This window comes from Zeus faber (genome assembly GCF_960531495.2).
Source record: "Zeus faber genome assembly, chromosome: 5".
NCBI lineage: Eukaryota > Metazoa > Chordata > Actinopteri > Zeiformes > Zeidae > Zeus > Zeus faber.
Window position 1 is genome coordinate 37,470,026 of NC_137192.1, and position 72,089 is coordinate 37,542,114.

At 39.7% G+C, this 72,089-nt stretch overlaps 2 protein-coding genes across 4 annotated transcripts; both read left to right on the top strand.

Annotated features, from left to right (window-relative positions):
* The first annotated feature begins 4,278 nt into the window (after positions 1–4,278).
* On the top strand, positions 4,279–8,709 carry snrpb (small nuclear ribonucleoprotein polypeptides B and B1). Its single transcript, XM_080000292.1, has 7 exons — positions 4,279–4,406; positions 4,963–5,114; positions 5,212–5,323; positions 7,822–7,974; positions 8,157–8,286; positions 8,356–8,481; positions 8,588–8,709. Exons 1-7 carry the CDS (start codon positions 4,404–4,406, stop codon positions 8,623–8,625), a joined length of 714 nt encoding a protein of 237 aa, XP_079856418.1. The 5' UTR covers positions 4,279–4,403; the 3' UTR covers positions 8,626–8,709.
* A 5,794-nt stretch (positions 8,710–14,503) lies between these two features.
* Positions 14,504–48,600, top strand: ddx27 (DEAD (Asp-Glu-Ala-Asp) box polypeptide 27). 3 transcript variants are annotated; one of them, XM_080001513.1, is made up of 21 exons: positions 14,504–14,619; positions 18,690–18,851; positions 20,470–20,529; positions 20,623–20,755; positions 22,668–22,729; positions 22,894–22,980; positions 23,080–23,185; positions 23,262–23,435; positions 32,598–32,748; positions 33,826–33,925; positions 35,957–36,098; positions 36,596–36,749; positions 40,638–40,719; positions 41,014–41,191; positions 41,490–41,596; positions 41,669–41,762; positions 41,958–42,049; positions 42,171–42,291; positions 48,026–48,119; positions 48,202–48,387; positions 48,458–48,600. In XM_080001513.1, exons 1-21 carry the CDS (start codon positions 14,521–14,523, stop codon positions 48,471–48,473), a joined length of 2,400 nt encoding a protein of 799 aa, XP_079857639.1. In that variant the 5' UTR covers positions 14,504–14,520; the 3' UTR covers positions 48,474–48,600. The 3 variants fall into 3 exon arrangements, with proteins under 3 accessions (XP_079857639.1, XP_079857640.1, XP_079857641.1); XM_080001514.1 differs by having other exon boundaries at positions 20,647–20,755; XM_080001515.1 differs by lacking the exon at positions 14,504–14,619 and adding an exon at positions 14,652–14,713.
* The last annotated feature ends 23,489 nt before the right edge of the window (positions 48,601–72,089 follow it).

Genomic DNA, 72,089 nt, shown 5'->3' on the forward strand with positions numbered 1-72,089 from the left:
CAGACTCCGTCTCCCTCCCTTAACCCTTACCTGTGGGCAGAGACTTCCACAAGTGGCACCTGAACAAGGACCCGGGAGGGGCAGATCACCGAGTTAAAGGCGCCCCAGAGGCGATCCGCTGGCTGCGGAAACGCCTCGCAGGCCTGGAAGAGGAGCGGGACTACCTCCGCTGCAAGCTGGAGCCAGTCTTTACCAGCGGGAGCTCCAGGGAGCACACTGTGACCAGCCACCGGCCCGCAGCCAACCAGGAGCTGACCAGAGGACCAGACCCGCGTCCGACCCCAGGACCCACGCGGGATTCACCGGGTCCGCAGCCCACTGCGGTGCCTCGGAGGAGAATGTCAGTGGGGGGCGCTATGGCCGATACTATATGCAGTATACTGTATACTCTATATGCTATATACTGTATTCTCTATATACTATATACAGTACACTGTATACTCTTTATACTCTATCCTCTTTATACAATATGCAGTATACTCTATATATTACATACAGCATACTATATACTGTACACCCTGTATACTATATACTGTACACTATATATACTACATACTGTATACTATATATACTATATACTGTACACTATATATGCTACATACTATATACTGTATACTATATATATATGATAAACTATATACTGTATACTTTATATACTATAAACTATACAGATATTCCTCACTTAACGACCTGTTTAACGAGCGTTCAGACTAACCACCAGCTTTCTGACCAGTCTGCATTGTACACTGTGTACAATACCAAGCATCTCATCACCCTTTATACACTACATACACTACATATACTATATACACTATATACACTGTATATACTATATATATGCAATATACACTATATACACTGTATATAGTATATATACTATATATACTATATACACTCAATATACAATATATACTATATACACTGTATATACTATATATACTATATACACTAAATATGCAATATATACTATAAACACTATTTTATACTATATACAATATACACTGTATATACTATACTATATACACTATATATACACTACTATATATACTAGATACACTATATGTTCTATATACACTGTATATACTGTATATACTTTATACACATTATATACTATATACACTATATATACACTATATATACTATATACACTATATACACTATATACATCTCATCTCATCACCATTCTATTTACTATATATACCTGCCACCTGCCCTTTAACATGAAATAACACGGTCCTCGATTATCGACCACTTCGCTTAACGACCTGGTTGTAGGGACGTAACTCAGTCGTTAAGTGAGGAGTACCTGTATATAGTACTGTGATGTGGGGAGGGTCTGGTTGAGCAGTCACACCTGACCTGGATCTGGGTGATTGGGATCAGGGTGGCTGCATAGCTGTTGCTCGTTTAATGAGCAGCAGGTAAAACCCCCTTCCCCACACCCACACAGGGTAGAAGCCCTGTCATGACATGTTCCATCTGCTCCTGGCTGCTCCTCTGCTCCTGGCTTGTTCCAGCTAGCCTCCTCTCTACAATAAACTGCTCCTGGCTTGTTCCAGCTAGCTTCCTCTCTACAATAAACTGCTCCTGGCTTGTTCCAGCTAGCTTCCTCTCTACAATAATCTGCTCCTGGCTTGTTCCAGCTAGCTTCCTCTCTACAATAATCTGCTCCTGGCTTGTTCCAGCTAGCTTCCTCTCTACAATAATCTGCTCCTGGCTTGTTCCAGCTAGCTTCCTCTCTACAATAGACTGCTCCTGGCTTGTTCCAGCTAGCCTCCTCTCTACAATAAACTGCTCCTGGCTTGTTCCAGCTAGCCTCCTCTCTACAATAAACTGCTCCTGGCTTGTTCCAGCTAGCCTCCTCTCTACAATAAACTGCTCCTGGCTTGTTCCAGCTAGCCTCCTCTCTACAATAAACTGTGTTTACAACCCTCGCCTTCTGTGTCTGAAACTGCCACAACAAAATACGACATACTTTATATACTGTATACTATATATACTACATACTATATACTGTATACTGTATACTATATACTGTATACTATATATACAATATACTGTATATGGTATACTATACATACTATATACTGTACACTATATATACTATATACTGTATACTATATATACTGTACATTATACATACTATATACCATATATTGTATACTATATATACTACATACTATATACTGTATACTCTATATCATATAAAATATACTCTACTTGATAAAAATACTATGAATTCAGAACAGATCAAATGGTGGAACTGGAGCTGGAGCCCAGACAGAGAGTTCTGTTTACATCATTATATCACCCTGAAGACTGGAGCAAGATGAAAGCCAGAACCTGGAGGTTCTGACAGAACCTCGAGAATCTGACAGAACCATGGTGGAGGTTCTGACAGAACCATGGTGGAGGTTCTGACAGAACAGGAGGATCCCCCCTGATGTGGAATCCATTACCTGTTGGAATCCTCCTCCAAACATCGGATCTCCTACGGATGGAGATGCTGCGGCACCTCCACCTTCCTCCTCCAGGTCCGGTCCATCAACAGGCTGCGGGTCTCGGTTCTGCTTTCGGCCCGTTTCTCTGCACCAGCTGCCTCATTAGCACTCCGTGCGCGTCCGCTGTGCGCGTCACACCCGCCGTGCGCGTCACACTCGCCGAGCGCGTCGCCCAGTTTCTCCGCCGATCGACGCGGCTCCTCGGCGGTCACGGGCCGAAGCTACCGGACCGAGGCTCTGCTCCGGGTGTTCTTCCCTCGGTCCGTGTCCCTTCATCCTCCCTGCGGCTCCGTAGCATCAGCAGCCGCACCGCCCTGGTTGCCGCGGCAACGGCCCCGAACACCCAACACAGGGTTAAATAGAATCAAATACATGGAGAGGAAATATTACAATTCATTTGTTTATTCTGTAAAGCCTTCATGTTGTGTTGTCTGTCTGTCTGTCTGCCTGTCTGCCTGTCTGTCTGCCTGCCTGTCTGACTGTCTGGCCAACACAGGGCTAAATAGAATCAAATACATGGAGAGCAAATATTACAATTCATTTGTTTATTCTGTAAAGCCTTCATGTTGTGTTGTCTGTCTGTCTGTCTGCCTGTCTGCCTGTCTGTCTGTCTGTCTGTCTGCCTGTCTGTCTGGCCAGGACAGGGTTAAATAGAATCAAATACATGGAGAGCAAATATTACAATTCATTTGTTTATTCTGTAAAGCCTCATTCATGTTGTGCTGTCTGTCTGTCTGTCTGTCTGTCTGTCTGTCTGCCTCTCTGTCTGCCTGTCTGACTGTCTGGCCAATACAGGGTTAAATAGAATCAAATACATGGAGAGGAAATCTTACAATTCATTTGTTTATTCTGTAAAGCCTTCATGTTGTGTTGTCTGTCTGTCTGTCTGCCTGTCTGCCTGTCTGTCTGCCTGCCTGTCTGACTGTCTGGCCAACACAGGGCTAAATAGAATCAAATACATGGAGAGCAAATATTACAATTCATTTGTTTATTCTGTAAAGCCTCATTCATGTTGTGCTGTCTGTCTGTCTGTCTGTCTGTCTGTCTGTCTGCCTCTCTGTCTGCCTGTCTGACTGTCTGGCCAACACAGGGCTAAATAGAATCAAATACAGTCAGAGGAAATATTACAATTCATTTGTTTATTCTGTAAAGCCTGATTCATGTTGTGTTGTCTGTCTGTCTGTCTGTCTGTCTGTCTGTCTGTCTGCCTCTCTGTCTGCCTGTCTGTCTGTCTGTCTGGCCAATACAGGGTTAAATAGAATCAAATACATGGAGAGGAAATATTACAATTCATTTGTTTATTCCGTAAAGCCTGATTCGTGTTGTGCTGTCTGTCTGTTGACAGACGCACGTCTGACTGATGTCTGGTTACATAAATTAATGTCAAATCCGTGTCAAATCGAGTCTGATTCAAGTTTTACTTTAAATTCATTTCGGCTCAGAAACGGTTTAAACGAAAACTAAGTGAATGATTAAAGCCCAGGTTTTAATTTACTTATTTTTTCATTAAATCATTAATTTAATAAAAAAATAAAAATAATCACTCAATCAATCATCTAAATAAAAGTGTTTCTATTTCCATCCTCCCAGTGTTAGAACTGACGTATTTACAACCTCCTCTTGTCTCCACGGTGACGTCACCAGCTCATTTATTGATAATTCCATGAAAAACTCTAAAGGGGAACTGTGGACGGCGAAGATGCAAGGGACTGTATTTACTGAAACATCGATTGCGTCACTTCCTGTATACGGTAGGACGCTATTCAGCGAAACGCCGCAGCTCTACGTCACTTCCTGTATTTTTCCTTAAAGGCGGGCCTTGGCGGGATTCTTCGCAGGTCTAATTTTTGAGCTTTTCTTAAGCGGAATCCGAGTCGCATCGGAGCCATCCCAGCTGCAGACATGGTGAGAATCCTTCTCCTCGCTCCTCTAACCTCCTTATACCCGCGCACAGCTTCATTTAACGCGGGGATGGGAGCGTGTCTACATCTGCTCTGCCGGCGGAACGTTCCATGGACGTCGGAGGTTCTTTATGAAGCAGCGTCCTGTTCCCCGGTTGTTTGTCTCCCACATGCGGCCTAAAAACACAGGATGGAATAAGACTTGAGCCGTCTGTGGAACTAGTTATCTCCGTTATGAGTCAGGTGAAAGGTGTACTGACTAGCAGCTCCACGGGCTGGTTAGTGGGGCTAATTTAGTTACTACTACGCTGCTAACCAGCTGCGACCAAGCAGAGTCTGCGAACTGTCCTGCTGCTTATCGGTTACTAACTGGGGTCTGCTTATCGGTTACTAACTGGGGTCTGCTTATCGGTTACTAACTGGGGTCTGCTTATCGGTTACTAACTGGGGTCTGCTTATCGGTTACTAACTGGGGTCTGCTTATCGGTTACCGACCGGGGTCTGGTTGCCGGTTACCGACCGGGGTCTGGTTGCCAGTAATTAACTAGCAGCTGTTTCAGACGGTGGGGAAGAGCAGCAAGATGCTGCAGCACATCGACTTCCGCATGCGCTGCATCCTGCAGGATGGACGCATCTTCATCGGAACCTTCAAGGCCTTCGACAAACACATGAACCTTATCCTGTGTGACTGCGACGAGTTCAGGAAGATCAAGTAAGACTACTTCCTGTTTGTACCCCAAAATACACGGGCACTTCCTGTCTAGCCCCCGTGCTCTTCCTGTCTAGCCTCGATCTTCTCTTGTCTCCAGGCCTAAGAACTCAAAGCAGCCGGAGCGGGAGGAGAAGCGGGTCCTGGGTCTGGTCCTGCTGCGGGGGGAGAACCTGGTCTCCATGACGGTGGAGGGCCCGCCCCCCAAGGATGTAAGTCCTACTGAAATGCATGCTGGGACATGTCAGATACCACGTGTGTGCTGTGGTCCTTAAAGAGCAACTATCAGAGTGTTTATGTTTAATGAATTTGCAATCTGGGCTGATGGAAGACCAAAACCTTTCAAATATTGTTTTTATTTTTTTACTACAATGACGAGCACAAAAATAGAGAAGGTGTGTGGGCGGGTGACACTGCAGGGGGGCGTGGCCTTCTCAGTGCAGTGGCACGGTGCTAGTCAGGCACAGCTTAGTCACTCGTCACGTCTCCTCTTCTTCCAAATTGTAATCTGGTTTCCTGCTCGTCGCATTCAAGTTCAGGCGTGGCAGCGTTGAGCTGGGCATGGCTAACTGCATTACAGCTGTAACTGAGGAAAACCATGGAAATCTTGCATCATTTCCACATGAATTAACTGGATTCAACCTGCCACTATGTACTACACACTGTACTGCATGCTATACACTGTACTACATGCTATATACGTAGTACATACTAGGCATGAACCGGTACATGGGGTGCGGCGTTGGGTTGTGCCGTTGGGGTGCGACATTGGGTTGTGCCGTTGCGTGTGGCGTGGCGATGGGGGATGGTAGCTCAGGCGGTAGAGCTGGTGGTCTAGTAATCTATAGGTTGCTGGTTGGATCCCAGGCTCCTCCTGCTAGCATGCTGTAGTGTCCTTGAGCAAGACACTTACTCCCTAATTGCTCCTGATGGCTGCGTCCGTCGCTGTTTGAATAATTGTAAGTCGCTTTGGATAAAAGTCTCTGATCAATGTAATGGCGTTGGGTTGTGGCAAAGGGGTGCGGCATTGGGGTGCCTTTTTTAATTACAGACTTCTCTTCACACACTCTTTCGCTTTCACTCTCGCTAGGCGCTCACCTTACTTCCACCTCTCCTTCCACACTCTGCTGGGAACCCACCCCCTAGACACCTTGGCCAATGACCCACTATCCTGGACACCCCCCTCCAATCAGATGAACTTATGCAAATGATTACCCCCCCCCCAAAAAAAAACCAACGTACACTCAGTCATACACACAGCGTTACACTAGTTATTTGTGACAGAATACTTTAAAAACATGTTTTACACACTAGGTTAGAGGTGGGGCTAATTGAATTATTAAAGAGCGCAGCATCGAAGCTCTGTTACTGGTTCTGTTAACGCTATTGGAGAACTTCAGAAAATTGATTTTTCTATGTATTTAGCCAATACAACCCATTTCTATCTTGCAATAAGATTAAGATTTGTATAAGAAGCATTTTCGCTATTATCAGAAGAGACATCGCTTTTTGGGCCGGCGGGCCGGCTCTCGCTCACCAGGAGGCGAGGGCCCAGATTGAGCACCAATCTCCCCCTCTCCATGCGCAACGCCCAGAAAATAAGGCGGTGGTAATTCTGCTCTTCATTTGTAGTATTATTATTATTATTATTATATATATATATATATATATATATATATATATATATATATATATATATATATATATATATATATATATATATATATATATATATATATATATATATATATATATATATATATATATATATATATTATATATATATTTTAAGAACTGATCAGAGTTGTGTTAAAGTACCAGATGGATGAGTAGTATCTAAGAGTAGTAGTAGTACTGATAAAACCCTAACGAGACCCATCCCTACAAGTTCCCCGTTCTCCAGATACAACCAGTAGAAACACTGTTTTTCCTGGTTGTATTTGGAGGAACGGGGCATGGCGATCGGAGAGCATATTGACACACATATATAATTATGATTCACCTTATTTATAATTCCTCATTGAAATGTTTTCCGTGTATTTCTTTTAAACATTCTGTTTAAGCCTCTAATTGTAATAAACACTGATATTTATAAAAAAAAAAAAAACCGTTTGACTTGAAGAATCAGTTGACTGACGGGTTCCCTGTGTGCTCACACATATTTACACTTTTATTATCAAAAGAGGAAATGGGTCTTTTCCTTTTTAGTACAAACAGAACATTTTCGAGCAAATCAAACTGGATACGTTCGGTTTGCGGCCACAGATTTAAAAGATGGCGGCTGAAATAAAATGCTGAGAGTGCTCGACCAATCAAATGTTCAGCGCTCCAAGCCCCGCCCCTCTAGTTCCTGGACTTTTGGAGCTTAATTTAGACCCTGGTTCCTCCAGGTCGGTGGAATCAAAGGAGACGGTCAAACAATCTGCAGCAGGTGCCGCCATGTTGGATCTGTAGTCAAACGCAGCGGGAGAGCGACGCTGCTTCAACTCGTTCAGTTTGAAATGTAAAAATTAGTCTTATTAGAAATAAATATTATTAAATGTTTGCGTTGTTATATTAGAATCCCTCCCCCCCTCCCCTGCATGACAATATTAAGTTTTGGATGTTGCCTCAGCTAGCACCACCTCCCACGTCGCCTGGTGCTTTGGGAAGCAGGAGAACAACATTTTATTATTATTTAGAATGGCCCGTCTGACCTCTCTCTCCACAGACGGGCATTGCCCGCGTGCCCCTGGCAGGCGTGGCCGGCGGCCCCGGTGTGGGCCGAGCAGCCGGCAGGGGGATCCCGGCGGGGTCCGCCATGCCGCAAGCCCCCGCTGGGCTGGCGGGACCCGTGAGGGGCGTGGGAGGGCCCTCGCAGCAGGTACGCGCATTATTTTATTATAAAGTCATTGAATTGGTGATTATTGAAATGTTCAGTCTTAAACTTTAATTATTGTTTTAGAAATGAAATATTACTGTTAGCATGTAGCTTGTGTGCTAGCACCGACTGGTTCTGCTTCTAATCAAACTGGTTCTGGTTCTTACTCTAACTGGGTTCTCCAGGTCATGACCCCTCAGGGCAGAGGGACGGTGGCTGCAGCAGCAGCCGGGGCCAGCATCGCCGGCGCTCCGACACAGTACCCCCCGGGAAGAGGAGGCCCCCCCCCGATGGGCCGCGGTGCACCCCCTCCTGGTGAGAACCCGATGACACGTCCTGGTTCCGAATGTGTTGCCGGGGCTTAACACTGTCTGTGCTCCCCAGGGATGATGGGCCCGCCCCCCGGAATGCGGCCCCCTATGGGTCCCCCGATGGGCATGCCCCCCGGCAGAGGGGCCCCGATGGGCATGCCCCCCCCAGGTATGAGACCGCCCCCTCCTGGCATGAGAGGTAAGAACAGAAACACCGCCGTGCCGCCGCACCGCCCCCTACTGGGGCTCATTGCCGTGTCCTGGGTGTGGTTGCTCATGTGACCTCTTTGCTCTCCCCCCCCCAGGACCCCCCCCTCCTGGAATGAGACCCCCCCGGCCGTGAAGACCCCCCCTCTGTTTTTCTTCAGGTTGTTGTATAGTTTGAATTTTTGTATTTTTGATTTTTAATAAAGACTCCGACAGACAACTTTGACTTCCGGATGTGTTGTGTTTCTATGGCATCACTCAGGCAGACCATAATGGTGACGATGATATGAATTATTTAAAGGGTTGGATCATCATCTCACAAGGAAAATAGTGAACTGGCCCTTTAAGTGAATTATCCACAATTGGGTGTGGTGGTGGAATGGGTCAATCTGGTGTCGTCGTGCATCAAACCGATCGGATGGTGCGGGGGCGGAGCCTGCTGCTCACCTATGTTGTCCTAGCAACAAGCTGGTTCTAGTACAACAGAATTAATGAATTTTAGGTTGACATTTTCATCCGTTTTGTTGTCGGTTAAACAGGAAGCGGTTTGTCCTTCAACTTCCTGTTCGACTCATGTTTCAGCCCAAATGTTTGGAACCAAGATTCGACTTTTTAATATTGACGAGTCAGTTGGTGTCAAAGCATCTTCTCATTTTCCGCCTCCTATGGCTTTTTTGCTGAATCGCAATACCAACTTTTAGGTGCATACGCCACCTACTGTGTGGGAGTTTGTAGAACAAGATGTAGTTTATGTGAGTCTATAAAATAAAAACTATTAAACAACCCGGTGTTTAACATTCACCGGTTTCCCTTTTTTTACCCTGTACTGTCATCACGCTGGACATACTATAGAGTATTTGTTCCGTTGCATCGAGGACAAGAGTCTGCAAGTGGAGTTGAACTTCTCAACCTGCAATGGAACTCTTTATTTCTTTAATAAGCAACTGCCGCAACAACTGTCCTGTGATGAGCAGAGCACAGCTTTATGTTACCACCACCAGCAAGCCGCTCTCTGGAGAACTATTTACCATGTTTGGGTTTATAAACAACTTATCACTACTCCAAGAGGAGGAGAATCAGCACGTATGAGACAAACATAAAAACAAACATGCACATGGAAAAACAAACGGAAACAAACATGTACACGGGGAAAAACAAACATGCACATGGAAAAACAAAGATGTACATGGAAAAACAAACAGAAACAAACATGTACATGGAAAAACAAACAAACATGCACATGGAAAAACAAACAGCAACAAACATGTACATGGAAAAACAAACATGTACATGGGAAAACAAACATGTACATGGGAAAACAAACAGAAACAAACATGCACATGGAAAAACAAACATGTACATGGAAAAACACAGAAACAAACATGCACATGGAAAAACAAACAAACAAACATGCACATGGAAAAACAAACAAACATGCACATGGAAAAACAAACAGCAACAAACATGTACATGGAAAAACAAACATGTACATGGGAAAACAAACATGTACATGGGAAAACAAACAAACAAACATGCACATGGAAAAACAAACATGTACATGGAAAAACACAGAAACAAACATGCACATGGAAAAACAAACAAACAAACATGCACATGGAAAAACAAACAAACAAACATGTACATGGAAAAACAAACATGCACATGGAAAAACAAACATGTACATGGGAAAACAAACATGTACATGGAAAAACACAGAAACAAACATGCACATGGAAAAACAAACAAACAAACATGCACATGGAAAAACAAACAAACATGCACATGTAAAAACATACATTAAACAAACATGCACATGGAAAAACAAACACAAACAAACATGTACATGGAAAAACAAACATGTACATGGAAAAACAAACAAACATGCATTTGGAAAAACAAACAGAAACAAACATGTACATGGAAAAACAAACAAACGTACATGGAAAAACAAACAGAAACAAACATGCACATGGAAAAACAAACAGAAATAAACATGTACATGGAAAAACAAACAAACATGCACATGGAAAAACAAACAGAAACAAACATGTACATGGAAAAACAAACATAAAACAAACATGCACATGGAAAAACAAACAAACATGTACATGGAAAAACAAACAGAAACAAACATGCACATAGAAAAACAAACAAACATGCACATAGAAAAACAAACAAACATGCACATAGAAAAACAAACAAACATGTACATGGAAAAAAAAACATGTACATGGAAAAACAAACAGAAACACACATGTACATGGAAAAACAAACAGAAACAAACATGTACATGGAAAAACAAACAAACAAACATGTACATGGAAAAACAAACAAACAAATAGGTACATGGAAAAAAAAAAACATTGAACGCTGACATGAATTGAAAAACAGTTCGTCAGGAACTGGAAAACTGGAACAGCATTTGGTCATGTGGCCTCTTCCTGTCTCAGTTATGGCAGCAAATGAGAGAGAAAAGGAGAGTGTGCTCAGCGTGGGGCACCTGGATGTTAGCCTCCCCCCCTGCCGATGCCAGCAGGCTGCCGGATGTACAGGCCCTCCACCGCCGCTGGCACCCGGGGTGCCCGCCACAGAGAAACCGCACATCAGGAGCAAAAGACCGACAGCCACCCCCCACAACCCAACACACACCCACAAAAGCAAGCAGCCCCCAGGGGCCCCGGAAGGCATTTGGCGGCGCTCTCCACTGCCCCGCTAGCTCGCAGCACCAAACCTGATCTCCAATTGTTCCTTCTATCCCGTCCCTTTTCTTCATTGTATTTAACATTATTACGTGTTAGACATTTTCACTTCTATTCCAATTTGTACAATGTGAATTAACTTTTCCAACAGAAATAAATTATGATTTAATCAGCATCACCATCCCCCCTTTAAAACTGTTTGCATTATATAAGTTTTATATAAATCACGTTTAGCTGCTGCTCCATTGTTGGATGTAGTATAGCGCTCAAAATGGCGCCTGATAGCAGTGACAGGGCGTTTTGCTTAAAATGGCGCCTCTGGTAGGAAATGTCCCTTTGTGACATGTCACATCCATATAGCCTTTATGACGACTTGTTTAGGAGAGACTATATCAGGGATGAAGCTTTTGTCAAAACTCTCTCTCTGGCTCCCGCTCATCTCTTGGTCTTTGACGTTGCTAATATACCATGTTGCATTAGTGCCAATAAAGGATCCATTTTGCGTTCGGTAGGGGATGGTAGCTCAGGCGGTAGAGCTGGTGGTCTAGTGATCTAAAGGTTGCTCCTGCTAGCATGCAACAATTGTAAGTCGCTTTGGATAAAAGCGTCTGATCAATGAAATGTAATGTAATGTAATTTGCATCGCACCCGTCTCCGTCTTATTGAGGAAGCTCCCGACATCAACCAACCTGGGAGGGATCGGTCTTCAGGATCCCAACAACATATATATATATATATATATATATATATATATACACACACACACACACACACACACACACACATATATATATACATATACACATACATATACACTACTCACAAAAAGTTCGGGATATTTGGCTTTCGGGTGAAATTTATGGAAAATGTAAAAAGTTGACGCTCCAGTGATATGATATGATGAAAGTAGAGCATTTAAGTAGAAGATACAATGGTGATTTCCTCATCTCAAACTATGTATTGAAACAAAAGCCAACAACAGTGGTGGGTTTACCACAACAACAAATGTCAACGTCTCAATAACTTGTCATGTGCCCTTGAGCATCAGTTACAGCTTGACAAGGACGTCTCAAGCTGTTCACAAGTCGACTTATTGTCTGCTGAGGCCTGGGCCCCCACTCTTCTTGAAGGGGCCCCTCAGGTCATTGAGGTTCTGGGGTACAGAGTTGGGAGCCTCTACGCGGCCACTCAGCTGATCCCATAGGTTTTCTATGGGATTCAGGTCTGGAGAAAGTGCAGGCCACTCCATTTGAGGTGCCCCAGTCTCCAGCAGCCGTTCCCTAATGATGCCACCTCCATGAGCTGGAGCATTGTCCTCCATGAAGATGAAATGAGGCCTGTGTTGTTCATGCAGGGGCACAATGACTACTTGAATGATAATGTCATTCAGGTAGTATGGGCTTGTCACTGTACCATTCACAAAGTGTAGGGCAGTTCTGTATTGACCAGACACACCTGCCCACACTGTAACACCACCACCACCAAAGGCTCGTCTGGTGACAGCAGTGGCTGATGCGTAGCGCTCTCCTTGATGTCTACATCATTTCTGCTCAACGTGAATCCACTTTCATCAGAGAACAGCACTGAGGCCCCTGGTCCCTCGTCCAGCATCAACGCTCCCTGGCCCCTGCAAGACCATGATGCCTGTGCCTGGTGGTGTGGTCAGGTGCCCTTGCAGGTGGTCTAGCACGCAGACCTCGCTGATGTAAACGGTTTTGAATGGACTGACGTGACACTTGGTGCCTCTCACCTCCCTTAAATGTGCCTGGAGTTGAGTGGCATCATCATGCGGTTCCTCAGGGCACTGTTCACAATGAAGCGCTCATCAGTGTGGGATGTGGCCAAAGGACGTCCACTTCTATGCCTTTCTGTGACTCTTCCAGTCTCTGTATCTCTGTTGCAAGCTGCTGATGACGCTCTGTGACACTCTAAGCTCAGTGGCCACTTCCCTCTGACAACATCCTGTTTGAAGCCTCGCCAGGCGAGGTGCTGTTGATCAGTTGTTGGTGTGGTCTTGGTCTCATGATGTCAACATGAGAACAGCATGATGAAGAGGACTGTTTCAATACCAACTCTAATTGAACCAGGACATTTATTGGTGGATTCATGGATCAAACACCTGTTGTGAATTTTTCCGTTCAGCTCCTTGTTAGAGAACAGCAAGTTGTGCAAAAAGTACTGAGACATTGAACAGTTGGACATGTGCATTCAAAAGTTTAGAGAAGGTCAAATGAAGTTCACCTGTAAAGGTTATCGTGCATTTTAGCTTCATCCTGAAATTTCACCCGAAAGCCAAATATCCCTAAGTAGTGTATATATATAACTCTTATTTATTTATTTATATATTTATACATATATATTTACATATATACATTTATTTATATATATGTATACTGCATATATATATATTTATTTATTAATATAAACATATATATATATTTACATATATATGTATTTATATATTAATATGAATAAATATATATATATATATATATATATATATATATATATATATATATATATATATATATATATATATATATATTTGTTATTTATGAATACCTGCTTATCTGCTCCCCAGTTGAATCCACATCTCATTCAATTAAATATTTTTTTTTACGTTTCTGGTTTTTAACAAGTAGAAGTAGAAGGAATAGAGTAGAAGGAGGAGGAGGAGAACAAAGAGAATAAGGTGAAGAAGAAGAAGAAGAAGAAGAAGAAGAAGAAGAAGAAGAAGGAGAAGAAGGAGAAGGAGAAGAAGGAGGAGAAGGAGGAGAAGAAGAAGGAGAAGAAGAAGAAGGAGAAGGAGAAGGAGAAGGAGAAGGAGAAGAAGAAGAAGGAGAAGAAGGAGGAGAAGGAGAAGGAGGAGAAGAAGAAGGAGAAGAAGGAGAAGAAGAAGAAGGAGAAGAAGGAGAAGGAGGAGAAGGAGAAGGAGAAGAAGGAGAAGAAGAAGAAGGAGAAGGAGAAGGAGAAGAAGAAGAAGGAGAAGAAGAAGAAGGAGAAGGAGAAGGAGGAGAAGGAGAAGAAGGAGAAGAAGGAGAAGGAGGAGAAGGAGAAGGAGAAGAAGGAGAAGAAGAAGAAGGAGAAGAAGAAGAAGGAGAAGGAGAAGGAGAAGAAGAAGGAGAAGGAGGAGGAGAAGAAGGAGAAGAAGAAGAAGGAGAAGGAGAAGGAGAAGAAGAAGAAGGAGAAGGAGAAGAACGGGAAGCTTCTTCTCAGGTATTTGTTTCCCTCCGGATCTCAGAGGGCGGTGCAAACACTCCGGAACTAACGTCAAACCCCCTTCCGCCAGAGCTTGACTTCCGGCAACACACGTGGTCCCCGCAGGAAGAGAGATGGCGTCCGTCGTGGAGGAGCCTGTAGACCTCGTCCGGACCCTTCAGGACCTGGACCCGGGGCCCGAGGAGCCCGAGTCTGAGTTCGAGGACGCAGAGGTGGGTCCGGGGAGAGAAGAGGGAAGAAGGGAGAGGAAATGAGAAAGAATAAATAACATTGCTCCTCACGTACTCAGCTTGTACTGCACTACAAGTACGTTCTGTTGAATGTACTATATATATTAAAATTATATATTTATTATATATTTTCTATATTATTTGTATTAAAAGTACTATATATCCAGAATCCTGAGTGTGTAATACTTAATAATGTACTACTGCACCACCTACACATCCCGCTAATACTTTATAATAACGTACCGGAGTAGTAGTAGTAGTAGTAGTAGTAGTAGTAGTAGTATAAATCTGAATCCTGAAGTGTTCGTAGTAATGCTACAACGATTATAACAATAATAATAATAATAATAATAATACACGGTGACCTGTTTATTCGTCGTAGGTACGTGTGACATGTTTTAGTGAAATGCATGAGAATGTAGTGAAGTTACTACATTGAAACTCATAAAGCAGTTTCATTAATGTTGTAACTACTTTAACCTACTACCACTGTACTGTACCTGTAGTACTACTACTAATACTGCTACAATTGTACCTGTACTACTACTACAACTACTACTACTACTGTACTATACCTGTAGTACTAATACTAACTAGCACTGCTACTACTACTAATCTGTAGATGTATAGTTTGTGATTGCTAACCACTACAGAGTGACAGTCTACACCACACACTGGACACGGTCCAATGTGCATACTGAACCAGAACCTGAACATTTATAGTAAATAATATTATGTCATGAAGCCACTTACTGTAGATATCATTTCTAGTTAATGATATGTCTGATAGGTCGTCATATAGCATCCTACTGTAAATATAATTTATAGTAAATAATATGTCAAGTGTCCTACTGTAAAAATCATTTATAGTAAATAATATATCATAAAGTGTCTTACTGTAAATATAATTTATAGCAAATAATCTAATTTATAGTAAATAATATGATGTCATCAAGTGTCTCAATGTTAATATCATTTAAAGTGAATAATATGTCAAAGTGTCTTACTGTAAATATAATTTATAGCAAATAATATGATGTCATAAAGCATCTTACTCTAAATATAATTTATAGTAAATAATATGATAATGTCAAAGTGTCTTTCTGTAAATACAATTTATAGCAAACAATATGATGATTTTATAGAGCATCTTACTCTAAATATCATTTATAGTTAATAGAAGAAGAAACAGTCTTTATTCGTCACGCAACACACCACCCTAAAACACATGCTTGCACACACATGCACATGCTTTGATGGTGGCTGGTGAAATGATCCTCTGCTTTTGACCCATCCTGGCTTGTCCTTCCTCCGGGGGCACAGCCAGGAGCAGTGGGCAGCATACGTGGACGCGCCGGGGACCAGGTGATAAATCGCTGGTCAGACGATGATGGGTGCATGTTTTTGGTGGGGGTCCTTACTGACGTGAGGTGGAGGAAACCCCTTGTGAGCACGGTGGGAATCGAACCCAGGACCTTCTTGCTGTGAGGCAGCAGTGCAATGCACTGCGCCGGCGTGCCGACAGTAATGATGAGATGATCAGATGATCAGGCAGTAGTAAGGTGTGCAGTTGGCGTGACCAAGGCACTCAAAGTGGAGGTGGGATTGCATCAAGGATCAGCTCTGAGCCCTTTCTTGTTTGTAGTAGTGATGGACAGGTTAACAGATGAAATCAGGCGGGAGTCGCTGTGGACCGGTTGTGAGTAAGTTGTTTAGTGAATTGGCTGCTGATGGCTGCCACTTTGTTAGTAAAAAAGGAGGCAAGGCAGTCAGCAGTGAGGTTAGTAGCTGGGGAAGGTGGCTGAGGGTAGAGCAGAGACTTGAAGGTGGCGAATAACTTACGTGTGTCTGTGGCACCGTTGATCCTATCGTTGAAGAAGGCCTTCTTGGCAGCAGTGATGCTGGAAGAGAAGGAGGACAGCAGTGTCTGGTAGCTTGCAAGATCCTCAATTGTTTTGGATTTGTGCCATTTCCTCTCGGCTGCTCTGAGGTCAGTGCGCGTTGTCCGGAGGGTGTCAGTCAGCCAAGGGTGCGACTGGGTTGATCGAGCGGGTCTGGTGGATAGTGGACACAGGCTCCAGACATGAGCTCAAGGTGGAGCAGAGAGAGTCAGTGGCATCATTAACCTGCAGAGAGGAGAAAGTGCCATGGGGTGGAAGAGAAGAGGAGAGCACAGAGGAGAAGTGGGTGGGAGACAGGTTGCAGAGATTGTGGCGGATAGTAACCATGGGTGGGGCGGTGGGGGGTTGTTTTGGTAGCTGGACATTGAAGTGGATGAAGAAGTGGTCAGAGAGATGAAGAGGAGTGACCCTTAGGTTGTCCGTGGTGCAGCTCCGAGCAAGAATGAGATCAAGCTCTTTGCCAGCCTTGTGAGTCGGTGGAGTCGGTGGAGTCGGGACCTGTCTTAGGTCGAATGAGCGAACCAAAGACAGGAAGTCAGCCGAGCTCGCACTGTCCAAGTGGATGTTCATGTCTCCGAGGACGAGCATGGGACACTCATGCTCAGGAATTAATGACAGCAGGGTGTCAAGCTCATGTAGGAAGTCACCTAGTTGTCCTGGTGGACGGTAGATGACGACCACATAGGCTTTCACCGGAGCAGTCACCAAGACGGCGTGATATTCAAAGGGGGCAAAGTTGTTTAAAGGCAGCAGTGGATTAAATTTCCATGTGTTGGAAATTAGCAGGCCAGTCCCACCACCACGGCCAGATGGTCTGGATGTGTGGGAGAATGTGTAGTTAGTGGAGAGTGCAGCCGGGGTTGCGCTATCTTCCGGTTTAATCCATGTCTCAGTGAGAGCAAGGAGCTCCAAGGAGAGGTGGTTGGCATGACCAGAAATGAAGTCTGCCTTGTTAACTGCAGATCGACAATTCCACAAGCCAACAGAGAAGGAGGTCTTTGCAGAAGATGTTTGCTGCAGAGACCTGAGGTTACCCGGATTGCATCGGCGTATGGTATAACGAGGCTTTCTGGGTGACCTTGAAGTTGTGGGGATGCGGTAGTAGCACATTTTGTATGGAGTGAGAGAAAGAAGGCAGGTTTGCCTTGTTCGGTGTCCTTGCTTCGGTTGACGTGCAGAGGTAGACGTGCGTCTTTACACGAGAGCGACTACAAATGGGCCAACGCTTGAAGCTAACGCTTCAAGGGCAGGACCATAAATAGGTGATAGAATACAGCTGCTCATGTGATTAGGGTTGCACCTGGCTAAGAGCACGCCCACATAAGAGAGGACTTACCTGAATAGGGGGTGTGTCTGGAACACAAGCTTGTTGGCAGATCAGCAAATAGCAGTGAAATGTGCAGAGTCAAACCAGTAGTCCAAGTTGCAATACTACAATATGAGCAGTGATACACTACACAGCAACCTCAGCACTAGAGCTCGACCCATAAGCCACCAACTACGTGCACACACCATGTAGGTCCCCCGCTGACTGACTGCTGACTGACCGCTGACTGACCGCCGACGCTCCAACTGCAAATTTTCACGGTCGTATCTTGGAGCAGTCGGTCGCAAGTTGATAGAAATGTTGGCGACTATCACTACTGGTATCTTGGATTAATCGTAAGTAGATGCAGACGTCAGTCCAGGTACCACTGTAATAATAATAATAATAATAATAATAACCTTTGTACAGCAACTGTGATACACAACATGTAACTCTACATTCAAAGCAGGGAATGAGAGCATGACAATACACTGAGTTATTACCCCAAATGCAACTTTTCTTACTTCCTGTGTCTTTCTTCCTACGTCCTGTTTCTTTCATCCTGCTTCTTGTGTCTTTTGTCCTACTTCCTGTTTCTTTTGTTCTACTTCCTGTTTCTTTTGTCCTACATCCTGTTTCGTTTGTCCTACTTCCGGTCCCTTGCGTTATCATATTATGTGTGAAAATGTTCCTGAATGTAGCTGCATGTGTGGATAGTGGAAGTCGGTAGCGATGACAGAAAAGTTATCCCAGTAATTTACCGGGAACTATGTGTGAAAATGACTCACGTCTAAAATAGCAGGACAAGCAGGAGTGCTCACGGTGTTGTTGCTGTTTCCAAACAGGAAGAGCCCATCGTCTTGAACAGGAAGAGGAAGTTGGCTCAGACTGGAGGAGGAGCAGGGGGGGCGCACTTCAACGCCAACTTCCTGTTTGATGCCAAAGGAGTGGAGCTGGACGATGATGAGTGGATGATGAAGGACGTGATGGAGCAAATAAAAAAACAGGTGAGAGACTTTCTGTAAACATGTACCAACGTGTCTTTTCTGCAAACTACTGACAAGTACTACTGTAAACTACTGAAATGTACTACTGTAACTAATGACATATACGACAGTAAACTACTGACAAGTACTACTGTAGACTACTGAAATGTACTACTGTAACTAATGACATATACGACAGTAAACTACTGACATGTACTACTGTAAACTACGGACATATACTGTACTTGTGACATATACTACTGACATGTACTACTGTAAACTACTGACGTACTACTGTTAACTACTTACTACTGTAAACTACTGACATATACTACTGTAAACTACTGACACACTACTGATGTTTACTACTATAAACTACTGACATATACAACAGTAAACTACTGACATATACTACTGACATGTACTACTGTAACTAATGACATATACAACAGTAAACTACTGACATGTACTACTGTAAACTACGGACATATACTTCTGACATATACTACTGACATGTACTACTGTAAACTACTTACATATACTACTGTTAACTACTTACATACTACTGATGTTTACTACTGTAAACTACTGACATATACTACTTTAAACTACTGACATATACTACTGTAAACTACTGACATACTACTGATGTTTACTACTGTAAACTACTGATATTTACAACAGTAAACTACTGACATATACTACTGACATGTATTGCTGTAAACTACTGACATGTACTACTGTACACTACTGACATAGTACTGTAAACTGCTAACACATACAACAATAAACTACTGACACAACTGTAAACTACTGACATGTACTACTGTAAACTACTACTGACAAGCACTATTGACAACTAAGGCTGCAAACTACTCACAAGTACTACTGTAAACTACTGACAAGTATTACTAAAATCTACTGACATTTACTACTGTCAACTACTGAATGTACTACTGTAAACTACTGACATATGCTGAATGTACTACTGTAAGCTACCGACATGTACGGCTGTAAACTACTGACAAGTACTACTGACAAGTACTACTGTAAACTACTGACATGTATGACTGTAATTTACTTACATGTACTACTGTAAACTACTGACATATATTACTGACATGTAGTATGGTAAACAACCGACATACTACTGACCTATACCACTGTAAACTACTGACAAGTACTACTGTAAACTACTGACAAGTACTACTGACGAGTACTTCTGACAAGTACTACTGACATGTACGACTGTAAACTACCGACATGTACGGCTGTAAACTACTGACAAGTACTACTGACAAGTACAACTGTAAACTACTGACATGTATGACTGTAAATTACTTACATGTACTACTGTAAACTACTGACATATATTACTGACATGAAGTACGGTAAACAACCGACATACTACTGACCTATACCACTGTAAACTACTGACAAGTACTACTGTAAACTACTGACGAGTACTACTGACGAGTACCACTGACAAGTACGACTGTAAACTACTGACAAGTACTACTGTAAACTACTGACAAGTCCTACTGTAAACTACTGACATGTACTACTGTATCACTCATCCACCCATCACTCCACCCATCAATCCATCCATCCATCACTTTATTATTCCCTAACCCCCCAGAAAGCCCCCACTACTCTGGATCAGAAGATCGAGAAAGTGAGGAAGAGGAGGAAAGCTGCAGTAAGTACACTCTACTGTAGTTCTATGTACTCTGTGTACTGTGTGTACTCTGTGTACTGTGTAGTTCTCTAATGTCAAGCATTTCCTGGTCAGGAGAAATTCCCCCCGCTGTCCCAGGACCCTGCAGAACACAAAGAGGAGGATGAAGGAGAGGAGGAGGAAGATGTGAGCGGAAGTGACGATGACGAGTTTGGCTCTGGAGATGAAGAGCTTCTGACCAGGGCTGGTGGGTGGAGACACCTTTATCTACACCTTCATCTATAATCCCATTGGAACTTGCACAGGGCTCCAGACTAACCTTTTCCACAGTAGTGCTGGTGCTCCCAACTGAACATTTCAGGAGCACCAGCACAAAATGTAGGAGCACAACTGTAATGGACACGCAACACATTCATATTTTTTACAGTTTAACAGTTTTACTGACAGATGCTCTGGTAATTTATTTTAAAGGAAAAAGTCACAAAGGCCCCTTTTCCACCAAGGCATTTTGAGGGCCGGTTCAGAGCCGGTGCCGTATCTGCCCGAGTTGAACCAACTGTAAACTGGCAGCAGCCCAGAACCAGCACTCGGCTCGTGTTGGTGGAAAAGGGGTAAAAGCGAAGTAGTGCTTTCACAGAAAAATATCATAAAGTAATTATGTAAGTAATTGTCCTTAATTACTTTACTTGTGAACAAATAACTGACAGTGTTTATGAACAGGATGTAGCGGTAGTGAAAACTTTTATGACCCGCCTCTTTTATCTGATTGGCTAAGCGACCATCATGTGACATTGATGAACGGCGCTGCTGTTTGGTTCTCGACCAAAAGTAAAGAAGGTGAGTCGCACGGGAGAGGGAGCCAGTGGCGTTTCGTACAGATGATTTCAAGAGGTTTAGAGTTCCAAACTATAATGTTTTAGGGAGGCGGTTTCGGAACACCAGAGGGCGGATATTTTGGTCGGCAGCTCGGGCATGGCACTGAAATGAGGCCCTGAATGAGCCCCGATCGCCCCTCTCCATGCGTAGTGCCCAGAAAATGAGGCGGTGTTAATTCTGCTCTTCATTTGTTGTAGTTTTTCCTCCATGTTTTTTTTAAAGAACAGATCAGAGTTGTGTTAAGGTACCAGATGGATAAGTAGTATCTGTAAGAGTAGTACTAGTACTGATAAAATCCTAACGATACCTATCCCTATAAGTTCCCCGTTCTCCAGATATTTTCTGGTTGTATTTGGAGGAACGGGGCATGGCGATCGGAGAGCATATTGACACACATATATAAATATATTTATGATTCACCTTATTTATAATTCCCCATTGAAATGTTTTCCATGTGCTTTTTGTAACATTCTATCTGTTTTATCCTCTTATTGTAATAAACACTGGTTAAACAAAACCCTAACACTAACCCTAACCCTAACCCAAACACGGTTTGACTTGAAGAATCTCAGTCGACTCACGGGTCTCCTGCTGTTGATTGGACTGATGCCCTATGTAGCGTGACACTGCGAGAGCCTCAGCTCTCACTCACTCACACACACAAATCCCGCTCCCTCCTCATGTTTATACGATGATGATTTAAAAGAAAAAGAAAAACTGGCAGGATATTTGCCAGTTGCACTGGTGCTCCTAGTTATAAAATCTAGTAGCCCTGTCTCCAAAAATGGTCGCAATGCTGAGCCCTGTTGTATGATTTATTATTTTTAATATTCTAATATATTCAAATTTTTAATGCTCAAAATTACTGGGGCGTGCGGGCAGCTCCCATCAGAGCGACCTTTTCTCCAAACAAAGCAAATAAAAACTCTAGATGTATTTAATTTACTCCGTTTCCTGCTGCTGCTCTGCTGTGGAGCAGAGCAGCAGCCCCTGATAAAATCCCACCCGACTTCTCACCTCCCAGTGGAAAGTACCCAACGGCCCGGCACCGTCACATGTCAATTGAGTTGCTAACGTTCGTCCAAACATTTATAATCAACTATTTATTTATCAAATAATTATTTGAACGTTAATTTTATATTTATTTGTTTGATTATTTGTAATATTGGAATTTTGTTCCTGCAGCAATTATCTTCACCTTCACCTCCATCAGATTGCAGTGCTTTTAACCTGGAGCTGCTGTTTGATTGGAATGAAATACATGCTCACTTCCTGTTCCACAGACATGCTGAGGGAGAAGAAGAGGAGGAGGAAGAAGAATGTGGAGGAGGAGGAAGAGGAAGTGGTGAGCTGCCATATTGGTTATCATGGGATGGAGAGAAGCTCAGATTCTATACAACAGTTTTATATTTTAATGCTAAAGTTGTTATTGAACGTCGTTCACATGTGGAAACATCACATTTCGCATAATAAAAAAAAACATGCTTTTATATCTTGTGTGTGTTCCAGGCTCCAGAGGCGTACTACGAGGACGGCTCAAACTATGACGACAAACTGATGTTCCAGGACATGAACCTCTCCAGACCCATCCTGAAGGTGACTGACCCCTCACTCCTGGCTCTGACCCCTGGACCCCTCACTCCTGACCCCTGGATCCCAACCCTGACATCTGACCCCCATGTTGTCTGTGTGCAGGCCATCACGGCGGTGGGGTTCCAGCAGCCGACCCCGGTCCAGAAGGCCTGCGTCCCTGTGGCGCTGCTGGGGCGGGACATCTGTGCCTGCGCCGCCACGGGGACAGGTACGGTGACATCACTTCCTGTCTGGTCCTTCTTCTCCGCTCCTGGACGGTTCTCTCTAACCCCTCCCCCCTACAGGAAAGACAGCGGCCTTCATGCTCCCCGTCCTGGAGCGGCTGATCTACAAGCCCCGGGAGTCCCAGCTGACCCGGGTTCTGGTCCTGGTGCCGACCCGGGAGCTGGGGATCCAGGTCCATGCTGTAGCACGTAGACTGGCCCAGTTCACCATCATCACCACCTGCCTGGCTGTGGGTAAGAGTCAAGTGGAAGTTGTTGGAGTTGGAGAAGAGGTCCTTTAATTTAAGATAATTTATTATAAAAAGATCTGAGTTTGTCTCTGCAGAGTTGGTTAAATACACAGATACAAACCCTTTTATAATGTCTAGTCGTGGAGTGTGTTCTTAGCAGAATATTCCAACAATTTGTCTAATTAAATCGTAGTGTCTACCAGACTGACTTATCTCTTGGGAGTGACATTGAGCTACACTCAAGCCACCATTTCAATAGCCAAAACAATATATTGCGCTATGCACATTCTCTTACTTTTATTTTATTTGTACATAATTCCCCTTGTTGGAGCTACCAAGCTCCAAACATTAATTTCCTGAAAAGCAATTGAGTATATATCTCCTGAAGTGAATCTTCAGGGGCTTCTTTGCTTACATGCGTTACATGCATTTTATGTGGTTATATTTGATTATCAGAAAAAACTGTCTGGACTCAATACTTTCATGATGGATAAAAACAAGCAAAACCATTGTGGTATAAACAGGAAAAAAAGATAACCAAATATCAACCTCACTTATGGCAGGTGTGTGTTTACAATTCTTCGAATATGAGTGAGTACAGGCTGGAACTCTTTTGATACATGTCTTATTTAGTACAAACTGGATCTCTTTTGACACCGTGATCTATGGGATGTACAGAGACCATATCTATACAGGTATGAGGTTTCCAGTAAGAATAATTATTTCACAAATACTTGACTTTACCCGCCCTCAGCGTTCCGTCCCAGATTCCTTGTTGGTGACACAGGATGTCTTCCTGCACGTTACTTTGTTGGAGCTTGGAGCTACTGTCGGAGTAGGACACTGCTTCCATACTCATTAGGTTCCAACGTAGCTGTAGACTCTACAGTAGGGAAATGTAGATTTCCTCATTGTAGAGTGGGGGCAGCGTTCGACGTTCACCCACTGTAGTCTTCCTCAATCGTCTGTTGAAGACTCGGAAATCCGTCTTCTCCAATCTCTGGATCCTTAGGAGTATTTCTCCAAGTAGGGTTCACTGCTTCATCATGAACGGCCACCACCTCCACTTGACTGGTGACTTGGCAGAACCATAATATTCTCGTCCCAGTCAGGTTGTAAGTAGTCTGGTCTAATGAGACACTATTCTTGAATCTTAAGGAGTTGCCTTCCATCAGGAATATCTGTTGTGGGGTTAAAGGAATCCATCTGAATGGTGAGGTCACTGGATCACTTCCAGGTGAGTTTTTTAACTACGAGTTGGAAGTCCGTCCATATGTTGAATTAGTCGTTTTGGGACCCGGGTCTTAACAACTTAGTTTTCTCCATAGTTCCATCCTCTACATGTTTCCCATTTTCTGCATGGGCTATTGCCAGTTGCTGCAGTTGTTCCGGGTTAGGCTGTGTAATATATCTCTAGTACCTAGCCTAAGAGAGAGTCAAGTCATTCTCCATTATTAGCTTGTGAAGTTCCGGTGTCATTGAGGATTTGCTGTAACTACGTTTATGTTGTCATCGCTGTCATTATCAGAGTCCGGCACTGGATACAGGATAGGTATAGGATACAAGTCAGGGGAGTTGTCGACTGAGACGGCTACTTGTATCATCATCTGCTTGGTCAGGGTGCAGGTCACCAGGCTTCTCAGTACAGGGATAGGGCAACAGAAAATGATCCTCACTGCCAGTAGGCAGATTCCTGCTGCAGCTGCTATCTTCAACAGGGTGGACCTGGACCGTGTAAATTTCAGTTATACTCAGGTGAATTAGTCTTTCTCATACCCAGCATTCCTCTTACTTCCTTTCTGATGTTTTTAATTTTGTCCATGGCTTAAGTGAATGTTCCTTCTGGGGAGGTGTTGTCTGGAATGAAGATACAACCTAAGACTCCTATGAGAGCGCATACTCCGCCTTTCTCAGCCAGCAGCCAGTCTAAAACTTGTCTATTTTGCCAGGTCATGGCACTGTTTGCGGATAGCTGTTCGCCTTATGCTGAGAGCTTCATCTGTGTAATTGATGAATCTTTGTTGATTGTAATAGATGTAATTGATCCAGTCAATGTTTTTGTTTGGGGTGATCCACACCCCAAACACCCCTTAGTCTTGTTGTGTTGTTGTGTCTATTCTGGTTGTCTTTTTGCACTTTCATGTTATATGTTGTGTGTTACAAATATTACTTGCACATTTGGAGTATGGGGAAACGCAATTTTGATCCTCTTTGTAATCACGTGTTGCATGGTACGATTGACAATAAAGTACACTTTGAACTTGAACTTTGAACTTTGAACACCAAGATGGATTTGAATCCTGCTTCTATTTGATTTCCAGCCTTGAATTCATGTGGGATACCCCTAGGTTGTGTTATGCTATCTATGGTGACTTAGGGATCAGGTTTGTACGCTCTCTTGGTTCTCATTTTCCCGTGGTTTGCTGTCTTGACCAAAGCATTGGCAGGGAAAGAAGCTATTCCCATACTCGCTTATACTCTAGCACATCTACTTGACCAGTCTTTGTGGAGAGTTGAGCGTAATTTGTCTTCATCACACAACAAATATTGGTCGGTGACTGGTTTATTTTGTTTATGGTAGACGCACATAGGGGGCTGTGGGTTTGTTGTCGTTTTAATACTGGGTCAACATGACTCCCTTGCTCGCAGTTAGATTCTGAAATGTTCCAAATGGTCGAGCAGTATTCGTCGGGCAACTGTCCTACAGGGGTTTGTCCATTATTTCACTCATAACACTCAAATTCTCCTCTCAGCCATAATTTCAGACCCATAGTGGGATTATAGGTTGTCCAATCTGTGGACAGCCTGATATGTATTCCTTTACATTCTTTTCCTACCCTTGTGTCTGGATGGTCCCGCCATTTAAATGGTCCGGCTCTGACCACCCTATAAGGACCTTTTCTTCTTGGATTGCTCTTGTTTTTTCTGTACAGTGACAGCATGAGCATAAATTATTTTGTGCACATTAATTATTTGTTTTCCAAAAGCTTTCATATATTTTTCCAGAATTTCTAACTATGGTCCTTTGGCGGCTCCTTTGTACACTGGTGCAGGCATGGGTCCACCCCTAAGTATTTCATGCGGTGTTAGTTGCTTTTTTCTATTCATACTTCCTCTATAGGATGGCAAAGCAATTGGTAGTGCGTCTAACCAGTTCATTTATGTGTGAATGCATATTTTTAGCAATTTGTTTTTTATTACGCCATTAGCTCTTTCTACCATTCCCTGGCTCTGGGGGTGATGAATGCAGCCTAGCCTTTGCCTAATTCCAAATTTTTGTAGAAGGTATTTCACGTTTTTTTTCCACGCATTCCTTGCCATTGTCCAAACTTATTATTGATAGGATACCGAAACTTGGTATAAGTTCTCTGCTCTCTGGTCCGAGGGAGGGAGGAGCAGATATAGTCCTTAATCAGCCCTTTGAAGCACTTGACCACATGACCACCAAGGTTAGCACCATGGGTCTGTTGTCATTCAGGCAGGCTGGGGAGGCATTCTTGGGTACAGGGACGATGGAGGATCTCTTAAAGCAGGTGGGGACCATGGATTAGGCCAGGGAGAGGTTGAAAATTGTGGTGTACACACACAGGAGCTACCTGGTTAGCACAGGTCTTCAGTGCCCTCCCAGATATGCCATCCGACCAGCAGCTTTCCTTGTGTTCACACAAAGCAGAGCCCTCCTCACCTCATGTTCTGTCACGGAGAGTGCGTGATCTGCCCCAGCTGAGGAACTCCCCTCAGCTGCGATAGCCAGCCCGCTGACGATGTTGTCGTTAGACGGCGAGCTAGCGGCGCTAGTCTCAAACCATGCATAGGAGGAGGTCAGGTCATCAGCTAGTGAGGAGCCAGCACTCCCAATAGAGGGGGGGCTGCTCCGATAGTCCGTAATATATAGTAGATAGTCGTAATATATAATAGATAGTCTGTAGTTCCTGCCATAGGCTCCTGGTGTTGTTCAGCTCCATTTGTCTCTGCATCCTGTCCGCGTTGTTCTTCTTAGCGGTTTCACCGGCTTTCACAGGTTGTAGGACTCCGCTTTATAGTCCTCCAGGTTACCGGATGCCAAGCCGGGGTTGTAAGCAGCGGTGTGAGCATTCTGAGCGGCGTGGATGGATTTGTCAACCCATGGTTTCTGATTAGGAAAAATTATAATCTTAACTGATGTAAGCCGTGGTTACTTCCGCAAACTCGCTGACATCAGGGGAACTTCATTGGAACATATCCCAGTCGACGTCACTCAGTGCGTCTTGTGACATCGCCTCTGATTGGTCGGACCACCGCTTTACGTCCCTCGTCACTACTGCTTCGCGTACACTTCTTTGTTGATACGCTGGAATCAAAAAAATGGCGGTGTGGTCCAACTTCCCCAAAGGTGGGCGAGGAACAGCCTTGTATCCACTCTTAAATGAAGTGTAACAGTGGTCCAAAGTTCTTTCCCCCCTGGTGGTACGCGTATGTTGGTGGAAGTAAGGCATAAGTTTTTTTAAGGTTCGCCTTATTGAAGTCACCAGTTATCACCATCACCGCATCAGAGTGTTCGTTTTTATGCCAACACAGCACGTTGTGTAGGACCTATAGCGCTGCCACGGTGTCCACCTGCGGTGGAATCTAGACTGCCGTCATAATAACTGAACTGAACTCCCAAACAGGTGGCATGAGATGGTCGGATGCTCAAGGTCCGCTGGGCCGGAACAGGTAAGTGTCGTTGTCCTTTGGATTACACCAATTTGTCATAAAGCAAACTCCTGCGCCCCTTGATTTGCAGAATTCCTCCATTCTATCCGCCATGGAAAACAGAGATGGACTCAAAAGGATAGATGACTCGATCCGGTACCAACACCCTAAGCCATGTTTCCTTCAAGCAGATGATATTAGAGTCTTGAATATCCCACTGGAACGTAATCCTTGCCCTGAGATCATCCATGTTGTTCTCCAGAGACTGGACATTAGCAAGAAAGATGCTAGGTAGAGGTGGACGGTGGGCTTGAGCTCTCAGTCGATTTCGAATGCCTCTGTATGCTGCTCTGTGTTTTCTCTGCCATTTTCCCACGTTCACCTTGTTGTTATGGTGATCGGGTCTGAGAATCTCTGCCCGCCACGCTGGGTTGTTCGAAAATGTATCTAAAAAAACGGTGCTTTAAGTCAACGTTTACATTTTAGAGTGTATTCCTGTCGTAGGTATTTAATGCCAGTGAGTTTCTGGTGAAAACATAATTTAAAATACACATAAAAACTAAAAGAAATGTACAGCTCCACAAATGTCCACCCATTGGTACAGCGCCATTTTAGTGTGTGTGAGTCCTTGAGTGAGTGTAGTGAGTCTTTGACATGTATGTATCCAGGTCTAATAAACACAAGATGATATAATCTACATACTGTATTGCTGTACTTGTGATTTTATCATGCAAATCCTCTAAATCTTCCTTCAGTGCTTTGTTAAAAATGTGGGGACTATGCTTAAAGCCTTGGGGCACCCTTGTGTATGTATAGGATTGGTTCCTATATGTGAATGCAAATATATGTATAATTGAAGGACTAAGGGGCACGCTAAAGAATGCTGAACAACAAACAATTACTGTAAACCATTTGGCATCCGGGGGTACATTTGAAATCAGTGTGTGTGGGTTCGGTAGTTCTGATTGATAAGTTTCTACTACTTCATTTACTGCTTTTAGGTCATGCACTAATTGGTACTTGTCTTTTGTCTGCTTTGAGGATTGGCAGTATAGGGGTGACGCTAACGGGGTGGGGTTCAGGTATAATCACTCCAGCTTTCAAAAGTCCCTGTATTGCTTTAGAAATACCTTCCTCAGCTTGCGATTAAAGGGGGTACTGCATTTTCCATGGTGGCCTAGAGCCTGTTTTTAGTTTGATTTCAACTGGTTGTGCGGATTTAATTAATCCTACGTCTGTGTCATGTTGTGACCATAGGTTAGAAGGCACAGAAGCCATCATTTTGTGTTTCAAATTCAAGGTTTGGTTTGAATATTCAGAGACTTGTGGAAGCCCTACAACTTGGGGTTGTACTGAGCAGAATGCAGAAATCATTATCTTGATATAATTCCCATCCACGCTATGTCATATTTGTTTATTCTGAGTTATATGTAGTCTGAGAGGCTTCTTTTATCATTGGGCCCAAATGTTTTAGTTCATATCCTGGGCTTACGTAAATTGTAATGTCTAGACTACTATTCTTGATGTTGAATTCTCTCGTCAAATAAGGAGAGTTTTCTACCACCATGGCTGCTCTTTGTTTACCCATTATATTGGAGCTGGTCACTAGCTGTACCTCCTTGGGTTGGTTTGCTAACCACGGTTCTAGTTGGGCCTCACTTTCATTCTTGAAATACTGTAGAGTGCAGTGAAGATCATCGCTGGTACTGCTTCAGGGAGAGTTGCTTGTACAAACCTGTCCCATTTGTGAATTTCTTCAGCAAATTGTTGATGTATGTTCGACCAACCAATACACAATGTCCTCTTTATCTTTTCTAATAGCCATTATACCGCCCATAGGATGTTGCGTATCTACCAGAAGACCTTGAATGGTACATAGAATGGTATAGCCCAGTTTACATAGAGCATCTCTTCCGGGGAGGTGCAAAGGTGTTTGGTCAGATATCAGTACAGGCAAAGTGATAATCTTATCTTTATATCTTAAAGGAACTGGTCTGGAGGTCCGTATCAGCTGCTTCGTCCCTGAGACTCCCACTGTCTTGACAAATTGTCCCGATCTGGGGAGGTGCGTGGCATCATTAGGTCCCACACAGGTGTATGCAGCTCCTTAGTCTGACATTGCCTGTAGGGGTTTGTCTGCCAAGTGAACCAGCAGCATTGGTTCTTCATCAGGGGTTGTTGTTGTGATAACAAAATGCTGACCTCCCTTTGGACCCTCAAGGCACCCCTAGTATCCATTTTGTGGCCCTCGCCAGGGGTTGGTGGGGCCTGTGTGTGGGGCGCTCGATTGTCCTTGTCCTTGCTGTTGTTGGCGCTGATATTGTCCAGGTGCATTGTTTTCCCATGGATTAATCCTGCACTTCCTCCTGGTATGTCGTGTCCGTCCACACCCCCAACATTTTGGTTGGTTTCCTGCTCTCTAGTAGGTGTAGAGTAGGGTCTCTTGGGGGTCCTCTGATTCCCCTAATCTGTTGTTGTTGTTGGGGATATCTGTTGGTCCCCCCTGGTTGTTGTACTATCAGTACGGGTGAATTAGGTAGTTGTGGAGCAGTGAACTGAGGAGCTTGCTGGGGATTGGGGTTCTGATTGGGTCCTTCCATGCCACACCATGAACTTTCTTTTTTTCTGCTGTTAGTTGCCGTAGAGTGAGCTTCTGCAGTGTCTTCTCATCTTGGATTCAGCTTCTGTTGGAGATTTCTATGTTTGGTCATTGCATGTACTACGTCATCCGTGAATTGTGGGAAAGGCATGTTGTATAGCCCTATCACCTCGTTCATCCGGCTCTGGGCTGGTGTTGGCAATCCATGTATTACCCTTTTACGGAAAGAAGCCTAGTGGAACGCATCCATGTCTGGGTCTGTTCCTGTCTGTTTGATCCCCCCTCTCCTGGTGATATGGACATAGGCTGGTGGGCTTTCCGCCTTTATTGGGGTGGTGGTAATTGCATTGGGATTGATACGGTTTGGGTACTTGGCCCTTAGTCCCGTCCATAGGTGATTACGGTGATGGTTGTCAGTGTCACTGTCATTTGCCTGGGAGCCCACATACCTACCAAAACTGGAACACTGTAGAATTTCTTCCATTTCCAGCTTTCCAAGAGTTTTTCCCAGGAGCACTTTCATATCTCCAACGGCCAGAAGTACACCCACTGTCTGATCTTCAAATGATGTTATCCACTGGCTGGCTCCTGCTAGAATTCTGGGTAGGATTTGGGACAGTCCTTCCAAATCTATGGATCCCCATGGAATATAATTGAGATTTTGTCCTTTTGCCAGCAGGGGGAGCTGGTGTGGTGGTGGCTCGTCAGGACCAATGTTGCATGAACCACTTTTTCTAATTCCGCTTCCTCTGATCCCATATTCAATGTTGGCAGAGATCGTGTCAGCCGCTTCACTTCCTCCTCCCTTCTCTGTTTATTTTATCGGTCCTTCTTGGCTTTTTTGCTTCAATCTACCTCTTGAGATCACACATCTGTGTGAGGGTTTCGTTTAATTCTATCTCTGCTCTCTGACTTGAATTTCCAACTGTTTTTAGCCTCTTGTTTACATTCCTCTTTTTCTTCTCCAAATTTTTTTCTGTTCCCTTCTTCAGCACTTTCTAGATCCTCTAGACTTCCTGTTTTTTTTTTCGGAGTGTATGTCGTAGTCGCCAATGCAGTAATTTTTTATTGGCATTTGTGGAGGGAAGGGGTGGGGCTTTGTTTTTTTCATTTGTCCCTGATGTGTTTTTTTGTGGCACATCTAAGTTTGTCTCCCTGTCTTTTTAATATGGTTATCACATGCATTTCTCTTTTCCTTTTTTTTGCCTCTCTTTTTGTTTTATACCTTGGACTTATGATTCTTTAACAGGATGTCCATCTCCGCACACGCGTCAATGTTTAATGTTCCTTCCACTGGCCATGGGGTAGGCTATGTTCTTTTATTTCATTCTTTGGAGCATTCTTGGATCTTTTTTGATAATAGGTGATCCATTCCTCAGAAAAGACCCCGATACGACCCTGAAACACGATACTATCTCATGTCTCATTTTTAATACTTAATATACATGTTGTTAAGAATTGTGTGCAAGGGGTGGGGTGGTATCTCAGGAGGCAGAGCTGGTCGTCTAGTCATCCAAAGTTTGCCGGTTCGATCCCAGGCTCCTCCTGCTAGCATGCTGTAGTGTCCTTGAGCAAGACACTTAACCCCTAATTGCTCCTGATGGCTGCGTCCGTTGGTGTTTGAATAATTGTAATTCGCTTTGGATAAAAGCGGCTGCTAAATGTAATGTAAAAATGTTATGAATGATTAATGCTACACTATACTGTAAATAGAAGGGTTCAAATATGATTGGAGCACCCTTAGTACTGAATACTGTGAACTCGTACTGAGTACAGTTTAGTAGCTGGAATTAGTTTCATAGTTTATATTTACATCTGAACTAGTATATGGGAAGTAAAACAACTGTTAAAACCTGTTTCTCTCTCTCTCTCTGTCTGCCTGTCTCCCTGCAGGGGGCCTGGACCTGAAGTCCCAGGAAGTGGCCCTGAGAGCGGGTCCAGATGTTCTGATCGCGACGCCGGGTCGTTTAATTGACCACCTGCACAACACGCCCGGGTTCCAGCTGTCTCACATCGAGGTCCTGATCCTAGACGAGGCCGACAGGTGAGACAGACAGGCAGGCAGGCAGGCAGGCAGGCAGGCAGGCAGGCAGACAGACAGACAGACAGACAGACAGACAGACAGACAGACAGACAGACAGGTCTCACATCGACAGTGGAAACATGCAGGTAGGACAGAGAGGTGAGACAGACAGACAGGTTCCATTCTAACACCTGTGTACTGTGTGCACTGCAGTGTTTCCCATACATTGATTTATCTTTTGGCTGAATGTCAACATTGACGCCAAATATTGATTTTCAATTTTTTGCTGCACAGCGCATTGATTGGCTCCGCCTATCAGTGCGCTGTTGGGGTCCCCTTTTTATCAGGTGCAGGGCTTGGGCATGGAGGTAGTGGATTGTCTGGGAAAGATATGCATATTCATGAGAAACGTGTCCTCGGCACGCCGGCGATGTTTGCACAGCGGAGCGCAGATCACGGCGCCCTGATGGTCTGGGCTCCGCTGTGCGTCCCGATGCTGCTCCGTTTCCTTACGGAGTGGAACATAACACTGCGTAACGGGAACACTTCCTCACTCACTCTTCGCCAAACTGTATTGTTTGGAACTCGCCGCTTGAAATCCTCTGTACGGCACGCCGCCGCTGTCCTCTCCCGTGCGACTCGACTCACCTTCTTTACCTTTGGTCGAGAACCAAACAGCAGCAGCGTTAGTCAATGTCACATGATGGTCCCTTAGCCAATCAGATAAAAGAGGCCGGTAGTAAAAGTTTCCACAACCAATAACGTCCGGTTCATACAAACTGTCAGTTAATTTGTTTACACGTAACATGTGAAAAGTATATGAAAAGTGCTTAAACACAAATGGGGTTAGTTAAACGCAAGTAATTTATGGATCCTCTGTGTGTCCTCTGAGGGAGCGTCTCCCCCTCTGTGCGTCATGGAGACATTGGGGAGGGAGCCGTTCCTCTAAATAAACCAAATAAAAACATTTATTTACATTGTTAAACATTGACAATGTTTTTATTTTAGATTTGCAATTTACAATTATTATTTTATTTTACTCAATCCACCATAACCCATGAATAGAATGAAACACTTTACTGTGTGTGTACTGTGTAGGATGCTGGATGAGTACTTCGAGGAGCAGATGAAGGAGATCATCCAGATGTGTTCCTACCAGAGACAGACCATGCTGTTCTCTGCTACCATGAGCGAGCAGGTACTAGTACACACAAAGAACACACAGTACAGAGTTTGGATGAGGGACTTCCATGAAGATCCAGTGGCCAAGATCCAGTTTCGCCCCGCCCACAGTAAAACAGGGTTTTAAGAAACGTAGCTTTCCAGGATGGAGATGTTTCAGTGTATTGGTCAAGTAGTTCTCTGTGTATTCAAATAGTTTTCTGTGTATTCAAGTCTTTTTCTGTGTATCCTGTAAAGCTTATTGGAAACAGAATGGAAGAAGAATGTATTGAAGGTGTTTCACCAACTAGTCAACTACAATAACCACTAGTCGCCGCTCTTGGCAGCAGTCAACTGTGAATGTCATTTTTGTCAATTTCACCAGATTTACAATAATTATTGTATTGGTAAAATATATGTATTTACATTTGTGGTATTTAAAAAATATCCTAATTATTTAAAGGTGCAATGTGTGGAATTGAGTGGCATCTAGTGGTGAGGTTGCAGATCGCAACCAACTGAATACCCCTCCCCAACATGGCAGCCTCCGTGGAAAAGACCGTGGCCGCCAACTCGCAAAAAGCGTGAAAGCCCGCCTCTAGAGCCAGTGTTTGCATAGTTTGTTCTTGGCCACTGTAGAAACAGGGGGGGTGCAACATGGCGGCCTCGGGGAAGCATACCCGCTCCATATGTAGATAAGAACGGCTCATTCTAAGGTAACGAAAACACAGCGATTCTTATTTTCATGGGATTCTACACTAAATAAAACATACTTATGAATATTATATTCCATTTCTCTCAAGTCTGTTCTGTAAACTCTACACACTGCACCTTTAATTTACAAAATACAATTTTCATTGTTACCTAGAGCTCCTCTGTCTTCATCTTTCTTACATAATAGGTTAAAGACTCTTGAGTTCTAGGTCCCAGGTGAAGGACCTAGTCTATGTGTTTAATTCAAGAGGGTTTATTGTCATTTCAGCCATATACACAGTACACACTATAAAGTTTCTCAAAGAACCTCGGTCGACACAGAACACAGTTGGACGATATGCTACATATAGTCTGGTGGAGTGCAACAAACAACTTAGTAAAGTGACTTAAACAACATCTTGTAAAGTGACTTAGTGACTGGAATAGTACAAAACAGCAGCGCAAGACAACAGACAACATTCGACAGAGTGCAGAGTACACAACCAGGTGTGTAGCGGGGGGGTCAGATAGTGGCAATTGTCAATAGGCAGTAACAGTAGTGTGGTGGTCCGGTCTTAGTGTAGTAGTGCAGTGCAAATTTTATACAGCAGCAAAGGGGGTAGGGGGTGTTCAGATCAGTCCCTGAGCGTTGAGGAGTCTGATGGCCTGGGGGAAGAAGCTATTACATAGTCTAGATGTGAGGGACCGTATGCATGGTACCTTCTTCCGGATGGAAGGTGGGTGAAAAGTTTATGTGAGGGGTGGGTGGGGTCTTCTTCAATGTTGGTTGCTTTGCGGATGCAGCGTGTGGTGTAGATATCTGAGATGGAGGGGAGAGGGATTCCGATGATCTTTTCAGCTGTCCTCACTACTCGCTGCAGGTGCTTACAGTCCAGGTTGGTGCAGTTATGGACCCGGGCAGCGATGCATCTACTATGTGTGCTCTCTACAGTCCCTCTGTAGAATGTGGTGAGGGTGGGGGGCGGGAGGTGGGCTCTCCTCAGCTTCCTCAGGCAATAGAGATGCTGCTGGGCTTTCTTTACAGTGGAGCCGGTGTTGAGGGACCAGGTTAAGTTCTCCTCCAGGTGGACGGGGAGGAATTGATGTTCTGCACAATCTCCACTGGGGAGCCGTCGATGTCCTGTGGCGCGTGATCCCTCTGTGCTCTCCTAAAGTCAACAACCATCTCTTTGGTTTTGTCTACATTCAGCGACAGGTTGTTGACTTTGCACCAGGTTGTCAGTTGTTTCACCTTCTCTCTGTTATGGTTCTATGTCCCAGGTGAAGGACCAGGTCTCAGGTCTATGTGTTATGGTTCTATGTCCCAGGTGAAGGACCAGGTCTCAGGTCTATGTCTTATGGTTCTATGTCCCAGATCAAGGACCTGGTCTCAGTGTCCCTCCAACGTCCTGTCAGGATCTTCGTGAACAGCAACACGGATGTTGCTCCGTTCCTCCGTCAGGAATTCATCCGAATCCGAGCGAACAGAGAAGGCGACAGAGAGGCCATTGTGACCGGTGAGTACACGCAGTACATGGAGTACTACAAGTGCACACAATACATGGAGTACTGCGAGTACATTACAGTAGATCATTTAGCAGACAATACAATAAGTACATTTAGTCTCAACCATCTCACTAAACCTTCTATAAGACAATAGAGGGGTGCGATAGAGAAGAGTGGTGGTAGTAGTACTTGGAGTTCTACTGGTAGTAGTACTTGGAGTGTCCCCAGGACGGAGCCCTGTGGGACACCAGGTCTGGACAGGGATCCTCTCTGTGAGACCTGGGATGAGCAATTGGCCAAGTATGATGCAACCCACAATTCTACTAGTGCTGGTACTCTACTAGTAGTACAAGTAGTACTGGTACTTTATTAGTTATACTAATACTGGTGGCAGGTAAACACGAACAGTACAGTCAGGACATGGACTTAAAGCCTGATCTTGACCTGTACTTTGTGTGTACCATGTGTCTGTACTGTATGTACTTTATGTGTACTGTGTGTACTCTAGCCCTGCTGAGCAGGACCTTCCAGGACCATGTCATAGTCTTCACCCAAACCAAGAAGCAGGCCCACCGGCTCCACATCCTGCTGGGGCTGATGGGGCTGAAGGTCGGGGAGCTGCACGGGGACCTGAGCCAGAGCCAGAGGCTGGACAACCTGCGGTACTCACAGTACCTACTCACTGCTCACACAATTCACTCACTACTCACAGTACTTACTCACTCACTACTCACTGCTGACAGTACTCACTCACTACTCACACTACTCAGTCATTACTCACAGTACTCACTCACTACTCACAGTAATCAAGATTCAAGAGGTTTATTCGTCATATACATACTTTAATACATACATGCAGTGAAAAGTAATGCAACGCTCCCAGTGATTACACACAATATGTCCAAGGAAAATTTCTTTCTACTAGACCAACTAACTGATTCCTAAAATGTAATACAGTAAGTCGAATACTTATAGAATAAAATAAAAATATATAGAATAAAATGGAATAGATAAAGGGAATAGGCTTACGTATATGGGATGGACTTATGTATATGAGAGAGGCAATTATGTATATACAGATATGTGCATTAAAGTGGCATGTGAATAAAGTGAGGTAGTGTTTGTGGGATAATACAGCACAGTATACAACAGTACGGCGCAGTAATACGGTAACACCGAACACCCCAAAACAGTGACACAGTATATGGTACAGTATGCCACATACAGTACAGTATGCTACATACAGTACAGAAGGTAGTGGAGCCTATGTGTGTGGCTCAGTGGGACCCCTGGTGAGGTCAGCATTGACGGTTCTTATGGCTTGCAAAAAACTCCATCTCAGTCTCTCTGTCCTCGCTGTGGGACTGTGGAGGCTCTTGCTCCACCGCAGCAGCTGGAACAGTCTGTTGTTGGGGTGATGAGGATCCTTCATGACCCTGCAGCTCTGCTACTACACCTCCTGGTGTATTAAGTCCTGCAGGGAGGGGAGGGTAGTTCCAGTGGTACGTTGGGCTGAACGCAGCACCCCCTGCAGGGTTCGCCTGTCCTGAGCAGTACAGTTCCCAAACCAGGCAATGATGTTGCCTGTCACGATGCTCTCCACTGCTCCACAGTAGAAGGACTTGAGGATCCTCACCGAGACCCTGAATTTCTTTAGCTGCCTGAGGTGGTAAAGATGCTGCCTCGCCTCTCTCACCAGAGTGGTAAGGGTTTGTAAAGTCCATGTTAAATCCTCTGTGATGTGGACTCCCAGGTACTTGAAGCTGCTCACCCTGTCAACAGAAGTCCCATTAATCACCAAGGGCGTGTGCATCCTCGATTGTAATACACGCCTGAAGTCCACAATCAGCTCCTTAGTTTTTCTGATGTTCAGGTGTAGGCTATTGTCCTTGCACCAGAGTGACAGATTAGCCACCTCCTTGTGGTAGGCCTTCTCGTCGCAGTCGGCCATCCAGGTGCATAAGCGTGGTGTGCTGTACCTGGGAGACCGCGTCATCCGTGGATCTGTTCTGTCGGTACGCAAACTGCAACGGGTCCCAGGTGCGGGGGTGGGAGGCGCAGATATAATCTTTAATCAGCCTCTCGATACACTTCATGACCACCGAGGCGAGGGCCTCTGGAGGAGCAGGCAGGAGAGGCGATCTTCGGGACAGGAACGAGGGTGGACCTTTTGAAGCAGGATGGGACCACTGATTCAGCCAGGGGGATGTTGAATATCGTAGTGAACACCGGAGCTAGCTGGTTAGCACAGGTTTTCAGTACTCGCCAAGATATGCCATCTGGGCCCGCAGCTTTCCTGGTATTCACCCGCATCAGAGCCCTCCTGACCTCGTGCATGGACACTGAGAGTGCGCGCTTATCCCCAGTGGTGTAACTCCAATTAGCCGGCGAGCTAGCGGTGCTGCTGCCAGACTCAAACCGCGCATAAAAGGAGTTCAGTTGGTTGGCTAGGGAGGCGTCCACACTCATGGCTGGGGAGGAGCTGCCTGTAGTTATCGTCCGCAGCCCCTCCCACAAGCGTCTGGTGTCCCCCTGCTCCATCTGTAGCTCCACAGTCTCTCTGTACGTCCATATAACATCCTTCACCGCCCTCCGCAGATTGTACGACGCCGCTTTGTAATTGTCCATATTTCCGGATACAAGACCGGCGGCTGGCGAGCATTCAGAGCGCAGCGGATGGATTTATCAACCCACTGTTTCTGGTTTGGAAATATCCGAACTTTCACCTTGGGAACGATGCTGTCTGCTAACGTAGCCACGAAGCTCAACGCTACGTCCGTAAACTCGCTGATGTCACTTGAACTTGATTGGAACATGTCCCAGTCTACGTCAGCGAGTGCGTCCTGAAGCACAGCCTCTGATTGGTCCATCCATCGCTTCACTTCCCTCGTCACCACCAGTTCTCGCGTGATCAGAGGCCTGTAAACGGGAACCAGCAAGATTGTGGCGTGTTCAGATTTCCCGAAAGCAGGGAGTGAGACGGTCTTGTATCCGTTCTTGTACGGTGTTTACGATGGTCCAAAGTTATACCTGGTGGCACACGTGATGTGTTGGTGGAAATTAGGAAGAACTTTTTTAAGGTTCGCCCTGTTAAAGTCCCCGGTCACCACCACAGCCACGTTGGGATGTTTGTTTTGAAATCCACACAACACATCATACAGGTCCCACAGTGCTGTGTCGGTATCCGCTTGCGGTGGAGTATAAACGGCTGTAATGATGACCGTACTGAATTCGGGGGGGAGATAAAATGGACGGCATGAGATGGTCAGCTCTTCCAGGTTCGGCGAGCAGAGCGGGAGAGAAACTTGGTGTTGTTGGGGTTACACCAGCGGTTGATTACCATTAGGCAGACGCCTCCACCCTTGGATTTCCCCGACTTCCCCGATCTGTCGGCGCAGAACACGGAGAAGGACTCGGCTGGACGGATGGCTTCATCCGGCACCACTGGGTTCAACCATGTTTCCGTTGGACAGAAGACGCAACAGTTCCTTGTGTCTCGTTGGAATTTAATCCTCGCTCGAAGGATCCTCGCTCCTCATTCTAACCCGAATGCCGCCTCGTTTACCACGATGCTTCCTCCGTGGGCCCGCTCGTGCAACAGCGGCTCCATTTTTGTTGTTGTTGTTGAGCGTCTCGCCACGTAGAATTTCAGCCAGCCACTCTGCTTCCACGGATAAAAAGTCCCAAAGTTGTTCATTTAGGGAAGTTTTTATATCCATGAGTGCCTTAAGAGGTAACGGCCGATGCTTTTTGGCAAACATTATGATAAAAACTGAAAAAAATACTAAAATGTGCAAAAGTCGACCGGAGAGCTGGCGCAGGCGACTGCAAGGGGCGGCGCCACTATTGCCACTGAGGAGAAGCACAGGAGGATCTCTCCTCCTGTGCTTCTCCATGTGCAGTCTGTCACTTTGCTCGTAAAATAAAGTTGGTTGCTTAGCAACCTTTAACTCCCCTTATGTTTCACTGATGATTATCAGCTTTATGTAAAAAAAAAGTGATATGTATATACACACACACACACGGAATTGTTAAACAAAATAAAAAAACACCAGTAACAAATGAACATGAGGGATTTTATGATATATATCTATATATCATATAATTAAATATTCGCCAGAAATTAAGTTGACCTGGTCAGTTAAACATAAAGGGAGTTAAGGTTGCTAAGCAACCAGCTTGTTTGCTCAGTATTTTATGATGTAAAGTGACAGACTGCACATGTGCAGCAAAGGAGGACAACATAGAAGGCAACATATTAACTCCTCCTCCCCTTCTCTTCCTTCTTCTCCTTCTCCTCCTCCCATTCTCCCCCTCTTCTCATTCTCCTCTTCCCTTTATCCTCCTTCTCTTCTCCCCTCTCCTTCTCCTCCTCCCCCTCCTCTTCTCCTTCTCCTCCACTCCTTCTCTCCTCTCCTACTCTTCCCTTATCCTCCTTCTCTTCTTCCCCTTCTCCTACTCCCCTACTCCTCCTTCCTCCCTTCTCCTTCTCCTCTTTCCCTTCTTCTCATCTCCTCCTCCCCTTCTCCTCTTCTCCTCTCCTCTTCCAGGCGTTTTAAGGATGAACAGATCGATGTCCTTGTAGCTACAGATGTTGCTGCCAGAGGTTTGGACATCGAGGGCGTGAAGACGGTACGAGCTAATGCTGATAAATAAAATGAGAGGGAGGAAAAAAGAGGATAAACAGGACTGAGGAAGAGATTTATTTTAATATAAACATGAAATAAAAATATTTTAAATTAATAAAATATGAGATGGCTCGTTGCCTGGTACTGCGACTCAGACCTTGTAGGGTTCCTTGTCCCCACTCACTGTGTGTGTGTGTGTGTGTGTGTGTGTGTGTGTGTGTGTGTGTGTGTGTGTGTGTGTGTGTGTGTGTGTGTGTGTGTGTGTGTGTGTGTGTGTGTGTGTGAACGTGCGCCTCAGGTGGTGAACTTCACCATGCCGGCCACCAGGAAGCATTACGTACACCGCGTGGGACGCACGGCTCGGGCCGGACGCAGCGGACGCTCTGTGTCGCTGGTTGGAGAAACGGAGAGAAGACTGTTGAAGGAGGTGGTGAGGAGCTCCAGGAACAGTGTGAAGAACAGAGTGATCCCTGCAGGTGAGAGGGAGGAGGGAGGGAGAAGACTGTTGAAGGAGGTGGTGAGGAGCTCCAGGAACAGTGTGAAGAACAGAGTGATCCCTGCAGGGGAGAGGGAGGAGGGAGGATGAAACAGTTCAGGAATCCAAAACGATACAACCATCACGAGTTAAACTAAAACTAGTTTAACTGCAACTAACTAGAACTAGTTAAAGGGACTCGTCAGATGTGGACATGAAACTTACAATTGATCATTCACTGTCTCCCCCGTCCGTCTGTCTCTTCACCCGTCTGCCCCCATCCACCTGTCTGTCTGCAGAAGTGGTGGTGAAGTTTCGGGATCATATTTCTCGTTTAGAGGAAGATGTTTACGCTGTGATGAGACTGGAGCGAGAAGAGAGAGAGATGGCTGCTACTGAGGCCCAGGTACCTGCCTGCCTGCCTGCCTGTCTACCAGTGTGTCTGTCTGTTTCCTGTCTGACGGTGTGTTGTTTTCAGATCAGCGCCGCCCAGAAGCGTCTGACGCAGCCAAACGACAATGTTCCTCAAAGAACCTGGTTCCAGAGCCCACAGGACAGGAAGAAGGAACGCAGTGAGTACACGCACAGTACACGCACAGTACACGCACGGTACACACACAGTACATACACAGTACATACACAGTACACACACAGTTCACACACATTACCAGACTGCTCTCCTACGGATGACTGAACTGTAGTTGTATAACTAGTTGTGTAGTTATGTACTAGTACAGTGTGTGATGGTGTACTCTTGCACCCCCTAGTGTCCAAGGCCCTACAGGACTTTGATCTGGCGCTCAGAGGAAAGAAGAAGAGAGAGAAGTTCCTGAAGGATGGAAAAAAGAGAGAGCTGACGGTAAGATGGTCCCCCTGGTGGGGGTGAGGAGGTACTGCAGGCTGGTTTAACTCCCCCTGGTGGTGGTGTGGATATGCTGCATTCCAACACCATCTTGATGAATGCTTCTCCCCTCCCCTAGGCGGAGGACCGTTCCCAATTCGAGGTGCTCAAGGCCCAGATGTACGCAGAGCGAGTGGCTAAACGAGAGCGACGCCCCAAGAGAGCGCGGGCGCTGCCAGAGGACGGGGCGCCCTCTGCAGGTGAGAGCGGGCGCTGCAGGGGTCCAACAGCTCCAATCCTGATAGAGTACACTCAGGTTTAAAAGGAATCCAATTTAGTGTGAAGGGGTACAAAGTAAATATGATAGTATTTTATTGAATCAGATTTAACAACTTCCAGTGGTGTCACCAACATGGTGGTAGCATAGAAAGAGCCGTGTTGAAATCCCCCCAAACTTAAATCTTCATTTAACCTTATTCTAAACTGTGCCGCGATGGATACCAGGAAAAGAGGCAGGGAAAGCATGTGATGAAGAAGTGGAGCGGAGCGGCCGTGAGGGCACGATCTGGAGCCCGTCCCCCTGGAATGGATAGATGAAAGCGTCTTGAGGACATTTAAGGGGAAATGGTGAAAAACGAACACCTGGATGAGGGGCCAACTGAGCAAGCAGGAGAAAGAATGCAGAATACAGGAAGTTACAAACACAGCTGGAAGCTAAAATAACTAACGATGCCAATACGTGGAAATACAGGATGTATGGAGTTCCTGTGGAATGTGACAATAACTCCCAGTCGTGATCTCCTGTTTGGAAAAGCTATTCGGAGAAATCTGGACATACCTGATGCTGCCAACCTCTACAGGTAGAGAGGCTTCAGAAGGAAACGCTACTGGCAGGTGGGACTGACCTGGCGGGTGGGACTCACCTGGCAGGGCGAGTGGATCCCCTGGGCAGTGTCCTGTGTGTCGCTTCTCAACATGGAAGTGACGATAAGTGATCAGGGCAGGACATGAAGCTCAGCCAGGTGGACTCGGGGGGACGTGAACCTGCAGACAGTTGGGATGGAACTTTGTCAGGTTGTTCCCTCGAGGGCGCCCTGTCTCCTGGAGGGGGCTCCTCTGGAGGCTCCTGTAGGGTCGTAAGAGAGACCTTTATTTGAAATGTCAAACAAGCTGACGATGTTAAGTTCTTCACTCATTTGTTTTTCTGCAAACGTTGCTGAATGAGAAACTCCTCATGGAGCAATTATTTCAGTTCTACCAAAGGAAGGAAAAGATGGATTGGATGGAGGTGGTTTTAGGCCCATTAGTGTTGTAAAGGTTGACTACAAGAAGAATAGAGAACATCCCTCCTGGTCTCACTCTGAGCAGAGAGGGAGACAGGTCCTCATCTGAGCTCTACATCCTCCTTGTTCTCTCCTCATCCCATGACACTCTCCCTGTGTAGCACTGAGAAGTGATAACACGCTTAGTATTTTACAAATGAAGATTTTGTTTTTATTTGATGAACCCTGGCGCTGATACATGAAAATGACCTAAATGAGTTCTATTTCTATAAAAGAAAAAAGCTAAACAACAATGGGGCGGGGTGTAAGTAGTTTAATAAACCATTGTGAACGACACCTTTCCAACGACTTCCAACCAAACCATAGTTTAGCGCTTCTTCTAGAATTGAACCTTTGTTATTATTATAGTGTTTATATAAATGTTAAAATCATGGTTGCTCTGTGGTAAACATAACGTAAACCATTGTAGAGTTCCGTGGTAGAACGTCAGACTTCATGTCACCGCTTCCATGGTAACAGCGAGCTCCACCAATCATAGATGTCGCTGTTACACTTTAGGACTGTGGCTAGTGAAGTGCGTCTCGGTGACATGGGGAATAACATGTTTTTCTTAAAACAAGGTTGATATCATACAGACTTGGGGCTTCTAAGTCCACCTTGGATGGGTACCACATTATGGATAATAATCAAAGCCCTCGACTCAGAACATGAATGGGATTTTCACTCTCGGAACCTGACTGTTGAGCTCTAGACGTTTAGACGTGGAAAAGCTTTGGATTGAGTCACAACCATCCTGTTCAGTGTTGAATCTGGATTTGGCCTCCACAGCTCTAGCGTTGACACTGTGATGGACCACGCGCCGGAATAAGCATCAAAGCATCAAACAGAGTGGTGCACTCGAGGAATAATTCTGAGGTTACACAATTAATATCACATTCAGCTATGACCCCCAAATCATATTCGAGAGAAAACAGTTTGGATTGGGATGCAACATCAATGGGATACTGAGGTGTCAATTTATCTGCTGAACATTCCAAACTATTTGAACTTAATTACAGCCCTTTAAAGCAGAGCTTCTCAATTATTTTCTGTTACGCCCCCCCCTAGGAAGAAGTAAATATTTCACACCCCCCAACTCTCCGCCGCGACTGTAAATCGTATCATATGTCTATAAAATTGTTATAAGTACACCTCTGCATAACATTGTATCCTTATTAACATTAAAGAAAACAAAAAAAGAAAGAAATATAGATCAACTTACAACGAAGAATAACTTTATTAACATTGTTTTTTAGTCTGTAACAGAAAAGACTTAAAGTGCATCAATTTGCCTGAAATTAAAAAAATAATTTCAATCCTTATTTAAACTGTAAACATTTTTGGAGCACTTGATATGGTAAAATAAAATTTCATATAATCAAATAAATTCAAATTGATCAGCAACATTAACTCAGGAGCACAATATATAAAACACTTTGACCTATAAAACAAAAATTAATAAAACAATTTGTGCAGATTTTTTTTTTTTTTATCAAAATGAGGAAGTCAGGATTAACGGCTACAATGAGCACGTTTTGCCATGCACAGCTTTTCAAAGCGGGTATTGAAGCATGATACTGCAACTCTCAGCTCCTGCTCAATGTTTAGCTGGGACCTGTACTTGGTCTTCAGTGCAGCAACAGCAGAGAAGCCAGTCTCACAAAGATAAGATGTTGCAAAAGGAAGAAGAATGCCCATGGCCCTCTGCCCTAAGAGTGGATACTGCCTCTCTACACTCAGCCAGAATTCACTCAGTGTCTGTGATGTGAACCTCAGTCTCAATGTGGAGTCAGACGTCATATCAATGAACTGGTCCTCCTCTGCAGAGCTGAAACCAGTTGGAGCTGGTGCATTGAAACGATCTCTCACCCAGTCATATTGGGAACTGTTTTCAGGGAAGTACTTTTTAAAGAATCCCATCAGTGATGAAATATGCTCCTTAATATATGGAATCACTGAAGTGGCATCATAGCCAGTAGTGTCAACAAATTCATGCAGGTTCTCGAATGAATCAGTATTTCCTTCATCAAGTCGCCTGCTCCACACTGCAAGCTTTCCAGTGAAAGAGCTGATCTTGTCTGTGACCTGAGGGAGGTGTTTATCTTTCCCTTGAAGCTGTAGATTTAGTTCATTTAGCTTTCCAAATATGTCACTCAGGTCGGCCAGTTTTGCCAGGAAGTTCTCATCACTTAATTTTTCTGCGAGGTCATACTTGTGCTCCTGCTCCAAAAACATTCTTATCTGCTCTCTGAGCTCAAAAACTCGGGACAAGACTTTCCCTGGTGACAGCCACCTTGCTTCACTGTGAAACAGCACAGCTTGATGTTCAGCTCCCATCTCCTCACAGATAGCAGAGAAGACTCTTGTTTTTGGTGGTCTGGTCTTTATAAAATTGACTACACCTACAATGTCAGTCATAACCTCACTTAATTCAGAGGAAAGGTGCCTTGATGCCAGTGCTTAAGGTGCCTTGATGCCAGTGCTTCTCTGTGTATAACACAGTGTGTCCACTCAGCATTAGGTGAGGCCTTCTTGATGAGCGCCCCAAGTCCTTCTCTCATCCCTGCCATGGTCTGTGCACCATCACTGCAAACACCAATGCAGTTCTCCCACTTTAGCCCATTTCAGTCAGGAAGCAGTCCAGCATTTTCAATAGCTCTTCAGCTGTGGCTCTATCGCTGACATATTTACAAAAAGTAGATCCTCACACAGGGAGTTCATCATGTCAAAACGTACATAAGCGATAAACAAACAGTCTCTGTTGCTGTCGGTTGCTTCATCGAACTGTAAGGCAAAACGTTTGCTAAAGATCTTAAAGAACAGCCGGTTGATAAACTCAAAGACAATGTCATTGGACAGAGGGATAGTTTTTATTTTTGCAGCGCTTGCGTCATCCAGCATGACAGAGACCATGTCTAATGCTGCAGGCGGTATCCTCTGCTATGTAGTGGGGTTTTTTGCACTGAGCAATTTGGTACGCCACCTTATATAATGCTAACAGTGCTTGCTGGTTTACTGAAGTAGCATTCACAAAGCGGGACGATTGCTGGCAATATTCGGCACGTTTTCGCAAAAAAAAAATCAAGTGGCTTGTCAGCGTGATTGGGGTGTAATGTCTTTAAGTGACGCCTACATTTTTTTGGCTTCATGCTGTCCGCTGCCAACATTTTTAGACACAGTAAACATACTGGTCTTTCCTCGTCTCCCACCGTAGTCACAGTGAAGCCAAGCGCTACATACGCTTCGTCATATTTCCTCATCTTAGCTTTCCGGAGACTTATGTTTGTCTCATTATCTCTGTCTCTCTCCGCCTTGCTTTTCATCCCTGTTAAATATTTTTCCATGGTGTCTCTTAAGGGTTTGTTATCTGCACTTCATATCTCTGTGCCGTGTGCTCTTGTTTGGTGCAAAAACACCTACTCCCTGCGGCAAAAAAAGCACGTTCCCCGGTGTCACTGCACCCCCTCTGGCATCGCTCCAAGCCCCCCCAGGGGGGTACGCCCCACTATTTGAGAAACACTGCTTTAAAGCAACTTTATACCTTTTTTTTACCTGAAAATAACAGCTTCAGAATCATTTTGATGCTACACTGACTTATAATATTGAGAATGGCCCCTCTTTCCCACCGCCTTTCATTGCGCCACAGGCTTTGTTTCACCCTCTGACTGGCACGTGCAAGCCCATCTGGCAGACCAGCACATCTGGTACCTGCACAGGTCGCAGGGAGACCATCTGCCAGGCCAAGCACATTTAAAAGTTTGTTCTGACTTTCGTAAGAACAGGCGCGCATCAGGACAGCATACGGGGATAACGGGGCGCATGATAATTAATTTAATGAACGTTGAAAATGGAATAAATAAATGGATTTATTTTTATTGGTTATTTTGTTATGTTACCGCTGAGTGTACGTGGGCTGGTCCCCACCCAGAGCCATGCAACTTGACTGGACGGACTGTCCTCAGTCCGAGGGACTGGCGAGGGTCCGTGCACTAACGTCTGGACCAATCATCGTGCACGTACTTGACTGGAGGTTTCTCTTGTGCCGGTCAGTCCCTGCCCTGGAGTAGGAGCTTAAAAAATACTTAAACTGCTTTCTATGGGTTTTATTTTTTATTTTTTTTCTAGTTCCTGCAGTGTGAACACAAGAAAAGTGACAGTTTCTCCAAAAAGTTCTTACAACTATGAAAAGATTCCCTGCATTTGTAACAGACTGTTGTTGAAACGGGACCGATAAGGTTGAAGTTTGTCCAGTAAAATAACTTTTTTTTTTTTTTTGTGCAGTTGCAGAGTAGCAGCCCTGCTCACATAATAAATGTATAAAGTGTTCAGTTGTGTGAGATTCATCTGGATTATGAACGTGCAAATGACATCTTGAAAGGAAACACGAGTCAAGCGTCAGAAAAGGAAGAAGCAGGAAGTAATAAAGTTATGATCTCCATCTTGTTTTGCCCTCTGTCCTGCTCGTTTGGGGGGAGGAGCATGTCCACCAACGGGTTCTGCTGCAGCTCCACGGAGCACCACAGGGGGCGCTGCAAATGGGATTGAATAATTTGTTTATATTTTGGATGCTACGCTGTTCTTGTGTAAACATTTCAAATACAAAACATCAGATTGAACCTTTCATACATTTTAACTGAGTAGCAACTCTGTCTGTCTGTCTGTCTGTCCTCAGCCAATCAGAAGTCTGGAAAAACCGCCAGGAAGTCGGTGTTTGATAAAGAGCTGACGAACACGAGCAGCAAAGCCCTGAAGCAGTACAGAGCAGGGTGAGACTGTCTGCCCGCCTGCCTGTCTGCCCATCTGAATGTCTGCCTGGCTCTGTCTCTAATGAGGTCCGTTGCCTTCCAGTCCGTCCTTCGAGGATAGAAAGCGCCTCGGCTTCAACAGGAGAGGAGGAGGAAGAGGAGGAGGAAGAGGTGGAGGAGGAGGAAGAGGTGGAGGAGGAGGAAGAGGAAGAGGTAGAGGAGAAGGAGGAGGAAGGGGCAGAGGAAGAGGTGGAAAAGGTGGAGGAGGAAGTGGCGGCTTTAAGTCCAGGTGAGTAGGTCTGTAAATCCATTCGGGGCCTGAACCTTCTGGAATCAAAATTTCTGACGCCCTGTTTCAGTTTCAGGGGGACGTGAAGTATAAACCGGACCGGACCATCCTGGACTGGACCACCCAGAACCAGACCATCTGACAGTTTCTTAACTTTTACTTTTTGTTCCTGGTTTCTCTGAAATGTGTCAAATAAACATTTTATGATTAAGATTCAAGAGTTTTATTCGTCACATACATATACATCAGATAAATCAGATTTATTATTCATTCTGTTTATTTTGTGGATTTCTGTATGAAATTAGTTGTAAGAGAGATCAATAAATGATATTTAATATCCATATAACATCAATATGTCCTTATAAAAATAATATTAAGAAGAAGAAGAAGAAAGAAGAAACAGTCTTTAATTGTCACACGACACTCCACAACACATGCTTGCACACACACACACACACACACACACACACATGCTTGATGGTGCTGGTGAAATGGATCCTCTGCATTGACCCATCCTGGCTTGTCCTTCCTCCGGGGGCACAGCCAGGAGCAGTGGGCAGCGTACGTGGACGCGCCCGGGGACCAGGTGATGAGTGTCCATCGCTGGTCAGACCATGATGGGTGCATGTTTTTGGTGGGGGTCCTTACTGACGTGAGGTGGAGGAAACCCCATGTGAACACGGGGAGAACATGCAAACTCCACACAGAAAGGCTCCTGTTTGGAAGATAACCCACCAGAGCACGGTGCCAACAGCGCCCCAGGCGGGAATCGAACCCAGGACCATCTTGCTGTGAGGCAGCAGTGCAATGCACTGCGCCACCGCCAACAAATTTATATAGCGCCTTTCAAAAAACCCAAGGTCGCTTTACAGGAGAGGGGTGTGGAGTCAGATTAAGGGAGAGAGGAACAAAACAAAAACAAAGGGTTAGCTAAACTAACTAATGGGGAAGGGCCATGGTGAAAAGGTGGGTCTTGAGGGTTGTTTTGAAAGTGTCCAGGGTCAGGGCGTTACGAATTATGGGTGGGAGAGCGTTCCAGAGGGTGGGGGCTGCCACGCTGAAAGCTCCGTCGCTGAAAGTTGTTAGTCTGGTATGGGGGACAGACAGCAGACCCATGTCTGAGGACCGCAAGTTCTGGGATGTAGTGTGCTGGTGGAGGAGCCCGGACAGGTGTTGGGGGGCGAGTGCGTGAAGGGATTTGTATGTGAGGAGGAGGAGTTTGTAAGAGATGCGGAACTTGAGCGGGAGCCAGTGGATGAGGGTGGGGGTGATGTGCTGCGAGGGCTTGGTGTGAGTGAGAACCCTGGCAGCCAAGTTCTGCACATACTGGAGCTTGTTCAGGGCTTTGCTGGAAACCCGTTACTGTAGTCCAACCGGGAGGTGATAAAAGCATTGATGAGGGTTTATGCCGCGGAGTCTGAGAGTGAGGGACGGAGACGGGAGATGTTTTTGAGGTGATAGAAGGCAGACTTGGTGATGGATCTGATGTGAGACTGAAAGGAGAGGGTGGAGTCCAGGATAACAGCCAGGTTGCGGACCTCGGGAGATGTTTTGATGGAACAGCCGTCAACGAGGAGGAGGAGATCTCCAACCTTCCGGAGCAGCGGCTTTGGGGCCACAACCATGAGCTCTGACTTTTTGCTGTTGAGTTTGAGTAGGTTTGTTGTCATCCAGGTTTTTATGACATGGAGGCAGTTGACCAGATACTGTGAGGGGAACTGAGTGGATGGTGAGGTGCTGAGATAAAGCTGTGTATCATCAGCGTAGCAGTGGAAGTTGAGACCATGGTGACGAATGATCCGGCCGAGGAGGGGCAGGTAGGTATGTCAGGTATGTTAGGTATCACAACACAATATATCCTCATAACACATCAATATATCCTTATAACACATCAATATATCCTTATAACAGATCAATATATCCTTATCACACAATATATCGTTGTCAGATCAATATATCCTTATAACACATCAATATATCCTTATAACATATCAATATATCCTTATAACACATCAATATATCCTGATAACACATCAATATATCCTTAAAACACATCAATATATCCTTATAACATATCAATATATCCTTATCACACAATATATCGTTGTCAGATCAATATATCCTTACAACACATCAATATATCCTTAAAACACATCAATATATCCTTATAACATATCAATATATCCTTATAACACATCAATATATCCTGATAACACATCAATATATCCTTAAAACACATCAATATATCCTTATAACATATCAATATATCCTTATAACACATCAATATATCCTGATAACACATAAATATATCCTTATAACATATCAATATATCCTTATAACACAATATATCCTTATAACACAATATGTCCTTATGACAGATCAATATATCCTCACAACACATCAATATATCATTACAACACATCAAAATATCCTTATAACAGATCAATATATCCTTATCACACAATATATCCTTGTCAGATCAATATATCCTTACAACAGATCAATATATCCTTATAACACAATATATCCTTATAACAGATCAATATATCCTTACAACGCATCAATATATCCTCATAACGCATCAATATATCCTTATAACACATCAATATATCCACATCAATATATCCTCATAACGCATCAATATATCCTTATAACGCATCAATATATCCTTATAACACATCAATATATCCTTATAACACATCAATATATCCTTATAACACATCAATATATCCTCATAACGCATCAATATATCCTTATAACACATCAATATATCCACATCAATATATCCTTATAACAGATCAATATATCCACATCAATATATCCTCATAACGCATCAATATATCCTTATAACGCATCAATATATCCTCATAACGCATCAATATATCCTTATAACACATCAATATATCCACATCAATATATCCTTATAACAGATCAATATATCCACATCAATATATCCTTATAACGCATCAATATATCCTTATAACACATCAATATATCCACATCAATATATCCTTATAACAGATCAATATATCCACATCAATATATCCTTATAACACATCAATATATCCACATCAATATATCCTTATAACAGATCAATATATCCTTATAACACATCAATATATCCTTATAACACATCAATATATACACATCAATATATCCTTATAACAGATCAATATATCCTTACAACGCATCAATATATCCTTATAACACATCAATATATCCACATCAATATATCCTTATAACAGATCAATATATCCTTACAACGCATCAATATATCCTTATAACACATCAATATATCCTTATAACACATCAATATATCCTTATAACACATCAATATATCCTTATAACACATCAATATATCCTTATAACACATCAATATATCCTTATAACACATCAATATATCCTTACAACGCATCAATATATCCTTATAACACATCAATATATCCTTATAACACATCAATATATCCTTATAACGCATCAATATATCCTGATAACACATCAATATATCCTTATAACACATCAATATATCCTTACAACGCATCAATATATCCTAATAACACATCAATATATCCTTATAACGCATCAATATATCCTTATAACGCATCAATATATCCTTATAACACATCAATATATCCTTATAACGCATCAATATATCCTTATAACACATCAATATATCCTTATAACACATCAATATATCCTTATAACACATCAATATATCCTTATAACACATCAATATATCCTTATAACACATCAATATATCCTTATAACACATCAATATATCCTTATAACACATCAATATATCCTTATAACACATCAATATATCCTTATAACACATCAATATATCCTTACAACGCATCAATATATCCTTATAACACATCAATATATCCTTATAACACATCAATATATCCTTATAACGCATCAATATATCCTTATAACACATCAATATATCCTTATAACACATCAATATATCCTTATAACACATCAATATATCCTTATAACACATCAATATATCCTTATAACGCATCAATATATCCTTATAACACATCAATATATCCTTACAACGCATCAATATATCCTTATAACACATCAATATATCCTTATAACGCATCAATATATCCTTATAACACATCAATATATCCTTATAACACATCAATATATCCTTATAACACATCAATATATCCTTATAACGCATCAATATATCCTTGTAACACATCAATATATCCTTATAACACATCAATATATCCTTATAACGCATCAATATATCCTTATAACACATCAATATATCCTTACAACGCATCAATATATCCTTATAACACATCAATATATCCTTATAACACATCAATATATCCTTATAACACATCAATATATCCTTATAACGCATCAATATATCCTTACAACGCATCAATATATCCTTATAACACATCAATATATCCTTATAACACATCAATATATCCTTATAACGCATCAATATATCCTTATAACGCATCAATATATCCTTATAACACATCAATATATCCTTATAACGCATCAATATATCCTTACAACGCATCAATATATCCTTATAACGCATCAATATATCCTTACAACGCATCAATATATCCTCATAACGCATCAATATATCCTTATAACACATCAATATATCCACATCAATATATCCTTATAACGCATCAATATATCCTTATAACACATCAATATATCCACATCAATATATCCTTATAACAGATCAATATATCCTTACAACGCATCAATATATCCTCAAAACACATCAATATATCCACATCAATATATCCTTATAACAGATCAATATATCCTTACAACGCATCAATATATCCTTATAACACATCAATATATCCACATCAATATATCCTTATAACACATCAATATATCCTTATAACACATCAATATATCCACATCAATATATCCTCATAACGCATCAATATATCCTTATAACACATCAATATATCCACATCAATATATCCTTATAACAGATCAATATATCCTTACAACGCATCAATATATCCTTATAACACATCAATATATCCTTATAACGCATCAATATATCCTTATAACACATCAATATATCCTTATAACACATCAATATATCCTTATAACACATCAATATATCCTTATAACGCATCAATATATCCTTGTAACACATCAATATATCCTTATAACACATCAATATATCCTTATAACGCATCAATATATCCTTATAACACATCAATATATCCTTATAACGCATCAATATATCCTTATAACACATCAATATATCCTTATAACGCATCAATATATCCTTATAACACATCAATATATCCTAATAACACATCAATATATCCTTATAACGCATCAATATATCCTTATAACGCATCAATATATCCTTATAACACATCAATATATCCTTATAACACATCAATATATCCTTACAACGCATCAATATATCCTCATAACGCATCAATATATCCTTATAACACATCAATATATCCACATCAATATATCCTTATAACACATCAATATATCCTTATAACACATCAATATATCCTTATAACACATCAATATATCCTTATAACACATCAATATATCCTTACAACGCATCAATATATCCTCATAACGCATCAATATATCCTTATAACACATCAATATATCCACATCAATATATCCTTATAACACATCAATATATCCTTATAACGCATCAATATATCCTTACAACGCATCAATATATCCTCATAACGCATCAATATATCCTTATAACACATCAATATATCCACATCAATATATCCTTATAACGCATCAATATATCCTTATAACGCATCAATATATCCTTATAACACATCAATATATCCTGAAAACACATCAATATATCCTTAAAACACATCAATATATCCTTATAACACATCAATATATCCTTATAACGCATCAATATATCCTTGTAACACATCAATATATCCTTATAACACATCAATATATCCTTATAACGCATCAATATATCCTTATAACACATCAATATATCCTTATAACGCATCAATATATCCTTATAACACATCAATATATCCTTATAACGCATCAATATATCCTTATAACACATCAATATATCCTAATAACACATCAATATATCCTTATAACGCATCAATATATCCTTATAACGCATCAATATATCCTTATAACACATCAATATATCCTTATAACACATCAATATATCCTTACAACGCATCAATATATCCTCATAACGCATCAATATATCCTTATAACACATCAATATATCCACATCAATATATCCTTATAACACATCAATATATCCTTATAACACATCAATATATCCTTATAACACATCAATATATCCTTATAACACATCAATATATCCTTACAACGCATCAATATATCCTCATAACGCATCAATATATCCTTATAACACATCAATATATCCACATCAATATATCCTTATAACACATCAATATATCCTTATAACGCATCAATATATCCTTACAACGCATCAATATATCCTCATAACGCATCAATATATCCTTATAACACATCAATATATCCACATCAATATATCCTTATAACGCATCAATATATCCTTATAACGCATCAATATATCCTTATAACACATCAATATATCCTGATAACACATCAATATATCCTTAAAACACATCAATATATCCTTATAACATATCAATATATCCTTATCACACAATATATCGTTGTCAGATCAATATATCCTTACAACACATCAATATATCCTTAAAACACATCAATATATCCTTATAACATATCAATATATCCTTATAACACATCAATATATCCTGATAACACATCAATATATCCTTAAAACACATCAATATATCCTTATAACATATCAATATATCCTTATAACACATCAATATATCCTGATAACACATAAATATATCCTTATAACATATCAATATATCCTTATAACACAATATATCCTTATAACACAATATGTCCTTATGACAGATCAATATATCCTCACAACACATCAATATATCATTACAACACATCAAAATATCCTTATAACAGATCAATATATCCTTATCACACAATATATCCTTGTCAGATCAATATATCCTTACAACAGATCAATATATCCTTATAACACAATATATCCTTATAACAGATCAATATATCCTTACAACGCATCAATATATCCTCATAACGCATCAATATATCCTTATAACACATCAATATATCCACATCAATATATCCTCATAACGCATCAATATATCCTCATAACGCATCAATATATCCACATCAATATATCCTCATAACGCATCAATATATCCTTATAACACATCAATATATCCACATCAATATATCCTTATAACAGATCAATATATCCACATCAATATATCCTTATAACGCATCAATATATCCTTATAACACATCAATATATCCACATCAATATATCCTTATAACAGATCAATATATCCACATCAATATATCCTTATAACACATCAATATATCCACATCAATATATCCTTATAACAGATCAATATATCCTTATAACACATCAATATATCCTTATAACACATCAATATATACACATCAATATATCCTTATAACAGATCAATATATCCTTACAACGCATCAATATATCCTTATAACACATCAATATATCCACATCAATATATCCTTATAACAGATCAATATATCCTTACAACGCATCAATATATCCTTATAACACATCAATATATCCTTATAACACATCAATATATCCTTATAACACATCAATATATCCTTATAACACATCAATATATCCTTACAACGCATCAATATATCCTTATAACACATCAATATATCCTTATAACACATCAATATATCCTTATAACGCATCAATATATCCTTATAACACATCAATATATCCTTATAACACATCAATATATCCTTATAACACATCAATATATCCTAATAACACATCAATATATCCTTATAACACATCAATATATCCTTATAACACATCAATATATCCTTATAACACATCAATATATCCTTATAACACATCAATATATCCTTACAACGCATCAATATATCCTAATAACACATCAATATATCCTTATAACGCATCAATATATCCTTATAACGCATCAATATATCCTTATAACACATCAATATATCCTTATAACGCATCAATATATCCTTATAACACATCAATATATCCTTATAACACATCAATATATCCTTAAAACACATCAATATATCCTTATAACACATCAATATATCCTTATAACACATCAATATATCCTTACAACGCATCAATATATCCTTATAACACATCAATATATCCTTATAACACATCAATATATCCTTATAACGCATCAATATATCCTTATAACACATCAATATATCCTTATAACACATCAATATATCCTTATAACACATCAATATATCCTTATAACACATCAATATATCCTTATAACGCATCAATATATCCTTATAACACATCAATATATCCTTACAACGCATCAATATATCCTTATAACACATCAATATATCCTTATAACACATCAATATATCCTTATAACACATCAATATATCCTTATAACGCATCAATATATCCTTATAACGCATCAATATATCCTTATAACACATCAATATATCCTTATAACGCATCAATATATCCTTATAACGCATCAATATATCCTTATAACACATCAATATATCCTCATAACGCATCAATATATCCTTATAACACATCAATATATCCTTATAACGCATCAATATATCCTTACAACGCATCAATATATCCTTATAACGCATCAATATATCCTTACAACGCATCAATATATCCTCATAACGCATCAATATATCCTTATAACACATCAATATATCCACATCAATATATCCTTATAACACATCAATATATCCTTATAACACATCAATATATCCTTATAACAGATCAATATATCCTTACAACGCATCAATATATCCTTATAACACATCAATATATCCTTATAACGCATCAATATATCCTTATAACGCATCAATATATCCTTATAACGCATCAATATATCCTTGTAACACATCAATATATCCTTATAACACATCAATATATCCTTATAACGCATCAATATATCCTTATAACACATCAATATATCCTTATAACACATCAATATATCCTTATAACGCATCAATATATCCTTATAACACATCAATATATCCTTATAACACATCAATATATCCTTATAACACATCAATATATCCTTATAACACATCAATATATCCTTATAACACATCAATATATCCTTATAACGCATCAATATATCCTTGTAACACATCAATATATCCTTATAACACATCAATATATCCTTATAACGCATCAATATATCCTTGTAACACATCAATATATCCTTATAACACATCAATATATCCTTATAACGCATCAATATATCCTTATAACACATCAATATATCCTTATAACGCATCAATATATCCTTATAACACATCAATATATCCTTATAACGCATCAATATATCCTTATAACACATCAATATATCCTAATAACACATCAATATATCCTTATAACGCATCAATATATCCTTATAACACATCAATATATCCTTATAACGCATCAATATATCCTTATAACACATCAATATATCCTTATAACACATCAATATATCCTTACAACGCATCAATATATCCTCATAACGCATCAATATATCCTTATAACACATCAATATATCCACATCAATATATCCTTATAACACATCAATATATCCTTATAACACATCAATATATCCTTATAACACATCAATATATCCTTATAACACATCAATATATCCTTACAACGCATCAATATATCCTCATAACGCATCAATATATCCTTATAACACATCAATATATCCACATCAATATATCCTTATAACACATCAATATATCCTTATAACGCATCAATATATCCTTACAACGCATCAATATATCCTCATAACGCATCAATATATCCTTATAACACATCAATATATCCACATCAATATATCCTTATAACGCATCAATATATCCTTATAACGCATCAATATATCCTTATAACACATCAATATATCCTCATGACGCATCAATATATCCTTACAACGCATCAATATATCCTTATAACACATCAATATATCCTTATAACACATCAATATATCCTTACAACGCATCAATATATCCTTATAACACATCAATATATCCTTATAACGCATCAATATATCCTTATAACACATCAATATATCCTTATAACACATCAATATATCCTTATAACACATCAATATATCCTAATAACATATCAATATATCCTGATAACACATCAATATATCCTTATAACACATCAATATATCCTTATAACACATCAATATATCCTTATAACACATCAATATATCCTTATAACACATCAATATATCCTCATAACGCATCAATATATCCTTATAACGCATCAATATATCCTTATAACACATCAATATATCCTTACAACGCATCAATATATCCTTACAACGCATCAATATATCCTTATAACACATCAATATATCCTTATAACACATCAATATATCCTTACAACGCATCAATATATCCTTATAACACATCAATATATCCTTATAACGCATCAATATATCCTTACAACGCATCAATATATCCTTACAACGCATCAATATATCCTTATAACGCATCAATATATCCTTACAACGCATCAATATATCCTTACAACGCATCAATATATCCTTATAACGCATCAATATATCCTCATAACGCATCAATATATCCTTATAACACATCAATATATCCACATCAATATATCCTTATAACGCATCAATATATCCTTATAACACATCAATATATCCACATCAATATATCCTTATAACGCATCAATATATCCTTATAACACATCAATATATCCTTATAACAGATCAATATATCCTTACAACGCATCAATATATCCTTATAACGCATCAATATATCCTTATAACACATCAATATATCCACATCAATATATCCTTATAACACATCAATATATCCACATCAATATATCCTTATAACAGATCAATATATCCTTACAACGCATCAATATATCCTTATAACACATCAATATATCCACATCAATATATCCTTACAACGCATCAATATATCCTTATAACACATCAATATATCCTTATAACGCATCAATATATCCTTATAACACATCAATATATCCTTATAACACATCAATATATCCTTATAACGCATCAATATATCCTTGTAACACATCAATATATCCTTATAACGCATCAATATATCCTTATAACACATCAATATATCCTTATAACACATCAATATATCCACATCAATATATCCTTATAACACATCAATATATCCTTATAACACATCAATATATCCTTATAACGCATCAATATATCCTTAAAACACATCAATATATCCTTATAACGCATCAATATATCCTTATAACACATCAATATATCCTAATAACACATCAATATATCCTTATAACGCATCAATATATCCTTATAACGCATCAATATATCCTTATAACACATCAATATATCCTTATAACACATCAATATATCCTTACAACGCATCAATATATCCTCATAACGCATCAATATATCCTTATAACACATCAATATATCCACATCAATATATCCTTATAACACATCAATATATCCTTATAACACATCAATATATCCTTATAACACATCAATATATCCTTATAACACATCAATATATCCTTACAACGCATCAATATATCCTCATAACGCATCAATATATCCTTATAACACATCAATATATCCACATCAATATATCCTTATAACACATCAATATATCCTTATAACGCATCAATATATCCTTACAACGCATCAATATATCCTCATAACGCATCAATATATCCTTATAACACATCAATATATCCACATCAATATATCCTTATAACGCATCAATATATCCTTATAACGCATCAATATATCCTTATAACACATCAATATATCCTCATGACGCATCAATATATCCTTACAACGCATCAATATATCCTTATAACACATCAATATATCCTTATAACACATCAATATATCCTTACAACGCATCAATATATCCTTATAACACATCAATATATCCTTATAACGCATCAATATATCCTTATAACACATCAATATATCCTTATAACACATCAATATATCCTTATAACACATCAATATATCCTAATAACATATCAATATATCCTGATAACACATCAATATATCCTTATAACACATCAATATATCCTTATAACACATCAATATATCCTTATAACACATCAATATATCCTTATAACACATCAATATATCCTTATAACACATCAATATATCCTCATAACGCATCAATATATCCTTATAACGCATCAATATATCCTTATAACACATCAATATATCCTTACAACGCATCAATATATCCTTACAACGCATCAATATATCCTTATAACACATCAATATATCCTTATAACACATCAATATATCCTTACAACGCATCAATATATCCTTATAACACATCAATATATCCTTATAACGCATCAATATATCCTTACAACGCATCAATATATCCTTACAACGCATCAATATATCCTTATAACGCATCAATATATCCTTACAACGCATCAATATATCCTTACAACGCATCAATATATCCTTATAACGCATCAATATATCCTCATAACGCATCAATATATCCTTATAACACATCAATATATCCACATCAATATATCCTTATAACGCATCAATATATCCTTATAACACATCAATATATCCACATCAATATATCCTTATAACGCATCAATATATCCTTATAACACATCAATATATCCTTATAACAGATCAATATATCCTTACAACGCATCAATATATCCTTATAACGCATCAATATATCCTTATAACACATCAATATATCCACATCAATATATCCTTATAACACATCAATATATCCACATCAATATATCCTTATAACAGATCAATATATCCTTACAACGCATCAATATATCCTTATAACACATCAATATATCCACATCAATATATCCTTACAACGCATCAATATATCCTTATAACACATCAATATATCCTTATAACGCATCAATATATCCTTATAACACATCAATATATCCTTATAACACATCAATATATCCTTATAACGCATCAATATATCCTTGTAACACATCAATATATCCTTATAACGCATCAATATATCCTTATAACACATCAATATATCCTTATAACACATCAATATATCCACATCAATATATCCTTATAACACATCAATATATCCTTATAACACATCAATATATCCACATCAATATATCCTTATAACACATCAATATATCCTTATAACGCATCAATATATCCTTATAACGCATCAATATATCCTTATAACACATCAATATATCCTTATAACGCATCAATATATCCTTATAACGCATCAATATATCCTTATAACACATCAATATATCCTCATAACGCATCAATATATCCTTATAACACATCAATATATCCTTATAACGCATCAATATATCCTTACAACGCATCAATATATCCTTATAACGCATCAATATATCCTTACAACGCATCAATATATCCTCATAACGCATCAATATATCCTTATAACACATCAATATATCCACATCAATATATCCTTATAACGCATCAATATATCCTTATAACACATCAATATATCCACATCAATATATCCTTATAACAGATCAATATATCCTTACAACGCATCAATATATCCTCATAACACATCAATATATCCACATCAATATATCCTTATAACAGATCAATATATCCTTACAACGCATCAATATATCCTTATAACACATCAATATATCCACATCAATATATCCTTATAACACATCAATATATCCTTATAACACATCAATATATCCACATCAATATATCCTCATAACGCATCAATATATCCTTATAACACATCAATATATCCACATCAATATATCCTTATAACAGATCAATATATCCTTACAACGCATCAATATATCCTTATAACACATCAATATATCCTTATAACACATCAATATATCCTTATAACGCATCAATATATCCTTATAACACATCAATATATCCTTATAACACATCAATATATCCTTGTAACACATCAATATATCCTTATAACACATCAATATATCCTTATAACGCATCAATATATCCTTATAACACATCAATATATCCTTATAACGCATCAATATATCCTTATAACACATCAATATATCCTTATAACGCATCAATATATCCTTATAACACATCAATATATCCTAATAACACATCAATATATCCTTATAACGCATCAATATATCCTTATAACGCATCAATATATCCTTATAACACATCAATATATCCTTATAACACATCAATATATCCACATCAATATATCCTTATAACGCATCAATATATCCTTATAACACATCAATATATCCTTATAACACATCAATATATCCTAATAACATATCAATATATCCTGATAACACATCAATATATCCTTATAACACATCAATATATCCACATCAATATATCCTTATAACGCATCAATATATCCTTATAACGCATCAATATATCCTTATAACGCATCAATATATCCTTATAACACATCAATATATCCTCATAACGCATCAATATATCCTTACAACGCATCAATATATCCTTATAACACATCAATATATCCTTATAACACATCAATATATCCTTACAACGCATCAATATATCCTTATAACACATCAATATATCCTTATAACGCATCAATATATCCTTATAACACATCAATATATCCTTATAACACATCAATATATCCTTATAACACATCAATATATCCTCATAACGCATCAATATATCCTTATAACGCATCAATATATCCTTATAACACATCAATATATCCTTACAACGCATCAATATATCCTTACAACGCATCAATATATCCTTATAACACATCAATATATCCTTATAACACATCAATATATCCTTACAACGCATCAATATATCCTTATAACACATCAATATATCCTTATAACACATCAATATATCCTTATAACACATCAATATATCCTTATAACACATCAATATATCCTTATAACACATCAATATATCCTTATAACACATCAATATATCCTTATAACACATCAATATATCCTTATAACACATCAATATATCCTTATAACGCATCAATATATCCTTACAACGCATCAATATATCCTTACAACGCATCAATATATCCTTATAACGCATCAATATATCCTCATAACGCATCAATATATCCTTATAACACATCAATATATCCACATCAATATATCCTTATAACGCATCAATATATCCTTATAACACATCAATATATCCACATCAATATATCCTTATAACAGATCAATATATCCTTACAACGCATCAATATATCCTTATAACGCATCAATATATCCTTATAACACATCAATATATCCACATCAATATATCCTTATAACACATCAATATATCCACATCAATATATCCTTATAACAGATCAATATATCCTTACAACGCATCAATATATCCTTATAACACATCAATATATCCACATCAATATATCCTTACAACGCATCAATATATCCTTATAACACATCAATATATCCTTATAACGCATCAATATATCCTTATAACACATCAATATATCCTTATAACACATCAATATATCCTTATAACGCATCAATATATCCTTGTAACACATCAATATATCCTTACAACGCATCAATATATCCTTATAACGCATCAATATATCCTTATAACACATCAATATATCCTTATAACGCATCAATATATCCTTATAACACATCAATATATCCTTATAACGCATCAATATATCCTTATAACACATCAATATATCCTTACAACGCATCAATATATCCTAATAACACATCAATATATCCTTATAACACATCAATATATCCTTATAACACATCAATATATCCTTATAACACATCAATATATCCTTATAACACATCAATATATCCTTATAACACATCAATATATCCTTATAACGCATCAATATATCCTTATAACACATCAATATATCCTTATAACGCATCAATATATCCTTATAACGCATCAATATATCCTTATAACGCATCAATATATCCTCATAACGCATCAATATATCCTTATAACACATCAATATATCCTTATAACACATCAATATATCCTTATAACACATCAATATATCCTTATAACGCATCAATATATCCTTATAACACATCAATATATCCTTACAACGCATCAATATATCCTTATAACACATCAATATATCCTTATAACACATCAATATATCCTTACAACGCATCAATATATCCTTATAACGCATCAATATATCCTTATAACGCATCAATATATCCTTATAACACATCAATATATCCTTATAACGCATCAATATATCCTCATAACGCATCAATATATCCTTATAACACATCAATATATCCTTATAACGCATCAATATATCCTTATAACACATCAATATATCCTTATAACGCATCAATATATCCTTATAACACATCAATATATCCTTATAACACATCAATATATCCTTATAACACATCAATATATCCTTATAACGCATCAATATATCCTTATAACACATCAATATATCCTTACAACGCATCAATATATCCTTATAACACATCAATATATCCTTACAACGCATCAATATATCCTTATAACGCATCAATATATCCTTACAACGCATCAATATATCCTTATAACACATCAATATATCCTTATAACGCATCAATATATCCTCATAACGCATCAATATATCCTTATAACACATCAATATATCCTTATAACGCATCAATATATCCTTACAACGCATCAATATATCCTTACAACGCATCAATATTTCCTTAAAACACATCAATATATCCTCATAACGCATCAATATATCCTAATAACACATCAATATATCCTTATAACACATCAATATATCCTTATAACACATCAATATATCCTTATAACACATCAATATATCCTTATAACGCATCAATATATCCTTATAACACATCAATATATCCTTATAACACATCAATATATCCTTATAACACATCAATATATCCTAATAACACATCAATATATCCTTATAACACATCAATATATCCACATCAATATATCCTTATAACGCATCAATATATCCTTATAACACATCAATATATCCTTATAACACATCAATATATCCTTACAACGCATCAATATATCCTTATAACACATCAATATATCCTAATAACACATCAATATATCCTTATAACACATCAATATATCCTTATAACACATCAATATATCCTAATAACACATCAATATATCCTTATAACACATCAATATATCCTTATAACACATCAATATATCCTTATAACACATCAATATATCCTAATAACACATCAATATATCCTTATAACACATCAATATATCCTAATAACACATCAATATATCCTTATAACACATCAATATATCCTTATAACACATCAATATATCCTTACAACGCATCAATATATCCTTATAACACATCAATATATCCTTATAACACATCAATATATCCTTATAACACATCAATATATCCTTATAACACATCAATATATCCTAATAACACATCAATATATCCTTATAACACATCAATATATCCTTATAACGCATCAATATATCCTTATAACGCATCAATATATCCTTATAACACATCAATATATCCTTATAACACATCAATATATCCTTATAACGCATCAATATATCCTTATAACACATCAATATATCCTTATAACGCATCAATATATCCTTATAACGCATCAATATATCCTTATAACACATCAATATATCCTTATAACACATCAATATATCCTTATAATGCATCAATATATCCTTATAACACATCAATATATCCACATCAATATATCCTTATAACGCATCAATATATCCTTATAACACATCAATATATCCTTATAACACATCAATATATCCTTATAACACATCAATATATCCACATCAATATATCCTTATAACGCATCAATATATCCTTATAACACATCAATATATCCTTATAACGCATCAATATATCCTTACAACGCATCAATATATCCTTATAACACATCAATATATCCTTATAACACATCAATATATCCTTATAACACATCAATATATCCTTATAACGCATCAATATATCCTTATAACGCATCAATATATCCTTACAACGCATCAATATATCCTTATAACGCATCAATATATCCTTACAACGCATCAATATATCCTTATAACACATCAATATATCCTTATAACGCATCAATATATCCTTATAACACATCAATATATCCTTATAACACATCAATATATCCTTATAACACATCAATATATCCTTATAACACATCAATATATCCACATCAATATATCCTTATAACGCATCAATATATCCTTATAACACATCAATATATCCTTATAACACATCAATATATCCTTATAACACATCAATATATCCACATCAATATATCCTTATAACGCATCAATATATCCTTATAACGCATCAATATATCCTTATAACGCATCAATATATCCTCATAACGCATCAATATATCCTTATAACACATCAATATATCCTTATAACACATCAATATATCCTTATAACACATCAATATATCCTTATAACGCATCAATATATCCTTATAACACATCAATATATCCTTACAACGCATCAATATATCCTTATAACACATCAATATATCCTTATAACACATCAATATATCCTTACAACGCATCAATATATCCTTATAACGCATCAATATATCCTTATAACGCATCAATATATCCTTATAACACATCAATATATCCTTATAACGCATCAATATATCCTCATAACGCATCAATATATCCTTATAACACATCAATATATCCTTATAACGCATCAATATATCCTTATAACACATCAATATATCCTTATAACGCATCAATATATCCTTATAACACATCAATATATCCTTATAACACATCAATATATCCTTATAACACATCAATATATCCTTATAACACATCAATATATCCTTATAACGCATCAATATATCCTTATAACACATCAATATATCCTTACAACGCATCAATATATCCTTATAACACATCAATATATCCTTATAACACATCAATATATCCTTACAACGCATCAATATATCCTTATAACGCATCAATATATCCTTATAACGCATCAATATATCCTTATAACACATCAATATATCCTTATAACGCATCAATATATCCTCATAACGCATCAATATATCCTTATAACACATCAATATATCCTTATAACGCATCAATATATCCTTACAACGCATCAATATATCCTTACAACGCATCAATATTTCCTTAAAACACATCAATATATCCTCATAACGCATCAATATATCCTAATAACACATCAATATATCCTTATAACACATCAATATATCCTTATAACACATCAATATATCCTTATAACGCATCAATATATCCTTATAACACATCAATATATCCTTATAACACATCAATATATCCTAATAACACATCAATATATCCTTATAACACATCAATATATCCTTATAACACATCAATATATCCTTATAACACATCAATATATCCTTATAACACATCAATATATCCTAATAACACATCAATATATCCTTATAACACATCAATATATCCTTATAACACATCAATATATCCTAATAACACATCAATATATCCTTATAACACATCAATATATCCTAATAACACATCAATATATCCTTATAACACATCAATATATCCTTATAACACATCAATATATCCTTACAACGCATCAATATATCCTTATAACACATCAATATATCCTTATAACACATCAATATATCCTTATAACACATCAATATATCCTTATAACACATCAATATATCCTAATAACACATCAATATATCCTTATAACACATCAATATATCCTTATAACGCATCAATATATCCTTATAACACATCAATATATCCTTATAACACATCAATATATCCTTATAACGCATCAATATATCCTTATAACACATCAATATATCCTTATAACGCATCAATATATCCTTATAACGCATCAATATATCCTTATAACACATCAATATATCCTTATAACACATCAATATATCCTTATAATGCATCAATATATCCTTATAACACATCAATATATCCACATCAATATATCCTTATAACGCATCAATATATCCTTATAACACATCAATATATCCTTATAACACATCAATATATCCACATCAATATATCCTTATAACGCATCAATATATCCTTATAACACATCAATATATCCTTATAACGCATCAATATATCCTTACAACGCATCAATATATCCTTATAACACATCAATATATCCTTATAACACATCAATATATCCTTATAACACATCAATATATCCTTATAACGCATCAATATATCCTTATAACGCATCAATATATCCTTACAACGCATCAATATATCCTTATAACGCATCAATATATCCTTACAACGCATCAATATATCCTTACAACGCATCAATATATCCTTATAACACATCAATATATCCTTATAACGCATCAATATATCCTTATAACACATCAATATATCCTTATAACACATCAATATATCCTTATAACACATCAATATATCCTTATAACACATCAATATATCCTTATAACACATCAATATATCCACATCAATATATCCTTATAACGCATCAATATATCCTTATAACACATCAATATATCCTTATAACACATCAATATATCCTTATAACACATCAATATATCCACATCAATATATCCTTATAACGCATCAATATATCCTTATAACACATCAATATATCCTTATAACACATCAATATATCCACATCAATATATCCTTATAACACATCAATATATCCTTATAACGCATCAATATATCCTTATAACACATCAATATATCCTTATAACACATCAATATATCCTTATAACACATCAATATATCCTTATAACACATCAATATATCCACATCAATATATCCTTATAACACATCAATATATCCTTATAACACATCAATATATCCTTATAACACATCAATATATCCTTATAACACATCAATATATCCTTATAACACATCAATATATCCTTATAACACATCAATATATCCACATCAATATATCCTTATAACACATCAATATATCCTTATAACGCATCAATATATCCTTATAACGCATCAATATATCCTTACAACGCATCAATATATCCTTATAACGCATCAATATATCCTTATAACACATCAATATATCCTTATAACGCATCAATATATCCTTATAACACATCAATATATCCTTATAACGCATCAATATATCCTTATAACACATCAATATATCCTTATAACGCATCAATATATCCTTATAACACATCAATATATCCTTATAACACATCAATATATCCTTATAACATATCAATATATCCTTATAACACATCAATATATCCTTATAACGCATCAATATATCCTTATAACGCATCAATATATCCTTATAACGCATCAATATATCCTTATAACACATCAATATATCCACATCAATATATCCTTATAACGCATCAATATATCCTTATAACGCATCAATATATCCTTATAACACATCAATATATCCACATCAATATATCCTTATAACACATCAATATATCCACATCAATATATCCTTATAACGCATCAATATATCCTTGTTCAGGGTTTGGTTCCTCTCCTGGTTTACAGTTGATCGAGGTGCTCTCTAAGGACACTGATGCTCCTCTCTGTGTCTGACAGGGACTTGGGCGGGGCATTGCAGTGCTTCAAACTACAGTGTATCTTGGGGACTTGATTTGAGATACATCCAAAATGTTATTGTTCTTTTCTGAATGTTTGTTATGAAGGGATATGGAGCTGCATGCATTGGTGGCCTTTTTTTCTTCCTTTTTTTTCTTTCTATGTTCCATATACTTGTTCAGAATGTGTCATGCAGGGTCTCTATAGGATTCTTGTCCATCTAGTGTCGTCATGACTGAGTGGACCCCACATTTCACTTCCATACAGGGATACTGGTACCATTGTACTATCAAATATTTACTACATATAGTATATATTGTAGGGATATTGGTACCATTATACTATCAAATATTTACTACTCATCGTATATATTATAGAGATATTGGTACCATTATACTATCAAATATTGTACCCCATCCTGAAGGAGAACCGGGAGAAGGCTAAATGCGTATCGACGGTTGTTGATAAACTACAGTATATATAGACGGTCTGTTATTCCGAGAGTCCTCCACCACACCCTGGTTATTTTGATCATTATGTATGTATTCTTGTAATTCTGGTAATTATATACTGTGAGATGTAGAAATTAGCATGCTATTTATGTCAGGATTTAAGACATCGCTCACTCTCATCATCTCACCCTCCTAATCCCGCCTCCCTAATTCTCTCATCATCTCACCACTCTGATCCCTCCCTCCCCACTTTGCCCATCACTCTTACTCTATTCTCTCTCTCACTATATGTATGTCTAACTCTGCAATGTTCTATGTTTATCTTTATCTATTTGTCATTTGTTTGTGTAGATATGTATTCCTACAAACTTCCTGCAATACTAGGACAGTAAAAAGGAATATAAAGGACGAAATCCCATACATATCTATGGGAAAACATGGGCATGGTAGTTTAGCTATTGCCTTGGATGCACTGTGCCATCACCCCCTTATTAACTTCAATGACAGCCATTAAGTTGTTAGTTGGAATGTGAGAGGCTTTGGCTCACCAGCTAAACAGCAAAGTCCTAATTCACCTCACCAGGATGAACCCCAGCTTCTGTCTACTGCACAAAACTCACCTCACTGCATCTGAGCATCTCAAACTCAAAGTTGGTTAATCAGACGTTTTCTGCATCATACAACAAAAAAACAAAACAACAGGCATTTCTATATTGATCAATAAAAGTATCCCATATCAGAAGAAAATCACAATATCAGACACAGAAGGGCGTTACATATTGATTAATGGAATTTTAGGTAACATCAAATTAACCATCGCTAATATTTATGGCCCCAATGAAGACTACCCAAATTTCTTTCACAATATATTTTCAAAACTCTTAGAATTCTCTGATTCAATATAAGGAGGAGACTTCAGCAGAATACTGGTTTCAAGTTTAGACCGTTCACAAACCAGAAATAATCACAAGCCCTGGCGTTCGTCGGACACTATAAAACAATATATGAGTGATCTTGCTCTTGGCGATTGTTGGCGATCAAAATAACCCACATTCTAGAGAATACACATATTATTCACCACCCCACCAAAGTTTCTCTAGAATCTACCTTTTCTTGCCAAGTAACTCTGTAATGTCCAAAATCACTAATCCTGAAATCGACCCTATTATAATCTCTGATCACAGGCTGATTAATTTCAAGCTCATAGATGAAATAAACCAGAACCCTCACAGCAGGTGGTGGATTAACGCCTCACTTTTAACAGATAAAGAATTTAACCATTCATTTTTAGAGAATAGACTTCCATCATTGAACTGAATGACTCCCCAGAAATATCACCATCCTTACTCTGGGAAACAGCTAAGGCTGTTATAAGAGGTAGTATTATTTCATTCTGCACTCACAAGAAAAAGAAAAAACAAGAATACCAAAATAAACTCAAACAACAATTAAAAGACTTGCACTCCCA

Excerpts from the sequence above, each read along its gene's own strand:
- ddx27 (XM_080001513.1), top strand. The coding sequence starts at position 14,521 with ATGGCGTCCGTCGTGGAGGAGCCTGTAGACCTCGTCCGGACCCTTCAG. Across the intron at positions 22,730-22,893 it reads AGGAGGAGGAAGAGGAAGTG|GCTCCAGAGGCGTACTACGA; the intron begins GTGAGCTGCCAT and ends TGTGTGTTCCAG. Across the intron at positions 33,926-35,956 it reads CTGCTACCATGAGCGAGCAG|ATCAAGGACCTGGTCTCAGT; the intron begins GTACTAGTACAC and ends TCTATGTCCCAG.
- snrpb (XM_080000292.1), top strand. Across the intron at positions 5,324-7,821 it reads AGGGCCCGCCCCCCAAGGAT|ACGGGCATTGCCCGCGTGCC; the intron begins GTAAGTCCTACT and ends CTCTCTCCACAG. Across the intron at positions 7,975-8,156 it reads TGGGAGGGCCCTCGCAGCAG|GTCATGACCCCTCAGGGCAG; the intron begins GTACGCGCATTA and ends TGGGTTCTCCAG.